This window comes from Mustela putorius, unplaced genomic scaffold, assembly GCF_011764305.1.
Source record: "Mustela putorius furo isolate JIRA1106 unplaced genomic scaffold, ASM1176430v1.1 tig00003944_pilon_pilon_pilon, whole genome shotgun sequence".
Taxonomy (NCBI): domain Eukaryota; kingdom Metazoa; phylum Chordata; class Mammalia; order Carnivora; family Mustelidae; genus Mustela; species Mustela putorius.
In genome coordinates this window covers 155,828-227,916 of record NW_025422088.1, presented here as the reverse complement: position 1 = coordinate 227,916, position 72,089 = coordinate 155,828, and the positions used below count along the sequence as shown (strand labels likewise).

The window sequence follows — 72,089 nt, the reverse complement described above, 5'->3', positions numbered from 1 at the left end:
AAGTCAGAATTTAAGATCTCATTAAAATATTAAAAATTTTTTCAACATGATCTAGTTTATATCTTTGGATAGGCTTAAATTACTCAAGATCATTACATAAAAAGGAAACAACTTAAAAATTTAAAAACAGAAAATAATTTATATGGAAAACTATAAATGAAAATAAATTATAAGTATAAATTATATATAATAAATATTTTTTTTAAATTATGGAGAACTGTTAGAAATTAAGAGGAAAACATTATAAAGAAATTTTGCAAAAGTTAAAGATCTTCATTTAAGCCACCAAACAACAGATAATAAAATGTCTTCATAACAATATCAGAGATTAATTATGTAAAGTGAAACATTGTTCAATTAATACTTCCTATAAATTTTGTCCCTCAAAACATCCAAACTGAAAATAAAATGCTGTCAACTTATCGCCTCAAAAAAGTGAGTCTTGTGTGTTTTAGATGTTTGTCAAAAAAACATACTTAAATGTATAAATTTTCTTTCTATCACCAAAGTTTTCAAGTAAAAAAATCTGAATCTAAGAGTATTTTAAAAGAAGAAATTAATGTTTCCTTTAATGAACTATATAACTGAATGATTCTTATTGAAAGTACTTGTGCTCTGTTTTCTGTAGTAGACTCTACAAGAAATACCATGGATACTGTTATTACTATCATTCAGTACATATGTGTATATACTACTGATCATTGCCAGCTTGTGGAACTGCTTAAAGAAATAGAAAACAATGAACTGAAAAATTTAAAGTCCTTTGCCATACTCACTGTTTATGTTCTAGAAAAGTATTGCAAAGATATACTGTACTTTTAACATTCATTCAAGTTTGTCTTGAAAGATAAGGAATGCATGCAGGGAAATATTCAATAAACAAAGGGGAAAATGGTGATATTATTTACCTTTATTCCATGATTTAATTCTGATTATAAATATGCTAAATATAAAATTGAAGAAAAAGAAAAAACCTTACATAATGCAAATAGATAGGCATGAAAATTTATGTTGAAATTAAAATATCTTAAGTGTGGCTTGGGTGGCTCAGTCAGTTAAACATCTGCCTTCAGATCAGGTTATGATCCCTGGGTCCTGGAGTCCCTCACTGGAGAATCTGCCTCTCCCTCTTCTTTTCCCCCTGCTCTTACTCTCTCTCTCTCTCAAATTAATTAATCAATTAATTAATTAAATTAAAAGATTTATAATATAAAAATATAGAAGTTATATCCAACTTGAATCCATATTCAGAAGATTTTAATTCTAATCAATAGTGTTATGTAAATTGGTTACAAAAATTACAAAAAAATGAAGACATACTGATATTCAAAATTTAAAGCTACTTTTCAATTTATTGAACATTCCTTTGAATTTGATGCTAATGAGTTTACAAAGGGGATACTAAATTTTATTATCTTGGACAAATATAATATTGAAATTTTAAAATTTAAATGCAGATGTAATAATTAAAATAAATTGATTTTTAGTGTTCAGTTCTATTATTAAATAACCAATAAGAATTGAAGGTACGTATTGAGCTATGTGATATAAGTAAAAAATACATATAAAATTTCAAAAATTTAGTGTCATAAATATGCAACCTATTGATTTTATGATAACTACATATAAAATGGTATTAATTTGGACATACAGATTAATCAAAGTATACTCCTAATATTAATTTCATCTGTTTATTTTCATTTATTTTCATTATAGCAGCTAGAGAATTTAATATTATGAATGTGCCCTGCAGTATATTCCTATTGCAGAGCACCAAATATAAAAGGTACTTTTATTCTTTTTGAAAAATTATCACTATGGTATTGATTTTCATTTTACTCAAGTATCATTCATGCCCTCAGTTATTCCTTAAAGATTTTTAGTGATACTTTAGTAAATTCCTTTGTGCATTGCTTACCACCTGGCTCTTGAGAACAAAAAATATTTAGAAAAGTTGAATTTTTCATATGATCCTCTCAAGAATTATCAACTTTTATCACCTCAAAAAAAAGTTAAGTCTGGTACTTTAAATATCTTGATTATTCTCTTTGACAAATAGTAAATCATCAAAATGGAAACTGGCAATTTGCAGTCATTTATTGTTATAAAATTCCATAAACTGTAAATTAACTTTTCTGGTTTTTTTTCCCTCTTTTTCTTCTTTCTCTGAACAGATCAAAAGCAGTTGTTGATAATGTTAAGATTCTTCACAGTCTTCTCCCTTTAGACTTCTTGATTCAACTTTTATGAGCCTGTGACTTTTATATTGGTCCTTAGATAATGATACCCCTTCTATTTTGAAATATGTAATAGTTTTGTTCGTGGGTTTTAATATCTAGTCTATAAAATGCTATATACTGTTTTAGAATACTCAAATAGTACTCAAAAATGAATACTGTGAGCTTAAAGGAAAACTCCTCAGTCAACTATGGATAGACCTTACTTTAAACTGCAAGAAATACTGTTAGCGGACAGCCTCTGATAGCTGTTAGTATCTTCAGGTCTATTATACAGTTTTATGATATATATTATATTCTTGAATCCCTTAGCTTAAAATCACATCCTTGAAATCCCTTATCTACCCTGCGATGGTTAGTTTTTGTGTCAATTTGTCTAGGCTGTAGTATCAAACCCTAATCTAGATGTTACTGTGAAGGAACAATGTACATCTATAGTAAGGTTACTTTAAGTAAAGCAGATGATCCTCCATAGTGAGTGTTGAAAGTCTTAAAGACTATAAAACGAAGTTTTCCTGAGAAGAAATTCTTCCTCAGGATTGCATCATCAGTTACTGGGTTTCCAGCCTGATGATCTGCCCTACAGATTTTCGATATGCCAGGCCCAATAAACATATATGAAAATTTCTTTAAACAAACAAGTATATAAATGATTATATTAATATAGTATGTGTTCATATATTTAAGATATTACATATTTTAAAATATATCTATATAAAATATATCTAGATAAAACATACCATCTATATCTATATGAATAGTTCTGTTTCTCTGGAGAACATTGAATAACCTATACCCCATTAGAAAAAAAAATGTTTAAGTTGTTCTTTCTATGGTAAGGAAAGGTAAGAACAGAAATACTGATTGCCATATAATATTCCATTTCTTTGTGGTTTTAAAAATGTGTTTTTCATTTCAAAAACAATTTTAAGTTGAGGTCTTGAAATCCTGTGTAGGGTTTATTAAGAGTAGTATTTAGAAAACATTGTATTAGAGCTCCAAAATAATTACTTTTCAAAAACTTCCCCCAAAACTCTTTTATATAGCAGTATTTATTTATGATGAGGCAAACCCAATGCCATAATTTGGTACTCTTTTGTTTTTTTTTTTCACCATTGAATTCATTGTTCATATTTTGGCATTCAGATATGTAATATAATTTCACACTTCATTGTCTTAGTTTTCAAATTGGAAATTACTATTGTCTCAATCAAGAATATGGTGATACACACCCATTATCTCAAGATTTGGAATGCTAAAATTTCAAAATGCTACTCAGATGCTTCATTCCACCACAGGTTTCTCTCTAAATTATTAACATGTTGCATAGAACACAGAGTAGTGAAATATTGCATCTGCATGTTTGTGTTTTTACTTATTTATTTGTTTGTTTGCATTTTAAAGGGGGCTGGCAACAGTATTCTAGGAGCAGAAAATAACATTGATTTTCAAAGAATCATGCCAAAACAAGAGAAAAGTATGGGGAAGGGACTCTTTGGGAGCTTGCCATGAATAGGCTGAAGCGTAGTGAAATCTAACTTGGGGTTGATCCTGATGAATACAACTTCATGGGGATAAGATGCTATTTCTGCTATAGGATTTAAAAAGGTGGGGGGGGGCAAGGCACCTCTGAGTTTAATATAGAGGTGAGTGAATCATCTCAAGGTTAATTCTCTGGGGAAATCACTTGAAGTTGTCTAGTAGTAAAAGTTAACTCATCAGTATTGGGGTACTCAAACCCTGCATGATTCAAAGAAATGACTAGTCTTAGACCAACTCCTGTAACATTAATTCCGAACACTTGATAAAGAATCTAGTCAGATAAGAGTGTCTTTATGCACTTGAGATCTAGGACCATAACATCAAGTAGTTTATGTTAAATAATGTTACTTAGAATCAATATCTGTTTTTGAAAACTTGTTTTTGTTTACCCACTCTTTATCAGTTTGACATCATTATGGTAGTGGACTGGAAAATAAGTAGCTAAAGTCAGTCATGGAATACTTCATGACTACATGACTGATCTCCAACAAAAATCATGGATAAAAAGGCTTGAAAGAGCTTCCCTGGTTGTAAACATTTTCTAAATGTTAGACTCACATGATTGCTGAGAGAAGGAAACACATTCCATTGGAGAAGACAAATTGAAGCTCACACCTGATTTTTTTTTCCCCTGGACTCTGTTCTATTTAGCCTTTTCCTTTGTTAATTTTATTTTGTACCCCTTTGCTGTAATAAACCTCAGCTATAAAAATAATGGCTTCCCCCATCCCCCAAGTTCTCTGAATTCTAACAAATCATCAACGCTGAAGATAATCAGGATGACCCCATGACACATTCTATCAGTGGCACTGAAATATCCTTAACCTGAAAAATAAGTAAGTAAGTAAATAAGAAAATAGATAAATAAATAATTGACAAAGAATGAAGGATCACACACCATGGTAGGGAAACTCAATCTCTAGACCTTTAGAACTGTTTGTTTTTCATGGATTATTGGGCCAGAAACTTTGCCAGTGGAACCCAGAAATATTACAGTCTTCTAAAGTAACAATACAAAGTGACATAGCCACCAAGAACTAGAGTTTACTATTTAACTATTTCTGAATAAATAAATAAATTTCAGGATCAGTAAGGCTCCTCCTTGCTTCTATTGGTATTCTTAATCATAACCACCATTTATCAAGTGTCTATTATGCACCAAAGATTGATTACATATATTGTGATTAATTTGGTCCATTGACTTTTGTCCCATTGAATTTTACCTCCCTTTAATATTCTCTGATTTTGATTACTCAGGTTGTCACCATCAAACCCCAATTCATATTGTAATCTATAAAAATTTTTGTCTCCATATTCTAAAAAAGGAAACTGAAGAACAAAGGAGGGACGACAACTTACCCTAAATGACTCATATACCTGGTATGTGACAGAGCAAGCATTTAAAATCATGCTGTGAGTGTGATTCTTATTTTTTTCCCCATGTTTTACAACATAACAATTAAAAAATCATTTTTCTTTTTTTGTTTTGTAAAATCTTTTCTTGTGTTTTGTAAAATCTTTGTTGAAATGGTAGAACCTCAGTTGTGATTACAGTATCTCACAATTTTGAGCTGTGATACAGCTTGCTAAAACTGTTTTAACATATACTATGCACTAGGTATGGTGGTTATGGAGATATCAGAATCTGAGAATCTCAAAGGGACAAAGCGCGATGGGACAGTTAATGCACCAAATTGTTTGCAAATGTCCATCTGTTGAAATTTGGTTTTACTAGATATGCTATACAAAAACACAACCCTCTGATTGCACACTGCCATAGTTTTCCATCCCCTTCTCTGGAAAACCAATAGGGTAGTGAAGGCTTAGAGCAGGGACAAAGTCTTTTATTTACAGCTCACATGCCAACCATCTGGGTATGGCAGAAAGGCCCAGGGTAAAAGTTCAAACACAGAGATTCAGTGGCTGTAGAATTGATTATTGAGAATATTTTAAGTGTATTCAGAGGAAAAAAGCTGTCATTCCATGTCCCTCAGTCTCCTTCCCATCTTGGGTGTCTTAGAACAAGCCACTCCTCTTTTCATTATTTATCTACAGAGCAGTAGTAAGTCACTAAAAGTCTCTGATCATATTCTGAATGTTTATCCATGACCAAAAGAAGCATAAATCCTATCTGACAAATCCTATGTGCATTTGTAAATGTGAGATTTTTATGCCTCCTTTCAGTAAAAGACTATTGACTGAAATATCAATTGAGTATCATAAGCAGAAAATCTTTCTTTGAGTTTTTCAAAGAAGGAAAAATGGAAAATATCCCCTGCATACCATAAAAGCAAATAAAAAATATAAAGATAGATTCCAATTAATTCAATGTAGAAAACTATGTTATTCATGAATAACAAATGTTGGAGCTTGCCTAGACAGAATATAAAGAATTGGATCCTATACTCTATTTTTTTTCCCTCGTGTCTTTTAACATGAACACAGAACGATGAAGTAAGGTGAATGACATATTAAAAGGCAAGATTCTTTGAAACATTGCCTGGTCTGCAAAACTCATGGATTTTTTTGATTACTTTCTAGGATAATGTGGATCAAAGCACTTAACACGATAAATCATTGAATGTACATAAACCTTGCTATGGTTACTGTAGACACTTGACCTTGTAACAAAATCCCTGGAGCTCTCAGGGTTTGTTGCAAGATTCTAGTTACAATGACCATTTTTCTCAACCTCCTTCCTGAATATCACTTTGCTTCTACATTTATCACATGTAAAACTTGTATTTTCTCAGCTTGGAAAGCTCCCTTCAAAGCAGGTAAGGGGCAACAGGATCTGAGTTCTCTCAACAACAGTTAATTAATCTTTTTACCTCTTTTTCTTTTATCCCTCCTCTTACTATATCTATGAACTTCTGGGGTGCCAAAATAGAGCCTAGTGTTGACATGGGAGTAGAAATTGACAGGGGGAGAGGGTATACAATAAATTTTGTCTTACAAAGACAAACTTTGAGTAATATTTGAACGGATAATTGTGAAGTAGGGATGTGGGGACTCTGACCCTGCCAGACCCTTCTGTCTCTTCTGCTTCTTGCTGCAGTTTGTATCTTCTGTCTTCTCAGCCAAGTGAATGGATTTTTCTTGTTTGCAACTTCCCATAACAATTAGAACAGTATTTCTTCCATTAAGGGTGTGAAAGCTAAGCCAGCCATAGAAACTCAAGATGTATTCTTCTGTTTCAAGAACCTGTGGAAGATGTTGTTTCTTTACCCATTTTGGCTTTCATAGCTCTTCTGAGTCTAGACTAGGTCTGACCACTTAACATCTGGACTGCACTATCTCTTGGACCCAAGAACCCCGAAATTCCCATTTTATTGCCATTACCACTGAATGCCTTTCTGCCACCACAGAGATTTTTTTTTAACTGCTGCATTCTGCACTTCTTATGATCTATTTATTTACCCTCCCTTATTATTTTTTCCTCTACCCCCAGCACAAACTCAATCACCAGAACCTCTTCCCCAACTAGAACTCACCTTTTCTCTGGACCTTATCTACTTACCCAGCTATTTACTCCCTCAGGATGTTAATCTCTCACCATACATGACTCACTTCCTTGATTGAAATGATTTGTTAGACTGTCACCTCACACAGTATCAGTGATCTCTACTGTGCCACCACTAGATCCTATTAACTCTGACTTAGTCTTACCTGATCTCAAAAATAATGAAACCTCACCCAGAGAACTCATTTGTAGATAGCCCCTCTTGGTTGAGCTTTTCTGTTCCAACATTTCAGATATTAACTATTGATGTCTACCCATGTCAGCCTTCTCTTGGTGGCAGAATCTTTTAAGGACTAGGTTTATGGCATCCTTTTGTTTATTTGTTTGGCTCTCTTGCAAGGGTTTCTTTCTCTCTGCCCATTGGGTGTCGTTTTCTGGACATGGCCTGAAACTAGGTTTTTGGACTACTTGTACCCTGGTGACTAGGAGCTTTTGGAGATAAAATTATGCTCGCTCTATTTCCTCCCAAGGGGATTATTTCAAGGGGATTATTTCTAATCCAGTTAAAGAAAGCTATTAGTTCTTAGGTTGATAATCTTCTGAAGCTGATGGTATCTGTTTCTCATAGCTAAGGATATTTAACCTTCCCAAATGTATGTTTCTTCTAGCAGAGTGTTATCTAATAAGTGTGTGCTATGTTTGGTATATAGGTTTAGACTATCCCAGGATTTCTGATTTAGTGAAACAAAGGGATTAACTTCACCTCATATTGAATGTCCACTTTGGCTTCTAAAAAGGACTAGGATTTGGTGTGAGGCTTACAGTGACAGTAAGTAACTAAATCAATTTGTGTCCCATCATTTGCACCTGTGAAAATGTCCTATTTTAAAATCCTTTATTTTTTCATGAATTTTGTATTCCAAATATACAATAACAAAACATCAGCTAAAAAACTACTGCAAAAATATCCAAGGACTTTTCAAAGTAAGGACATCCAATGTTTATTGGGTGTTCTTAAACAAAGAAATTATGAAATCAGGCTTTCTGTGTATTGTCTCACTGTCTTGAATTTTCTAAACTTGTAGAGTGAAAATTAGGTAACACAAACATAAAGAAAAAAAAATTAGGTAACTCAAATTCCCCCACTCAATGCATATAGGAAGGGTAAGAGACAAGTAGTATACATATCATAAAAGTAAGACCTAGGAATTTGGGGGGGGGCGGTGGCTAGGAATTTTATTTAAAAAGGAAGAAATTTATGGCCATCATTTTCTTGGTAAGGAACAGCGACACTTTACCCCTAAATCCCTTTTTCTTCCAAAGGAAGTCTGTTGGGAGCGACAATTTTACAATCTCTTAACCTAGCCCATCAAAATATAAAGTAGCCAGTCACTGTACCCTTAATTTTCTTATGTCATAGGGAAGTAGGAAACATATAACTTCCATGTGTGTGTGTGTGTGGAGAGAGAGATTTCTCAGGGAAGCTTCTGTGGTTCTAGGTAACAGGTCCTAGGTCTTTGCTTTAAATAAATGGTGCCTGGATCTCAATGACCCTGCATAGCCAGAGATCATCCAGAGGCTACCTCCAATACATTGCTATTGTGATAATAAAATAATGCAACTGCCTTGGAAACCAGTTTGTAAGTTCTCCAGAAATTTAAAAATAGTCTTACCTTATGACACAGAAATTCTGCAACTAAATATATACAAAAAAATAATGACAACATATGGTTGCACACAAATGTGTACAAGAATGCTCAACATTTTTCATAATAGCGAAAAACTGGAAACAATCCTTACGTCTATCATTTGGTGAATGAATAAACAAAAAGTGATGTATCCATAAAATGAAATCTCATTTAACCATAAAAAGTTGAAGTGCTAACATATGCAACATCATGAATGAACCTTGAAAAATTATGCCAAATGAGAGAAGACAATGCAAAAGGCCACATAGTTTATATTTATCAGAATCTGGGGGAGGAGAAGGATATAGGATATGAGTGCTAATGGTTATGGGGGTTTCTTATTGGCATGATAAAAATATCTTGCAATTAGGTAATGGTGATTATTGCACCACTTGATCTGGGTCACTACCTGGGATCCAACCCCATATGAAGCCTCACATGGAACCCTGCATTGGGCTCTTCTCTGCCACTGTCTTCCCATCATGCTTGTTTTCTCTTTCTTTCTCTCAAATAAATAAGTAAATAAATAAAATCTTTTTAAAAATTCCCCTTGTCTCTAAAAAACATTCTAGTATGACGTTTTGGATACAATTCTGCAATTGTAAGGTTGGAAAATATGTATAGTCTAGTGTACAGATATTCTATATGCTGCTTTATCCTCGAAAAATGTTTGCACCTGCCAAAATAATGCTTACAAAACATGTTCAAATGTAAGCCATTAAAAACCATTATATGAACAATAGGAGATGAAAAACATATTGGAATATATATATATAATGAAAATATTAAATAAGAATTTTATATTAAATAAGAATTTTATAATATATGCACATATATAGATCTTCAAAAGATAAGCTGAAGGAGAAAGGCCTAGGTATAAAAAATATAGAGAGAGTATTTTGAGCTTTTATGCAGATTCAAGAAACAATAGTCTATAGTATTTATGGATACAAACATTATAACACAGATAAAGAAATATATATACCAAAATCATAACAGGAATTTCATATGGGACAGAGGAAAACAACTGTGAAACAAAGTGACACTTTTGGAATCCCAAAATAATCCAGAGACAATAGGAGAAAGTATAATCTTTTGCTAGTTGTGTTTTTTTTTTAATTTATTTGTATTTTACGTTTGAATGTTTTACCTGAAAAAATCACTGAGAGTCAAATTTTATTCTCTCATATTTCCAATCCAGTCATGCTCTAACGGTATGAAACAAAATAGAAATTAAGTCCTCTGACATAATTCTACTTAAAGTTAAAGGAATTATCTCCTATATTTTGCTTTTATAGTGTGACAATGTGTTAATCATTAAATGAGGCGTCCAATAAATTCAAAGAGCAAACAGCAGGAAATCACTCATGTTAGAACATAATCCTTTGATTAGAAGCATTCGTTTCTAAAATTAATCCCATTTAACATCAACTGTTAGCCTCTTTATTTTCTTATTCTGTAGGATATACTTTACACTCAGAAACAGTGGGGCTTTTCTCCTGGAAATTGGAAAGTGAATCAATGTATCCTTATGATTTTCTTAAAATCTGTTTGATGGATGATGGATGTTAACTAGACTAATTTTGGTGAACATTTTATTATATATGTAACAAAATAACAAAATTCTGTTTTATATATATTACATCATATATATTTTGTTATACAATAACAAAATATACATTATACTAAATCATAATGTTGTATACCTAAAAGTAACATAACATTATATGTCAATTATACCTCAATAAGAACTTTAATTATTTGGACTTTCATATTTTGGGAACATAATCCAAAGAGTTGATAGCACAAGGGAGAGAAAACACAAATGAGTGACAGAACTATAGATTAAAGTTCAAGTGTTTTTTGGTCTTCAGAAAATTCCCCCCATGCTCTGAAAACTCTAAAGGGACATCGACAGTCACATCTGTTAAGTTTATTGGTCTATTTTGGCTGTCCTTCCCACTGTGGCAGCTTATATTCCATGTCTATTGTTAATAGAGTTTGTCCAACAGAATATTAGCCAATATAATGAAAACAGAAGCTTTAAATATGCTGAAACAATTTTTTGTGTCTAGCCTATGTTTGTCTAACCTGCCATGGGGAAAATATGCCCTATATAGATAAACTGTGCTTTCTGCACAATTATTGCTGTGGTAGTAGCTATACTTCAGTTACTGCATCTTTTAGCATATTCCATGACAACTAATGATCCACATCAGAGTCCCAGTGATTGTCTAAAACAAGATATACTTAAGGCTGGATTATTTCACTGTATTATGGCAAAACTTTTCAGCAGAACTCAACTCTAGATTTAACCATTCAATTTTTATATCTACAGATAGTTCTTGACTTACAATAGTTTAAATATTTTTGACTTTACTAAGATACAAAAGTGATATGAATTCAGCAAAAACCAATTTCAAATTTTGAATATTGAACTTTGCTTGGGCTAACAAGATGGGATACCATACTCTCTCATGATGTTGGACAACAAGCTATAGCTTCTAGGCAGTCACACAATCACAACTGAAACACTTTTTTACAACCATTCTGCATCCATTTAACATTCTGATTTTCACTTTTAATACATTTTTTCAATACATTATAAGAGATGTTTAATACTTTATTATAAAGTAAGCTTTGTGTTAGATGATTTTGCTCAAGAATAGGAATATAAGTTTCTGAACACATTGAAGATAGCCTAGGCTAAGATATCATGTTAGGTAAGTTAGCTGTATGAAATGTATTTTCAATTTATGTTGGGTTTATGAGGAAGTAACCCCGTTATAAGTCAATGAAGATCTGTATTTTGATGGGCACTGACCCAATCACTTGGCTTGGTCAATGTATCCCATATCTCTTGCATTTCCTCTAAGAATTTAAACATAAATATAATTTATATATAATATAAATAAATATAAATATAAATATAAATGTCACTGATAACTGACCCAAACATACATCTGTTTCTGGTTTATTTTAATTTCCTTATGCCAGGAAATTTATTTTCTTGATTCTCTTTCCCCCTTTTATATGAACATTAACCACACCTAGCTACTCTAAAATTCTACGTAATGTCAGTGGTGTCTTTTATAAATCTATGGGGTATATTTTATGAGTCCTGGGGGCAGAGCTGTCTGTTCATTATTTCCTATTCTATGAGAATGCTATTGAAAATAGAAAGGTCTACTTCAGTATTTATGACAAAAAGAAATCATACCCAAGACTATACAGATCTTTGCTTAAGTTTCCATTTCGTTAATATCATATTTATGGCTGAGATAGAGATAGCTGAGGTTAAGACCTTTTTAGAGTCTGTTTTAAGACTTCAAGTTTCATTTTACTTTGATAAAAGCCCAGGTGCAACACTGTTGGCTGCATATAGGATGCACTAGTATTCTTGGAAAGTTTTCAGTGGTCCTATTCACATTTGTTACTATGCCTAAAGATGTAAGACATTGTTAATAATTTAGTGGAAGACTGCCTGGAAGCTCCTGTTGATTTGAAGTCTGAGACGCTTTTATTGACATGTGGGAATAGCCATGTGTGATGTCTCACCTCTATCAATTGCTAGTCTTATTATTTAATTGGCCAAATCCATGATTATACTTACTTAAAAGAACACTTACTTAAAAGAACACTTAAAAATCCAGCCAATGCTTTGCTTCTAGGAACTGAGTTCTCTTGTTTGTTCCCTGCAAACTTAACTTCAAAGCATTCTTTTTCAGGAAAAGCTTATACAGCCATGCTAAATTGAGCCTGGATTTCAATAATTAAATAATATATACCCTCACTTTGAATTATCTTCTATAGTGTAGGCTGGCTGCCTTGAACTTACAAATTTCCAGAACTAAGAGATCTGAGAATTTTTCATCTTGGAAACTCCTATTCCTCAGAGTACTACTCATCTAGCTTCCTTAATCAGATTTTCTCCTACAAAGTCCAAGGCTTAACCAATTTCACAGCTTTTATTTTCTCTAAGTGAGACACCTCTTCCTCATATTAGGAAATCTGGCTTAAAAAGTTCATAGATTTACAGTTGGTGCACGCTTGCTTTCCAAATCAGGGTATGATTTCATCCTATCATGCCCACCTTCCTGAAGTCTCTAAACTTCTATCAACAGCATTAAATCAAACTTCATACCTTGATTGTAGTTATTTCACATTCACACTCTTTTGTGGTCTTTTGCACTTATCTGTATGTCATTCGGCATCATGTGCATACAGCTATCATTAATTTTTCTCTCTTTTTAAGACTACACATCTCTAGTTCTAGCATATTTCTTCCAATGTCATTTAGAGAGGTAATCTGTTAGGAGATATGAGGTACATCTATTCTGGATATGGTAACATATCAGTTATGCAAGTAAATCCTGCCTGCCTCCTCCACTTTCAGTGGAGTAATTCCACACAGGGAAATGTTTCTCAAATATTTTTGTGTGCCAAGTACCTAGTAGATAGTCTTGTGAAGCCAATTCTATGGCTTCCTTCTTATAATTTTGTTAAAATTACAAAATAAACCAATATAACCGACATAGGGTTATCAAAATATTTGAAACTCTTATGCAATATTATATGTTTTTGTATTGATATATATATATATATATATATATATATATATATATATCAATTGTAGCTCTGTGTCAAACAAACAAACAAACAAAACTGCTGTATTTTCCAAAAGTGATCAACACAAAAGATAGTTCGAAATGTTTACAACTGTAGGGGTGCCTGGTTGGCTCAGTAGGTTTAGCGTCTGTCTTTGGCTGAGGTCATGATCACAGGGTCCCTGGGATCAAGCCCTGAATCTGGCTCCCTGCTCAGCAGAGAACCTGCTTCTCCTTTTCCCTTTGCCTGCCACTCTCCCTGCTTGTTCTCTGTCTGTGTGTCAAATAAATAAATGAATCTTTTTAAAAAATATTTCTAACTCCAGTTTGATACAAAATATCTGTTAATTCCTTTAATAAAAATCATGATATTACTAATATGAATATAATATGTTAACTATATTCATGATAGCAAACAACAGTACATATCAATCAGAACTTAATGAAGATGAAAATGTGAAATTTTCCTACTCAAGTTTATGAATCCCTAAACTTTATTTTTCATTTTTTTGAAGATTTTATTTATTTATTTGACACAGAGAGAGAGCAAGAGAGCAAGCACAAGCAGGGAGAACAGCAGGTGGAGGAAGAAGCAGGCTCCCTGCTGAGCAAGGAACCCAATGTGGAACTCCATCCAGGGACCCTGGGATCATAACCCAAGCTGAAGCCAGACACTTAACTGACTGAGCACCCGGGCATCCCTAAACTTTATTTTTATATGCTTTGGTGTTCATATACTTCTGGTAAGAAGCTATGACTCAAGGGTTATTCTTCCTCAGTCCCAACTTCTAGCCCAAGCTGTGATTCTACCAATGATATCGCTTCTTATCTATTCATATGTTGTCTTAGAATTTATTCAGTTTCTGGATTTCAACTTTCAAAAACATAATTGAGTTACCTTTAAAGTTACTACAGTGTTACTGGAATAATTTACACTCCTCTTCCCAGTATTTTCTTATAATTCCAAATTATATATCATCATTTGATATAGGTGCCCCAAGTCCTCAAAATACATTTCCGCAAATAATTTTCCTATAAGCTTTCAATCAGTAACTTTGAGATAATGCTTCTTAATAGCTTCCTGGGTCTTAGCTTCAACTGGGGAATTATTCCAACTTCTTGGAATGAAACATTTGGATACTTAATTTTTATGACCTCTCTTTAGAAAACTGTATTTTTCCCCCTGACTTGATAATCACTAACACATCATCAATACACCTTTTTCTGCCATCTCTCCAAAAAATTAGATCTGGGTATATCTTACATAACTTTTTTACACCTTTTCCATAAGTCTTGGGTAAGCCACCTTAATCACAGCATTATTGACATTTTGGCCAGATAATTATCTATTATGATGGGCTATCTTAAGCATTGTAGGATGTTTAGCATCATCCCTGATCTTTACCCACCAGAGACCAGGAGACTCCCACATGTAACAGTTGAAAATACGTTTGGACATTATTAACTCTCCACAGGGGAACAAAATCATGTTCAGTGGAGAACCACAGGTCTAAGGTGACTTATGTAACCTTGAGTTTTGATTGAAAAACATCCCTCTATGATATTATTCATCGGTATATATTTAGCTTGTTCTCTGATATTTTCAGAGTTTTTTTTTTAATCATTCTTTTTTCACTTAGAGAAATTTGCCTTTCTGCTTATTGATGTCATTGCATGGTTTCTTGGCTAGCATCAGGATAAAAGCATCTGGTATTCAAGCTTTCTTTAGATTTTTGGCTCAGGATTTATGATTATTTAATTTAGCTTTTTCCTTATCTCTATTCCAATGATTTATATCACTGTGGTAGGGCCTTTATGATAATTTTATTTATTCAGGAATAGGGACACCTGGAGAAGATAGAGGAATAGGAAGACCCTAACTCACTTCATCCCTTGCATATAACTATAGATAGCACTCACATCAGTGTAATAATCTAGAAAATGACCGAAAGTCTTGCAGAGAAAACTCCACATATATTGTGGAAAAGAAGCCACATGATGAGAATAGAAAGAGAAAAGATACAGTGGGAAGCTAACCCCCAGGGTCTGCCAGAGGAAGGAGGCCACAGGCATGTAGAAGAAAGGAAAACAGACTCTTACACTTGGGAGCTCAACTGGAGAAGATGAATACCCATACATTTTGCTTTGAAAACCAGAAGAGCTGTATTTTGTGAGTTCTTTCAACACTGAGAATGAAAAACTGTTAGACTGGCTTTGGGAAAGCTGGGAAAGGAGGATTAGGAAACTGAGTCCTTGACCTTAAAGAGAGTGTGCACGTGTATGCATGCACACACACACACACACAAACAGGTTGTAGAAAAACAACTTAAAAGCAGCAGTTTGAAAAACATATGAGGCATACAGGATGGAAAGCTATTCAAAATTAGTAGAGTTCACTGAGGGACTTTTCCAGGAGCAAAGAAGTTGGAAGGTGCCATTTCCCCACCCTCTTTCCCAGGATAAACACATGGCTTCCTGCGAACCAGAAAAGTAGTGACATTAATTAATTACCTTACTTGTGTACATCTTTCCTCACCCTCTCTAGCTGGCTTGCCTCAGTCCCAGCACTGTAGGTCCCCTCCTTCAGAAAACCAGTGGAAACCTTGCCAATATCACATCTCCTGAGTTTACACTCTGCAGGGTCTCAGATGTGGTGGCAGCAGTCTCCAACCTCCTCATGCAAAGGAGGTATGCACCTTGTTAAAATTCTATCCCCACCAGCACAGCTTTGTGGAGTGGCCCAGTTGGCATGGTGGCCACACATCCCTTGTGGAGGAGGACTTTAACCATCTTGTTAAAAGTGTGTACCCCACCCACTACTTTTGAGAGCAAGAAATGTGGCTAACTTTCATGACAAACAGAAACAGGTATTGAGAGCTAGACAAAAAAAAGGAGACAAAGAAATACATCTCAAATGAAAGAAGAGGGCAAAATCACTAGAGACCAAAGTGAAATGGATGTAATATGCCTGATGGAGAATTTAAAGAAATGATCATAAAAATGCTAACTGGACTTCAGCAAAAAGTGGAGGAAATCAGTGTGACCCTTAGCAAGGAGATATAAAAGAACCAATCACACATAAAGAACACAATAATTGAAATTAAAAATACACATGATGGAATAAATAGCTGGCTACGAAAAGGAGAAGAATAAATTAGTGACCTGGAAGACAGAGTATTAGAAAATAGTCAAACTGAACAGGTGAGAAAAAAATGTGTATATATACATATACACATATATACCTATATATACATATACATATGTATACACACGTATGTATACGTATATATATACATACATATATATACATACATATATATATACGTATATATACGTGTGTATACGTATATATGTATATGTATATATACACACAAAAAATGAGAATTGACTTAGGAAACTCAGTGAGTCAATCACACATATAAACTTTTGTGTCAAAGGAATTCCAGAAGAAGAAACAGAAGAGGGGGGAGAAAATTTATTTGAAAAAATAATAGCTGGAATGTGCCTGAATTTTGTAGGGGAAACAGAAATTCTGATCCAGAAGTCACAGACATCCATCAACAAAATTAACCCAAAAATGTCTGCACCAAGACATATAGTAATTAAAATGGTCAAAATCTTTGATAAAGAAATAATTTTAAAAGCAGGAAGAGATAAGAAGACAGTTACATACAAGGAAAATCTCATAAGACTATCAGCAGATTTTAATCAGAAATTGTGCAGGCCAGAAAATAATGACATACTTGAAGAGCTGGGTAGGAGAAATCTGCAGTGAAGAATACTCTATCCACCATGACTATCATTCACAGCGTAAGGAGAAATAAAAAGCTTCCCAGACAAACAAAAGTTAAAGGAGTCTGTGGCCATGAAGCTAGTCTTTCAAGAAATGATAAAGGGGACTCTTGAGTGGAAAGGAAAGTCCATAAGTAAGAGGAAGAAAAAAAAAAAGAAGTACAAAAATAATAAAACTAAGTATATGTGTAAAAATAGGTCCAGGGACTCACAAAATAACAGTATGTAAAATATGACAAAATATACTTAAAACACACAGAATAGAAGAGTAAAGAATGGGTTCAAACCTAGACAATCATCTACTTAATACAGACTACTGTAGGCAGAAGATGTTGTAACTATCTAATGGTAACCACAAATAAAAAAAAAGTAGTAATAGATAAGAAAAATAAAGAGAAAAGAATCCAAGTATATCACTAAAGAAATCCAACTTATGTTGAGAGAACAGTGGAAGCGAAGAAAGGAACAGAGAAATTAAAAAAAAAGACTATAAATGCATAACTATCAATAATTACTTTGAAAGTAAATGGACAAAATGCTCCAATCAAAAGACAGAGGGTGATTTTGATGAAGTCCCAAAAGTCTATTTTCGCTTTTGTTTCCTTTGCCTTTGAAGACATATCTTGAAAGAAGTTGCTGTGGCTGATATCAGAGAGATTACTGCCTATGTTCTCCTCTAGGATTCTGATGGATTCCTGTCTCATGTAGAGGTCTTTTATCCATTTTGAGTTTATCTTTATGTACGGTGTAAGGGGATGGTCGAGTTTCATTCTTCTACATATAGCTGTCCAGTTTTCCCCAGCACCATTTATTGAAGAGACTGTCCTTTTTCCACTGTATATTTATTCCTGTTTTGTCGAAGATTAATTGACCATAGAGTTGAGGGTCCATATCTGGGCTCTCTACTCTGTTCCACTGGTCTATGTGTCTGTTTTTATACCAGTACCATGCTGTCTTGGTGATCACAGCTTTGTAGTAAAGCTTGAAATCAGGTAACATGATGCCCCCCATTTTATTTTTGTTTTTCAACAATATGATAATTTCAACAATATTCAACAATATTTTTTCAACAATATCTCCCAATGTGAGACAGGAATCCATCAGATTCCTAGAGGAGAACATAGGCAGTAACCTCTTCGATATCAGCCACAGCAACTTCTTTCAAGAGATGTCTCCAAAGGCAAAGGAAACAAAAGCAAATATGAACTTTTGGGACTTCATCAAGATCAAAGCTTCTGCAGAGCAAAGGAAGCAGTCAAAAAAACAAAGAGGCAACCCACAGAATGGGAGAAGATATTTGCAAATGACAGTCCAGACAAAACGTTGATATCCAGGATCCAGGATCTATAATGAAGGCCTCAAACTCAACACACACAAAACAGACAATCATATCAAAAAAATGGGCTGAAGATATGAACAGAGACTTCCCCAATGATGACATACAAATGGCTATGAGGCACATGAAAAAATGTTCATCATCACTAGCCCTCAGGGAGATTCAAATTAAAATCACATTGAGATATCACCTTACACCAGTTAGAATGGCCAAAATTAACAAGACAGGAAACGCCATGTGTAGGAGGGGATGTGGAGAAAGGGGAACCCTCTTACACTGTTGGTGGGAATGCAAGTTGGTGCAGCCTCTTTGGAGAACAGTGTGGAGATTCCTCAAGAAATTAAAAGTAGAACTTCCCTATGACCCTGGAATTGCACTCCTGGGTATTTACCCCAAAGATACAGATGTCGTGGAAAGAAGGGCCATCTGTACCCCAATATTTATAGCAGCAATGGCCACGGTCGCCAAACTGTGGAAAGAACCAAGATGCCCTTCAATGGATGAATGGATAAGGAAGATATGGTCCATATACACTATGGAGTATTATGCCTCCATCAGAAAGGATGAATACCCCACTTTAGTAGCAACGTGGACGGGACTGGAAGAGATTATGCTGAGTGAAATAAGTCAAGCAGAGAGAGTTAATTATCATATGGTTTCACTTATTTGTGGAGCATAACAAATAGCATGGAGGACATGGGAAGTTAGAGAGGAGAAGGGAGTTGAGGGAAATTGGAAGGGGAGGTGAACCATGAGAGACTATGGACTCTGAAAAACAATCTGAGGGGTTTGAAGTGGCAGGGGGGTGGGAGGTTGGGGTACCAGGTGGTGGGTATTATAGAGGGCACGGTTTTCATGGAGCACTGGGTGTTGTGAAAAAATAATGCATACTGCTATGCTGAAAATAAATAAAAAATAAATTAAAGAAAAAAGACAGAGGATGAGAGAATGGAAAGAAACAAAAACAAAAACAAAAACAACAAAAAACAAGATCTATCTATATGCTGCTTACAAGAGACTCATTTTAGATCTAAAGACATTTGCAGACTGAAACTGAGGGGATGAAGAAATATTTATCATGTGAATAATATGATAAATTTGTTCTTTTTTTTTAAAATTTTTTTCACCATATAGAATTCATTTTTTATGCACCATACCTGGTGGCTCCATGCAATATGTGCCCTCTGTAATGCCCACCACCTGGCTCCGCCAACCTCTCATCCCCACCCCTTAAAAATCCTCAGATTTTTTTCAGAGTCCATAGTCTCTCATGATTCACCTCCCCTTCCAATTTCCCTCAACTCCCTTCTCCTCTCCATCTCCCCATGTCCTCCATGTTATTTGTTATGCTCCACAAATAAGTGAAATCATATGATAATTGACTCTGCTTGACTTATTTCACTCAGCATAATCTCTTCCAGTCCCATCCATGTTCATACAAATGTGGGGTATTCATCCTTTCTGATGGAGGCATAATACTCCATAGTGTGTATGGACCACATTTTCCTTACCCATTCATCCTTTGAGGGGCATCTTGGTTCTTTCAACAGTTTGGCGACAGTGGCCATTGCTGCTATAAACATTGGGGTACAGATGGCCCTTCTTTTCACGACATCTGTATCTTTGGGGTAAATACCCAGGAGTGCAATTGCAAGGTCATAGGAAAGCTCTATTTTTAATTTCTTGAGGAATCTCCACACTGTTTTCCAAAGTGGCTGCACCAACTTGCATTCCCACCAACAGTGTAAGAAGGTTTCCCTTTCTCCACATCCTCTCCAACACATGTTGTTTCCTGTCTTGCTAATTTTGGCCATTTTAACTGGTGTAAGATGGTATCTCAATGTGGTTTTCATTTGAATTTCCCTGAATGGCTAGTTACTTTTAATGCCATTCAGATCAAAATTCCACTGGTATTTTTCGAAGAGCTGGAGCAAATAATCCTAAAATTTGTATGAAATCAGAAGAGACCCTGAATTGCTAAGGATATGTTCTTTTCTTTCAAAAGAAAGCCAGTGTAGCCATACTTACATCAGACCAAATCAAGTTTAAAATGCACACTATAACAAGAGACAGAGAGGGACACTGTATAATCATTAAGGGGATAACCCAACAAGAAGACATAAAAATTGTAAACATTTATGTACACAATATGGGAGAACCCAAATATGTCAAATAATTAATAACAAATATAAAGCAAATGGAAAGGAAATAATGAATAACAAGTATAAAGAAAATAACAAATACAAATGAAAAATAACAAATATAAAGGAAATAAAATTAATAACAAATATAAAGGAAATAACAAATACAATAGTAATGGGGGATATTAAAACCCCAATTACATCAATGGTTAGATCATCTAAAGAGAAAATCAACAAGGTATCAGTGGCTTTGAATGAGACACCGGATCAGATGCATTTAAAAGATATACTCAGAACATTACACCCTAGAACAGAAGAATACATATTCTTTTCAAATATACATGAGACATTTGCCAGAATACATCATGTATTCAGTCACAAATCAATTTCAAAATTTCAGAAAGACAAAATTTATAACATGCATCTTTTCTGACCACAACACAATGAAATGGAAATCAACTACATAAAAATCTAGAAAAAGCACAAATACATAGATTTTAATAATATGCTACTAAATACTGACTAGGTCAACCAAGAAATCAAAAAGGAAATTAAAAAAATACATGAAGACAAGTGAAAATGAAAATAGAATTGTCCAAAATATTTGCAATGCACCAAAAGTGGTTCAAAGAGGGAAGTTTATAGCAATACAGGTAGTTCCCAGAGAGTAGGTGGGTGTGTGTGAAAGTGGAAAAGGTGAAGGGGATTAATGGTGTATTTGATAAGAACTGAGAAATATATGGAAGGGTTGAATCATTATATTGTGCATCTTAAATGAATGTAGCCCTGTATGTTAACTACAATGTAATTTAAAAAAAGAAAGAAAGAAAGAAAGAAAGAAAGAAAGAAAGAAAGAAAGAAAAGAAGCGATATTTCTGAGGATAAAGTGAAAATCCCTATCTCTAATATTCACAAGAATGAATAGCACTTTGTGGAAAATAAAGGTATAGAAGGAATACAAAGAAAGCCTACTATTTAATTTCCAGAATTTTCCCTTAGTTTAGGTAAAGGTCAAAATTTACAACTCCATGTCAAAAATCCTCTAATGGGCAGTATATCTACCTGAGAAACATATGGAGATAGTAAAATTATTTTACCCACCAATGTTTATGAAGCTTGTAGGAAGAAGATGTTCTAAATTAGATATCAAAAGGATCTAAATAAAAGTGTCAATATCAAAGATGCACCAGTCCAACTTGATGAAGTCCAAAGCCCAAAGTCATTTGCCCAATGGGAAAAAAATTATATATATATATATATATATATATATATATATAATAAAAATAACAAATTTAAAAAACACATTATGTATTATTTTGTTTTCCCAAATTCCATTCACAAGGTCATTTTTTCCCCAAAGTTTAAAGCCATTATGCCAAATATTGTGATTTTTTAGAATTCCAATAATTAGTAGTTTGATAGTAGGCAACTGGTAAGACAGTCTCCAGTGATTCCCATATCCTGATATATATGCCTTTGTGTGATTCCTTCCTTTTCAGTGTGGGTTGAATTTAGTGCCGCTATTCTAATGAATAGAGTACTCCAAAAGTGATAGGATACATTTCTAAGAAAAGATTGCAAAGGGACTGCGGGTTACTCTCACTCTCTCATATGTTTTCTCCTTTAGAATTCTTGCTCTATAAGGGAAGGAAGCTACCATTTTGCAAAAAGTCCTATGAAAAAGTCCATATGCCAGGTAACTGCTATCTCTAGCCAGCTCAGAGTGAAGACTGAGACCTGCCAATATTCACAAATAGAAGCTTGCAAGCGGATCCTCCCCCAGTGGAGCCAAGAGGTGATGGCAGCCCTGATCAATGCCTTTTTTGAGACACCCTGAGCCAGAGGCACCCAGGTAAGCCACCCCCAGATTCCTGACCCACAAAAAATATTAGCCAATAATTTTTGGTTTGGGAGTTGTTTTTTTACATATGAATATATAAAACTGGTATGTTTGGGGGCTACTTCTTACATGGAAATATATAAATATATATTACATAGAATGTATACGTACCCGGCGCTGTGTATGGGAAATGATGAAGAATCCAAAATGGTTTCTCTTTTCAGCTCATGCTCTTCCTTAGAAGACATAATGGGTACACACATAGAAAAATTCAGCACTCATTATCTTTGCTAATTATGTGATGTTAGTAGGTGCTCAGGGGTATTGGTCAATACTGTTTGGTTTCTTTTCTTTTCCAGGATCATTGTCCTGGCTGTCTCAGTCATCTCTGCTATCCTAAGCACTTTGTTTTGCATCATTTTAATCAAGACACTTGTATCAGACTTTCCAGATAAAGCTAAAGCTTTATCTTATTTGAAATCTTGATCCAGTTTTTTACTCTTGCTGAACCACTTTCCTAAAATATCCCTTCCCTCTTTGCCTAAATAATATTATCTATCAATCAATCATCTGCCTATCCTTAATGTCTTCATATAATTTAAATACATAATTTTTCATTGATATTTTTGAAGAGGGCCTGCAAGGTTGTTACTCCCATTTTTCAGAATCCATTTGATTGAATGTGATCAATTTTACCAGGTTCACATATTTATAAACAGCAGAGTCAGGAGGGGAACATAGAATTTTGATTCCTATTCCTTAACTCTTTTTCATTAGTAACATAAATCTCTTCACTGAATTTTGTTAAAGAATTAAGAGTATGTGGTCTTCAACTCTTTCCTATCACAGATATCACATCACTAGTACCACATCAAGGGTATATACCACATAGACCTGCTTCATTGGAATTTTTATCTTTACATTTAAAATTTCAAACTCCTGCACCAATCAGATCAGTGTACTCTCCTGAATATGTCATATGTTCCCTTGTATGGTGACAAATGGAAGGAAATCCCTTTATCTCTTTTTAAATATTTTATTTACTTGAGAGAGAGAGAGAGAGAATGAGCAAGAAAGTGAGAGAGAGAGAGCATAAGCAGAAGGAAGAGCAGAGGGAGAGGGAGACAGAGACTCCCTGCAAAGCAGGGAGCCCCAAGTGGGGGCGGGGGAGAGGCTCAATCCCAGGACCCTGGGATGATGACTTGAGCTGAAAGCAGACACTTAACTGATTCATGGCATCCCATGAATTCCTTTATCTTATCGTCCTATCTGAACACTCCTTTCAAATTCCAGCTCATATTCCACCTTACTGATGAAGACTACCTCCCAGTGGTGTTAAAGCATGCCATATTGTTCACTACTTGTTTCATTTGTTTTTTATGTGTCAGTTCTCTTACCATCTATGGCTTACATAGGCTTTTGTGTCCTCAGTAGTCCATGAAAAAAGGGATGGTAGTTCGTTTACATATTCAGCAACATTTATTGAATGCCTACTACAGGCTAGGCTTAGGGTTTATAAATATGAAATAAAGTTTATTCACTCATTCATTCATTCACACAGATGTAATGTTCAATAATTTATCAGTTGCATATGACACCCAGTGCTCCTCACGTCATATGCCCTCCTTAATCCCCACCACCAAATTACCCCATCCTCCCACTGACCTCCCCTCCAGCAACCGTGTTTATTTTCTACAGTTAAGAGTCTTTCATGGTTTTTCTCCCTCTTTGATGACTTCTACTTCAGTTTTCCCTCCCTTACCTTATGATCCTTTGTTGTTTCTTATATTTCTCATATGAATGAAATAATATAATTGTCTTTCTCTGGCTTATTTTCTTAGCATAATATCCTCCAGTTCCATCCATATCAGTGTAAATGTTAAATATTCATCTTTTATGATGACTGAGTAATATTCTATTGTTTATATACCATATCTTCTTTATCCATTCATTTGCTGATGGACATCTCAGCTCTTTCCACAATTTGGCTATTGTGGAGATTGATGCTATAAACATTGGGGTACAGGTGACCCTTCAGATCACTGCATTTGTATCTTTGGAGTAAATACCTAGTAGTGCAATTTTTTGGTCATAAGGTAGCTCTATTTTTAACTTCTTTTTTTTTTAAGATTTTATTTATTTATTTGACAGACAGAGATCGTAAGTAGGCAGAGAGGCAGGCAGAGAGAGAGGAGGAAGCAGGCTCCCTGCTGAGCAGAGAGCCCTATGCGGGGCTCGATCCCAGGACCCTGGGATCATGACCCGAGCCGAAGGCAGCGGCTTAACCACTGAGCCACCCAGGCGCCCCTATTTTTAACTTCTTAAGGAACATACATACCGTTTTCCAGAGTAGCTGTATCAGTTTGAATTCCCACCAACAGTGTCAAAGGGTTCCCCTTTCTCCACATTCTCACAAATTGTTGTTTCCTGTCTTGCTAATTTTAACCACTCTGACTGATAGTATCTCACTGTATTTTGATTTGTATTTCCCTTATGCTAAGTGATGTGGAACTTTTTTTCATGTATCTGTTGGCTATTTGTATGTCTTCTTTGGAGAAATAAGTGGCTGTTTATGTATTCTGCCCATTTCTTAACTGGATTCTTTGTTTTTGGGTGTTGAGTTTCAGAAGTTCTTTATAAATCTTGAATACTAGCCCCTTAGCTGCTATGTCACTTGCATATATCTTCTCCTATTCTGTAGGCTGCCTTTTAGTTTTGTTGACTGTTCCCTTTGCTGTGCAGAAGTTTTTATCTTGATGAAGTCCCAATAATTCATTTTTTCTTTTGTTTCCTTTGGAAACGTGTCTAGCAAGAAGTTGCTGCAGCTGAGGTTGAAGAGGTTGCTGCCTCTGTTCTCCTCTAGGAGTTTTTAGGGATTCCTGTCTCACATTTAGGTAATTCATTCATTTTGAGTTTATCTTTGTGTATGATGTAAAAAATAAAAAGTCTAGTTTTATTCTTTTACAATGACTGTCCAATTTTCCATCAATATTTATTTATTTATTTTAAATATTTTATTTATTTATTTGACAGAGAGAGATCACAAGTAGACAGAGAGGCTGGCAGAAAGAGAAAGCAAAACAGATTCCCTGCTGATCAGAAAGCCCAATGTGGGTCTCAATCCCAGGACCCTGAGCCAAAAGCAGGGGCTTAACCCACTGAGCCATCCAACACCCCCTCCAAGCTACATTTATTGAAAAGACTCTTTTTCCAATGGATATTCTCTCCTGATTTGTTGAATATTTGTTGATCATTGAGTTGAGGGTCCATTTCTGAGTTCTCTATTCTGTTCCATTCATCTATGTTTCTGTTTTTGTGCCAGTACCATGCTGTCTTGATGAGTACAGTTTTGCAATATACCTTGAAGTTTGGCATTGTGAGGCCACCAACTTTGGTTTTTGTTTTCAACATTCCTCTGGCTATGCTATTTCTTTTGTGGTCCCATACAAATTTTAGGATTATTTTTTCCAGCTCTGTGAAAAATGCTGATGGTATTTTGATAGGGATTGTTTTGAATGAGTAGCTTGCTCTGGGTAGCATAGACACAGGCTAACAACATGTGTTCTTAGAAATGGAAAGATTTTTCCATTTCTTTGTATCTTTCTCAATTTCTTTCATAAATGTTCTGTATTTTTTAGAGTACAGATTATTTATCTCTTTGGTTAGGTTTATTCCTGGGTATCTTATGGGTTTTGGTGCAATTGTAAATGGGATTGATTCTTTAATTTCTGTTTTTCTGTCTCATTGTTAGTGTGTAGAAATGCAACTGATTTCTGTACATTGATTTTTATATCCAAGCTCATCAGGGATGTTGGCCTGTAATTCTTTTTGATGGAGTCTTTGCCTGGTTTTGGGATCTAGGTAATGCTGGCCTTGTAGAATGAGTTTGGAAGCTCTCTTTCCATTTCTTTTTTTTTTGAAACAGTTTCAGTGAAATAGATATTAATTCTTTTTTAAATGTTTAGTAGAATTCCCCTAGGAAGCCATCTTGTTTTGGGGGGAAGTTTTTGATTACTACTTCAATTTTATTGCTGGTTATGGGTATTTTCAGGCTTTCTATTCCTTCCTGTTTCAGTTTTATAAATTTCCAGGAATACATCCATTTATTCTGGATTGCCTGATTTTTTTTTAAATATAGTTGCCATAATTTGTACTTAAAATTATTTGTGCTGTGCTGGTTGTGATCTATCCTCTTTCACTGATGATTTTATTAATTTTAGTCCATTCCTCTTTTTTTTTTTTTTGACATGTATGGATAGAGGTTTATTGATCTTATTAATTCTTTCACAGAACCAGCCTCTAGTTTAATTGATCTGTTCTTCTATACTTTGGGTTTCTATTTCATTGATTTCTGCTCTAATCTTTATTATTTCTCTTCTTTTGCTTGGTTTAGGCATTATTTGCTATTCTTTCTCCAGCTCCTTTTAAGTATAGGTTGACTTGTTTATTTGAGATTTTTCTAATTTTTTGAAAGATATTTGTATTGCAATGTACTTCCTTCTTAAAATTGCCTTTGTTGTATCCCAAAAGTTTTCAACAGTTATGTTTTCATTTTCGTTAGTCTCCATAATTTAAAAAATTCTTCTTCTCTTTTTTTAAGATTTTATTTATTTATTTGACAGAGAGAGAGATCCTGAGAGAGGGAATACAAGGAGGGGATGTGGGAGAGAGGAAAAACAGGCTTCCCTTCAAGCAGGGAGCCTGATGTGGGGCTTGATCTCAGGACACTGGGATCATAACCTGAGCTGAATACAGATACTTAATTACTGAGCCTCAGTGATGCCCCTAAATTCTTATTTAGCTTCCTGGTTAACCCATTCACTCTTTACTAGGATACTCTCTAACCTCCAAGTGTTTCTTTTCCAATTTCCTTTTATGATCAAGTTCAAGTTTCAAAGCATTGTGGTCTGAAACTATTCAGGGAATAATTCAATCTTTTAGTATCAGTTGAAACCTGATTTGTGACCCAGTATGTCACCTATTATGGAGAAAGTTTCATGTGCACTTGAGAAGAATGTGTATTCTGTTGCTTTAGGATAGAGTGCTTTGCATATATCTGTGAAGTCCATCTGGTCCATTGTGTCATTCAAAACCTTTATTTCCTTCTTGATCTTCTGGTTAGATGATCTGTCCGTTACTGAGTGAGTTGTTGAAATCCCCTACCATTGCTATATTATTATCAATGTGTTTCTTTACTTTGTTTAGTAATTGATTTATATAATTGTCTACTCCAAAATAAACACTTATAATTATTAGATCTTCTTGTTGGGAAGACCCTTTAAGTGTGACATGGTGTCCTTTTACATCTTTTAGTACAGTCTTTGGTTTAAAATCTAATGTGTCTGATATGAGGATTGCTACCCCAATTTTGAGTTCCAACAACATAATAAATGGTCCTCCAAACCCTTACTTTCAGTATAGAGATGTCTTTAGATATAAAGTGAGCTTCTTATAGAGTGTATGGATTCTTCCTCCCTCCCAAACTTCACTATTAAGTGTCAGGATGTTGATCTATTTTTTATTGATTTTGGGAAGACTCCTCTCTACCTCTTGGATATGGATACCTGTTTCCTTCCCCAGATTAGAGACAGTCTCAGCTTTGATTTTTCAAATATACCTTCTGGTTCTCCCTCTTTTTGTTCTTCCTCAGGCACCCCAGTAATTCTGATTGGTTCATTTTATGGCATTGGTGATTTCTCAAAGCCTCTCCTTATGGCCCATAAGGTTTTTTTTTTTTTTTTCTCTCTTTTCCTCAATTTCCTTCCTCTCCATAAACTTGTCTTCTATGTCACTTACTCTCTCTTTTGCCTCATTTACCCTAGCTGTCAGAGCATCCAATTTAGACTGCATATTAGTTAGAGCATTTTTAATTATGGCCTGATTAGGTATCATTTTTGCACTAAGATACTTTCTAGAGTCCTTATGTTTTCTTCAGGCCTACCTAGTAACTTTATAAATGTTATCTTGAATTCCAGCTCTGACATTTTACTTATATCCATATTGATTAGATATGTGGCAGAGAGTATTACCTCTGGTCCTTTCTTGTGTTGTGAATTCCCCCTTCTAGTCATTTTGCCCAGGGAAGACTGGCTGAACAAGTGAAGAGAATCTAAACTATCAACCATGACCCAAGCAAATACACATTAGACAAATCTGAAGTGATCAGAAATCAAAAAAGAAAAGATAAAAACAAAGGAAAAAGAGGGAGTGGGGAGAGAGAATATAATCTCACTATGCGGACAAAATAGAGTGATTCACTTGGTCCTGAGTGCTTTTGGTCTTAGAAGACACTAAATCCCAAAACTATAAAGGCAGCAAAACTTATATCTATATACAAAAAGTAATATTGAATAGCATGAAAGGAAGCCAAAAATGAAGAATGTATCTATAAAATATAAATGTAAAAATGCAAGTAAAAAAAAAGACTTAAAAAGAAGAGTTGATAAAATAAGAAACTAGTTGAAAAGGGGAAAAAAAGAAAAAAAAAGAAGTGGAGAAGTTTAAACTGAAAGATAAATTATGAGAAAAAAACAAATTCTATATACTATTTTTCCCGTTCTGGTGGAGTTTTACAGTCCTGTGCAGTCTGTAACTTGCTATCCACCTGTTCTTCCAGTTGGTCTTCTCAGGGAGGGGCCTATGCACTGCTTTTCAGGTGTCTCTGCCTGAGCAGAGTTGTACCACCTCTTTCCCGGAGGCAGGGCTGAGTGTAAGCTGCTTTTGATTGTTCTGTGTGACTTTTGTTCCCTGAAGGCTTTCCACACCTCTCTAGAGACTCAAAATAAAAATGGCCACACCCCAATCTCCAGCCCCCCAGCCGAAATGTCACAGTGCCCTCTCTTCAGTAAACTCTCAATGATAAACAGTGTTTACTTTTGTGTGTGTCAAACTCTGTAGACTCATGCAATGAGCACCATTAATTACCCCTCATCCCCACCCCAGGGAAGGTGTAGAGTCCTGAGTGTCTTCATTTTGTTAGGCCCTGGCACATAAAGCAGGTGCCAGATGGAGCCTGCACCCCTTCCACCCCACCCAGGGGAAAACAGAGGGTCACTGTTTTCTTGTCTTTTGCAGCATCTCTGCATGGAAAGCAGTACTCTATCTGGGTGTGACTCACAGTTTATGGTGAACTGAAGTGCCACCGCTGCTCCAGTCTTGCTGACTGGAGCCAGTTTTCCTGCTCCAATGCTTGGGAACTCTACCAGCTCAGGATACTTCTTTCAGTGACTCCAGGAGTTCTGGGACCACACTATCCTGCCTAGAATTCTTCCCTGTTTCACCATCTAAGCACCTTTCAGTCAGGGACGTCTCTCACTGGAGCAGATTTCTAAGGGCTCTGATTTTGCCTTCCAGTGCTATATCACTTCTGGTTGCCAGTTTACTGAGGCTCCCTCCCCTTGTCATTTATTCTCTGATATATCTCCTCAAAATTACTTCTCCACACATCCTGCCTTGCAAAAAGTGATTGTTTTTCTACTCATAGAGTTCCAGATATTATTTTTTTACATCAAAATTTGAATTCAGGGGCGCCTGGGTGGCTCAGTGGGTTAAAGCCTCTGCCTTCAGCTCAGGTCATGATCCTGGGGTCCTGGGATGGAGCCCCGCATCAGGCTCTCTGCCCAGCCAGGGAGCCTGCTTCCTCCTCTCTCTCTGCCTGCCTCTCTGCCTACTTGTGATTTTTGTCTGTCAAATAAATAAAAATAAAATCTTTAAAAAAAATTGAATTCATGGGTCCAGAATGATTTGATAGTTATCGAACTAAATTCAAAGTACCAGATAAAATGAGGTCCCCTACTCTCCAACCATCTTATCATCCATTCCCCCAAAAGAAAATTTAAAAATACATTGGCCTTGTCCTCAATACCAGCAAGCACTCGGCATGCTAGAGGAACACAATGTATGTAATTATAAATAAGTGTTCTGTTTTACACAAAATAACCTTTCAAAGTCATCAAATAATTGACATCAAAACTCATTTTGCTGTCATGGGCATATTGAAGACTCTCAGGTATTTTAGGACATAAATAATGAATAGGGAGATTGAGCCTGTTTCTTCACAAACAGAGCCAGATCTTTTATTTTTATTACCTCCCCAGACATTTCTCATTTTACCTTTTCCACTTTCATTTTCACATAGATTTCTAATTTCCTCTCATTATCTTATCCTTTTGCACCTCTTTATCTTTTTTTCTGTTCTGTGCCTTAACAGATAACAGTAAGCACAGTAACTTAATTTCTGGATTTAGAAGGTTCTTAAGATGTGTGTTACTTTGATCATAATTCAATCTTACTGGAATTTACCCATTGAAAAACTTTTAACAGCTTTATTTATTTGAAAGAAGAATGGAATATTTTCTATTTTGGGGGGGGATATTTTCTATCTTTAGGTAGAAAATAATATCATAAGTAGTTTATATGGTAGCCTTTCTTTGGCACATGTTAACATATAATTAATTAATTTCATTCTAACATGACTTTTGTCATTAAACTACCATGCTTATGGATTGACATAATGTATGTAATTTTCTTACATTGTGAATAAATGGATGCAGCCTTTAGGGATGTGGTGGCTGTAAGGAGCACAAAACCGATGATTATAATTCCCCCCTACCACCACTAAACAAGATGCCTTGTGAGTGGTTAATGGAATTATTTCCGGAGCTAAAGGAAGTCAAGCCATAGTTTCTGAAATTTTGTTGACCTTTCTCCCTTTTACTGGTGGGATGCTGTAGCTCTATTATTTCTAAACTCTAGTGGGAAAAAGGAGCAGCTAAAGTAGAAATGTTTTAATGTTAATTTCTTTTAAAATAGGAAAAATATTAATATAATAGCACAAATATATAATAATGAATGAAGCATGTTCTTTTTTTAATACCAATACAGTTGTAAATTCATATATTTTTATTTAGTGATTTAGTTTTTTTTTTTTTCTGGAAAAATATGTTCCCAAAGGTAAATAGTACCTAGAGCCATGAAAGCCATGATGTAGCTTTACAGGTTTGCTTAGGATTGAAGGGTTTCCTGGATATGATATTTTCAGTGCTGAACTGGAATAATCTCTCACAAACTAGTACGGTTGTTCACTCTAACGACCTCTGGCGATTACAAGGAGTCCCATGGAAGTCATGTTTTAGCTGTTGGCTTCTAAAATTAGGAAAACAAGGTAGAAGAGGGTAGAAATGAATGCTAAGCAAGAAAACTGTAGTTGAGTTATTTCATGCCTGAACACTCACACACCCATCTTTTCATAACACATTTTAATATGGATTACACTTATACCCTACCTACAAAAGAAACAACTGTTAAATCTTGTTAATTACTGCTATTGGTCTATATTATTTTCTAGTTTCTGTTGTAACAAATTACTATAAACTTAGCTACTTAAAAATATTTATTCTCTGCATTCTGGCAATCAAAGTTCAAATTGGGTTTGCAGGGTTACTTTTCTTCCTCCGACTCTAGGGAGAATCTGTTTTCATGCCTTTTCCAGCTTCTAGATATTATCTACATTCGTTGATTTATGGACCCTTCCTTCATCTTCAAGCCAGAGTGTAGCATTTCTCTCTTCTCTGACCTCCCCTACATTGAATCCAGCTGAAAACTCCTGGTTAATCGTTCATCATAAGATCACTAACTTATTCATATCTCCAAAGTTTCTTCAAAATGTAAGATGACATATTCTCAGGTCCCTGAGATTAGGATAGGGACATCTTTGGGGAGATATTATTCAACCTATCACAAGTACCAAGTCAAGTATTCCTAGGTTAAGTACAGATTAATTTTGCCTAACAAGCCCAAGACAAAAAACAAAAAACAAACAAACAAAACAACAACAACAACAAAACTAAGGAACAAAAGCCAGGTGTATTCAGATGGATTAATCAAGATATTTATCCCAATGTCAGGGCAGGAGAGCACTAGCATTCTTGGCCAGTGGAATTGCATATTGATATTTGACTGCCACATGTGTCTCTGATGTTCTTTTCTCCAGTTTATTCCAACTTCTCTCATTCAAAATTTGAAAATATTCATTTGGATATTTTTCTGACATATCCTAAAGTTTATAAATTCTATTTTAATCAATGTCTAATCTGCAGAAGACATTTTATTCTGAATCTTGTTTATAGCTTCCTATAATCTGGTAAAAGCTTTCTATATTGTCGAGGGCAGATGCGCCAGGGGCCTGGAGATCCGTCAACCGCAGAGCTTTGCAAAATGGCGCCTGGCGATTTGCCAGAAGGTGTGTCTAGAGTGACTGATCGTAAACAGGAAGTACTACCTATTGGCTGTTGAACTATTGCTATGCTGTGGGTACTTGGTAACAAGCTTAAGATTGGTGGATGCATATCGCTGTCTATGCTGATTGGCTTAGCTCCCCTATATAAGCAATGGCCATATGAAATAAAGGGCTTTTTTGAAACCCAAAGGGACGGAGGGTCGTTATTATCGCTGTTGGACGGTGATAAATGGTGGCCCTTACGGGGAGCTCCCTTTCTCTGTTTCTAACAGTGCACTGAGGTAAGTGACGAATTTATTTAGAAGAAAATTCTGGCCAGAGAAGTTTTATGAAAGTTCACTGATTATAGTGATGATTGCAACGTAAGCTCACTGGTGTTAGTGACGATCTTGAGAAAGCTCACTGTTTTAGTGACGATAGCAGACTAGTCTTTTCTTTGCTTCTTGACTATTTATTTGTGATATACTATGGGTTCAGAGGTCTCAAGAATACATATGGAAGGGGCTCTGCGGGAGTTGCTAAAAGCAAATGGAACTCCTTTGAAAATGAAAACTGCTCGGGCGTTCTTGCGCACTGTAGAAGGAGTCAGCCCTTGGTTCCTAGATGAAGGATTATTAAACATTCCATAATGGGAACATTTAGGGGAGGATCTTATGAAGGTTGATAAAGAGAAACCCCTTCCATCTGGCACACTCGCTATAAGGGCTCTCATACAATCCTGTTTGCTTAGCCCCAAACCCCCTGAGATTATAAAAGAAAGCCTACAAGCAGGAGAACAGGTCTTGGAGGAAGTAAAAGAGGAACAATTGAAGGCCTCAACTATAGGGGCCTCTTCAGAAGAGGAAGAAGAGCTTTCAGGGGATGAATTAGCAAAAAAAATTAAGCAACTTATCTTGTGAGCTGTTGCAGCCTTCAGCTCCCCCACCTTATAATCCTGAAATAAATTGTAGCTGCCCAGGAGCCTGCTCGCATGATAGACATGACGTCACTGATTGGAATTCAATAGGACAACAGTTAGGCTTAGCTCTACCAGTCTTTCAAGATCAGCAAGGGAATCTCATGCATCAGCCATTAGATATTAAACAAGTAAAACAGCTAAAAGAGGCAGTCATGTCTTATGGCCCTCAGGCTGCTTATACTATTACCTTACTCGAGACTCTCACAGAACAAAACCTAACACCTTTAGACTGGAGTAATCTAGCGCGAGCTTGCTTGTCTGGAGGGAAATATTTTATGTGGAAAATAGCAAATCAGGATAACTGTACGGAAACTGCTTGCCATAATGCGGGAGCTGGGAATGGAGCTTGGAATTTAGAAATGCTGACTGGTACAGGACAGTTTTCAGGAAATCAAAATCAGATCAATTTTCCACCTGCAGTGTATTTGCAAATTGCTACTGCTGCTGCTAGGGCGTGGAAAACCATACAAGGCACAGGTGATTTACAAGGTCAATTGTCAAAAGTTATCCAGGGAAATAATGAACCATATGCAGATTTTGTAGATAGACTTATCTAAATGGCATCTAGAATTTTTGGGGATGTTGATCAGGCTATGCCTCTGGTCAAGCAATTAGCCTATGAGCAAGCCAATAAATGGTGCAAAGAAGCAATACAACCCTGGAAAAACAAAGACCTAGCCTCCTATTTAAAGGCCTGTAGAGACATAAACGAATCAGTTATCCAAGCTAATGTCATGGCAGAGGCTTACGCTAATTTTACTGGTACAAAGGTTACCAAATCCCCTGGTCTCTGTTTCCAATGTAATAAACCAGGTCATTAAAAAATGGGACTGTCCTCAGGTCAATAAAAAACCTGGCCTATGTCCTCGATGCAAAAAGGGAAATCACTGGGCTAGCGACTGCAGATCCACCCAAGATATCCAAGGGAATCCCCTGCCAAAAAACGGAAAACAGGGCCCACAGTCCCGGGGCCCACAAATATACGGGGCCATATAGACAATCCCTCAGAGCTACTATCCCCTTCCCAGCTCCGTAGAGCAACAAAAGGAAGCGCAGGACTGGATCTCTGTGCCTCCGCCAGAGCAATATTAACTCCCGATATGGGAGTTCAGCCAATCCCTACTACTGTCTGTGGACCACTACCCGAGGGAACTGTAGGATTACTACTGGGTAGAAGTTCTAGCGCACTGAAAGGATTACAAATTACACCCGGAGTCATTGATCCTGACTTTACAGGTGAGATTAAAATTCTTGCCATATCCCCATGGGGTATTGTTTCTATTTCCCCTAGAGACCGCATAGCGCAATTGCTAATTCTGCCCAGCCATCATTCACATTTCCCGGCCAGCAATAAAGAGAGAGGTAATCAAGGCCTAGGATCTACTGGGACTCCATGTGCCTTCCTTATGCTAAATCTAAGAGAAAGACCAATGACCGTTTTACATATTAATGGTAAAGCATTCACAGGGCTCTTAGACACAGGTGCAGATAAGAGTATTATCAAAAGGGAAGATTGGCCAAAAGCATGGCCAATACAAAAGGCTGGCCAAGCTTTGTGTGGCTTAGGTATTGCCTCTAATCCTGATAGGAGTGCTACTTTACTAAATTGGAGAGATGATGAAGGACACCAAGGTTTAGTTCAACCATATATATTAGATCACTTGCCTGTAAACTTATGGGGTAGAGATGTCATGGAAGGCATGGATCTAAAATTAACATCGGACATACCATTTAGCAGCCTGCAAGCTAATACAATTATGCTTGCTCAGGGACACATCTGGGGAAAAGGTTTAGGGAATAATTAACCAGGAATCACCAACCGGATTGAACTCCAGAAAAAGGAGAACCGGACGGGTCTGGGTTTTCATTAGGGGCCACTGACTATATAAAATTAACTTGAATATCCAATAAACCTGTCTGGGTCCCTCAGTGGCCTCTCTCTTGAGAAAAATTACAAGCGGCCCAGCAACTAGTCTTGGAACAATTAGCTGCAGGACATATAAGACCATCCACGTCTCCTTTTAATACACCCATATTTATCATCAAAAAGAAATCTGGAAAATGGAGACTACTACATGACCTTAGAGCGATAAATGCTACCATAAAACCCATGGGACCTATACAGTTAGGCTTACCATTACTGACCACCCTACCAAAAAATTGGCCAACCATCATTATAGACACAAAGGACTGCTTCTTCTCTATTCTCCTACATCCTGAAGATACCTTTAGATTTGCCTTCACAGTCCCATCTATCAATCATGCCCACCCAGATCAAAGATGTGAATGGACTGTGTTACCACAGGGCATGACCAATAGTCCTACTATCTGCCAAATCTTTGTATGGATGAACATCAAACCACTTCAGGAACAAAACCCCGATCTAATAATATATCATTATATGGATGATGTTTTACTTGCCCATCCTGATGGTGATCGACTCAAGGCTCTTTATGAAGAATTAACTATTCTCTTGGAATATAGAGGGTTACATATCGCCACGGAAAAGGTTCAATTAGGCAAGAAGGACCATTGCTATGGGTCCATTGTGCTCACTCCCCAGCTAAGGTTTTGAGTAGCTACCCAGAGGCCATAGCTGAACTAATTCTGAAAGTCATCAAAATAGCCACCATTTCCTTTGGGACGTCACCTGCGTTGATCATCACACCCTACACCCTTGCCCAATTTCAATTCTTGAGTAACTCCTCCTCTAATTGGGCCATTTTCATGACTAGTACTACTGCTAAATTTGACAATCATTATCCCTCCCACCCTTTATTACAATTCTGGAAAGAACATCCCATAATTTTCCCAAGGATAACCAGCCAAAAACCTATTGATAACACCCCTGTGGTGTTTTCTGATGGTTCCAATAATGGAACTGGCGCCTTTATGGCAGATGGGAAAATTAATACATTTTTGTTTCCCACTACCTCTGCTCAACATCTGGAATTATTAACAGTCACTGAGGTCTTTCTTCAAGGCATTCTCCTTTTGCCCATTCAATTTATTTTCTGATAGTAAATATGTAGTATATGCACTATCTCTGTTAGAAACAGCAGGAACTATATCTACTAGCTGGTCTGTACATACCTACTTAAGAGCATTACAAGTTCTTATTTGGAACAGAAAGCATCCTTTTTTTATAGGGCATTTAAGAGCACATTCTAACTTACCTGGGTCCCTCTCATTGGGAAATTCCCTGGTCGATTCTGCTACTAAAGATCCACATATATTTAACTTTATAGAAGCAGCAAAAACCTTTCATGAGAAATGTCATGTGAACGCTTCTACCTTAAAATTAAAATTCAAACGTACTAAAGCTGTAGTTTGCGATATAGTTAAATCCTGTGAACGCTGTGTCTCCTTACTCTCTCAGCCTTCTTTGGGAGTCAATCCAAAGGGATTACTCCCTAAACACATATGGCAAATGGACGTAACACATATGCCCGAATTCAGACTCTTAAAATATGTTCATGTTTCCATTGACACTTTCTCTGGATTTATTATGGCCTCCTTGCATTCTGGAGAAAAAGCTAAAGATGTTATCGCACATTGTTTGCATTCGTTCTCTGTTCTAGGGATACCAAAACAATTAAAAACAGACAATGGCCCTGGATATACCTCTACTACATTTAAACAATTTTGTGCTACATTTGGAATCACTCATGTCACTGGTATGCCCTACAATCCCCAGGGTCAAAGCATAGTGGAACGTGCCCACCTATTAAAAATACCTTATTTAAACAAAAAGGGGGAATAGGAGATACATTCCAATCCCCAAGAGACAAACTATCCACTATCCTCTACATTTTAAATTTCTTGAATGTGGATAAAAACCAGCGTACTGCCGCCGAAAGACATTGGTGCACACTAGGCAATTCTCAACCTAAGGTTCTTTGGAGGGACCTTCTGTCGGGTCATTGGAAGGGCCCAGACCAAGTGCTAGTCTGGAGCCAAGGCTCTGTTTGTGTCTTTCCAGAGAACGCTCCATCCCCTATTTGGGTCCCTGAATGGCTAGTCAAGCTAGTCTTACACTCGGCACCAAAAGAGGCAGAAACCCAAAAGGACGACAGCCATGGTGACGATAATCCGATTGATGATGATCCATGCACTCCTGACCATGACATCAGGACAGACCCTTTGGGCCATTGTTAAAGCCTGGCCCTATCCACTCCCTTTAACATCTTCCTCTGCTACTTACCTCGCACTCTTAACTACTAATTTATTATGTAACTCCTCTTAAAAGCACTTTTCCCAAACGTTTGAAATGAGTGTTGAAGTGCAAACTTGTTCTAAAAATATCACGTTTTTGCCTACTCCTGTTTGTATTCGCCCCCCTTTTATGTTTCTTGTCAGTAACAGTACAACCATTTCTAATAAGTTGAACTGTACGTTGAACACTTGCTTCCTTACACAATGTTGGAATGCTACAGGCTTTTCATTTACTATGATAATGCGTATTCCAGTGTTTTTGCCTATGCCCGTCTCTGTCCCAGAGGGAGACCTTCCAGTTTTGCTGAGACATAAAAGAGACTTTAGTATCACCGCTACCGTGGTGACAGCTGTTGCCGCCTCCGCTGCAGCCGCCGCTGCCACTGCTACTGCGCTTGCCATTGCTATTCCTACAGCAAAGGAGATTAATCAACCGTCTATGAATACCACAGAAGCTCTACAAATCCAGAGTGAAATTAATGATCATCTCGCTGTGGGTATTCTTTTTGCTAATCAGCAGATTGACTTGCTACAAGAACAAATGGACATTGTAATACAACTACTGACTGTAGGATGCCTTCATTCAGATACTGGACTCTGCATTACTCCAGTTGCATATGATAACCTCACTAGAGCAGCTAATTATTCCAGGGAACTATCCAAGATGCTTACAGGCAACTGGAGTGCCAGATTCAAGAATCTGACAATACGGCTTCGTGCTAATATTGTTAACGTTAATGCCAGTAAGGTAGAAGTAGCTTCAGTATCTCAATTTGTTGCCTTTATGAAAAATGTTGTAGGATGGGGGAAGCAATGGTTTGGGTTCATATCCATGGGTGGATTGCTGATATTCGCTGTGGTGTGTTGCTTATGGTGCATTTGCCCCATGATGAGGATTCATAAAAGAGACACCATTGCCATCAAACAAGCTCTGTTATCCATCAAGTCCGGACAGTCGCCCCAGGTATGGCTCAGTATGCTAGATCGGTAGTCAAAAACGGGTAAGATCACAGGCAGAATATACCAACCTAAGACAGGACATGATCCTATAAGCATCATGATCCAATGACGGGTAAGGATATTCTTGGCCTTGTGACAACCTAAGACAGCCACAACCCCTGCTGAGTCTTTCCTTCTACCATAAAACAAAAAGGGGGAACTGTCAAGGGCAGATGCTCCAGGGGCCTGGAGATCCGTCAACCGCAGAGCTTTGCAAAATGGCACCTGGCGATTTGCCAGAAGGTGTGTCTAGAGTGACTGATCGTAAACAGGAAGTACTACCTATTGGCTGTTGAACTATTGCTATGCTGTGGGTACTTGGTAACAAGCTTAAGATTGGTGGATGCATTTTGCTGTCTATGCTGATTGACTTAGCTCCCCTATATAAGCGAGGGCCATATGAAATAAAGGGCTTTTTTGAAACCCAACCAGACAGGGGTCCTTATTATTGCTGCTGGATGGCGATACTATATTACATTCCTTAGCATAGTAATTATACTTATTTACATACCTTTATTTCACATTATCATTTTCTAGCTATCTGGTAGTTTTGTTTCTGTTTTACTAGCTTGGTCAACTTTATTATTTTTTTTCCCTAATGCTCTGTTATTTTTTATTGAGTATCATACATTGTATACGATGTATTATAAAGACTAATTGAGGATATGATAATACTTTTCTCTAGATCTATTCACTCCCTTGCTGATGTAGGAAGGTGACCGGTTTAATATCCTTGCCAACCTGAATTGGGTAAATAAACTAATTATATTCCTTGGAAGTCATAAAAACCTATGTCTCCACCAATATATTATTCTGTCCAGAACTCTCCAATCTCCAATGTGAATTTCAATAATTTATATTTGTCAGGGTTCTCAATTTACATTTATGTGTATGTAAATATGTATATGGGTGTGTAATTATATTAAAAACCAATGCTTAGCTAACCAAGGTAGAGTATTTGTCTATTTTTAACACTCAGCACTATTGTGCAAATGAAAAAAATGTTAGTTTTTTCTATGATTTTTTGCTTATATTAAATACCAGCTGTCCAGTTGAATATATTGTTTCAGATATGTTGGGTACAGAAAAATGCTACAGGAAATGAGATACCATTAAAAAATTAGTTGGGCTCTTACAAAAGGCAAGAGCATTACATATAAATCTTCAAAGGGTATATCAAGTCATAACTTCTTAGTAAGTCCTTTGGTGTTACCAAAGCATTTCTTACTGACTTCTTTTTTATACACTTGGCAGGAAACCCATTATCATAGCTTAGGGCAGTCAAAACCATCCTCATGTTTTATGCAATTCCTCAATTTTGTTTCTGTGTATCTAAATCTTCAGAACTTTTAATACAGTGACCTACACTTGTTTCTAGAAAAAATACTTCAGTCAAATATCTCATAATTTGCACAATGTAACATGTAATTTGGAATGACCTCTCTGAAAATTTACCAAACTATTTTTTTCACTGTTCACCTTTCATTAATGAATGAAATTAATGGCTAAATAATTTTATCTAATTAACTAGAGGTATTTATATGACACTCATCTTTCCCCTTTCACATATAACCTTGCTATCTTCATATTATTAAATTGATTATAGATTATTCAACAAATTTATAAATATGTCCTTTCTGAATAATTAATGTGTTTGCATTCCTACTGCAGCCAATGTGTTATGAACCTCTGAAGGAAAAAAAAGGGGAGAAAGAAAAAAAAACTATAACCAGTAACAGCTAATCTGACTTTCCCAATGGCTTGAAGTTCCTAAACTTGATTGAGGCAAAATAAACATCATAAAATATGTGAATTAACATGTATGAGCAAGGCACTCAAGACCTCATAATGAATTATAATAAGAGAAAACTGAATAACTGGACTGCAGTATATTTGTCTCATCTATCTGGGTCCTATACCACTGGCTGTTATAAACAGCAAATGTTTCAAAAACATACATGAAAGTAAGCCTAGCAGCTGGATCATTTAGTGTAGGAAATAATCATGTGTTTTCTCTCAGTAGTTTTTAAAGAATATTTGAAGTCTACATCCTTCTTTTTTTGCCTGTAATGTCTGCCCCCCCCCTTTTTTTCCAATATGTATAAACTTGAATTATCTTCCCAAACTCAATATAGATATTACATCATGACACAGGCTTCCCTTGACCTAATAAACCCAACCTAATGCAACTTACTTTTCTTTTTATTACTTCTATTGTATTCTTAGATAATGTAGGCCATATTTTTAACTACTAAATTATGTGTCTTTTTTCTCTCAAAACTGAAACTCTGTTTTGTTTTAAATATCTTATGTTTAGGAAGTTAATATGAAAATTCATACAGAATTTAGAAAGATGATAGTAAATTTTTCAAATATTTGTAATTAACAGTTTTCCATTGAAAATGCACACTTCTGATTTTTAAGAAAAAAGAGCAGATATGTATTTAACTGCTAACTCTTACATCATAAAGATGTTCAGGTAAAGGAACATGAATTTGCTGCTCATCAGCAAGATTTAGTATATAGCAATTACCACATATATCTTCTGAATTATCATATGTCTCAGCTAACAGAAGTAGGGGAAACAGTTTTCTAACAGAATCAATAGATAGAATATTGGTAAACAGAATTTTAGAATTTCTCTGAAATTATTTTGTAGATCTCTTATCCTACCCCCCCACCACCATAAAGATTATAGAAATAACACAAAGAAATTATGTTTCTTGGATTAGTTGTTTACTTGTTATTCTTTTCATTAATTCACTGTTCACTAGCTACTGAGAAAGAACATCATTGCATAAATACAATTACATTTATTAAACAAAAATAAGCCTTAATGTGAACAATAATAAACTAGTGTTTCTTGAATGACATTTCAGAATGTCATTACCATACCTGCAAAAATTGTTAAAAATACACATGCTCGGACCCCATCTTAGATCAAGATTCATGATTTCCACAAAGGGGATTCATTCTGTATTTTAGTCAGATTTCCTAAATGGTTTTGGAAGTAAAAGCTGGTTTGTGTAACACTGGAAATTTGTGAAGGACACAGTTCATGGTTCTGAAGACGGGAAAATCTAGTTTCTGTATCAAATCTCCTGAACCAAGATAAATGTTCCCTATATTACTTGTAGTTAATTCGCTACTAATAATTTCTATTTCATACAATAATTCCCATGGAAAATTCAAAGGAAAATGTGATAACTGGATAAAGCCTAAGGGAAATATTATATAAAACATTAATGAAAAAAATAGTTTTCCCTGGGTTTGTGGGTGTAAGAAGACTATAAAGAATCTCAATAGTGAGAAAGCAGCTGTGTTGAAGTCCTTGATAATTAAGATTTCTTAGTCTACTGAACTTTTCTGCCATTCATCATAAATATGCCAGTGCTGATTCTCCTTGTTTCCTTATATTTCAAAATATTTGAAAAACAGCTAACATATGCTGAGACATTACCTATGTTTGCAATGAAGCTTGCATTATTTTCATGCATTTCCTAGAAAATAGAATTTATTTTAGAGACAAAAATGAGAAAAAATATTTATATAGAAAATTATATAATCCACATGTTTGTATTGTGTCCTTTAGGTCTATTTTATTACTAATTATTAAACTTAATTAGGTTTTAAAAAATAAATTATATTTAAACAAACATTCTATTTAAAACTTGGAACATGGGGAAAGATTTTGGTTACATTAAAAAGGCACATAAAAAATAAACGAACATTTTTTGTCAAAATATTTTATCTCTTTTTTGTATTTAAAATATCCATGTTATAATCTAAATGAAAATAAAAATGGAGTAATTAAATTTAATTAAAATACTGTCCATAAAGACTTTTCAAAATAAGTAGTTGGCAATTTAAAAAATAATGTAAATAGTTATATTTAGTATTAGACAAACATAAGTCTTGAATTACCTAGATTCAAACATTTATTTTCTCTCTTTCTAGCTCAACAACCTGTGAATCACTTTCATCATCTATAAAATAATGGAATTTAAAAGGTTAAATGATAACAGTTTAGCAATAGTGTTTTGTACTTATTGAAAAGTAAATATGATTTTCATATTTTCATATGATTTTCATAAAGAAAATAGTATTATTTGAAATAGTTTGTTACTAACTCAAGGTAAAATATGTAATTTCTTTTAATCAGAAAGACTTCTACCTTTAAAGAAATAGACTCACCTATGATTTCTTTTATATATTCTATTTTAATGAATATATAACCATTGTCCGAGTAACCATTGACATGTTTTGCATAAGTTCAGAAAAAGAAGGCTGAAGAAAACTGCTCTAAGAATGCTTTGTTCCATCAAACTGTCTTCATGTTTTGAATGTATATTGGAAGTTCACTGTATATTCAAAACATGCATAAGAATTTCATTTAATCATGAAAGAACTTTGTATTGTTAGAATAATATTTAGTATCAGTTTTTGACTATATTGTTTCTTGGTTATTGATGAGCTATATTTGCTTTTTAACTTTATGACAGAATTAAAAGCACGTTTTCAGTAAAAAAAAAATGCAGTTCTAGTGTTTTGTTATTCTGAATTATAATACTAAATGGAAATTTATGACAATCACATCCTCACTACCAGTCTCACTACAATCTTTCCTCCCAGTTTCCTTCTCAGTTGTAGGATTTTGAAGGACTTCAGTGGCAGAGTAGATTTTTGTATGCTCACATGCTTGGAGTGACTGTGGGAAGAGGATTGTTGGAGAATGAGTAAAAGTAAATTTCTTTTCAGAGGCCAGGGTGAGGAAAAAAAAATTCTGATAATAATTCTTCTCTAATCTCTGTAATATAAACACTGGGTTGCAAGTTTATATCTGCCTTTAATCAATGAAAACCTTGAAAGAAGGAATGAGGTTTTATAATCATTTATATTATAAATAAAAATGTCACTGTATATTTTTAAATGTTAATATAAGTGGTATAAGGTTTTGAAAATTGCTGTTTTCACTTATTATTGTGCTGGAAAGATCAATCCATGTTCTATATAATGATCAAATTTATGTGTTTGAGGGAGGAGGAGTCAAGATGGCGGAGAAGTAGCAGGCTGAGACTGCTTCAGCTAGCCAGAGATCAGCTAGATAGCTTATCTAAAGATTGCAAACACCTGAAAATCCATCGGCAGATCGAAGAGAAGAAGAACAGCAATTCTGGAAACAGAAAAACAACCACTTTCTGAGAGGTGTTTTCTTTTTTTAAAAATTCTTTTCTTTTCTTTTCTTATTTTTTTCTTTTCTTTTTGTTTTTTTTTTTCTTTCTTCCTTTTTGAACCTCTTTTTATCCCCTTTCTCCCCACTCACGATTTTGGATCTCTTCTAATTTGGTTAAAGCATATTTTCATGGGGTTGTTGCCACCCTTTTAGTATTTTACTTGACCCTTCATTGACTCTTATCTGGACAAAAGGACAAGACATAAAATTGCAACACAAAAAAAAGAACAAGAGGCAGTACCGAAGGCTAGGGACCTAATCAATACAGACATCGGTAATATGTCAGATCTAGAGTTCAGAATGACTATTCTCAAGGTTCTAGCCGGGCTTGAAAAAGGCATGGAAGATATTAGAGAAACCCTCTCAAGAGATATAAAAGCCCTTTCTGGAGAAATAAAAGAACTAAAATCTAACCAAGGTGAAATCAAAAAAGCTATTAATGAGGTGCAATCAAAAATGGAGGCTCTAACTGCTAGGATAAATGAGGCAGAAGAAAGAATTAGTGATATAGAAGACCAAATGACAGAGAATAAAGAAGCTGAGCAAAAGAGGGACAAACAGCTACTGGACCACGAGGGGAGAATTCGAGAGATAAGTGACACCATAAGACGAAACAACATTAGAATAATTGGGATTCCAGAAGAAGAAGAAAGTGAGAGGGGAGCAGAAGGTATACTGGAGAGAATTATTGGGGAGAATTTCCCCAATATGGCAAAGGGAATGAGCATCAAAATTCAGGAGGTTCAGAGAACGCCCCTCAAAATCAATAAGAATAGGCCCACACCCGGTCACCTAATAGTAAAATTTACAAGTCTCAATGACAAAGAGAAAATCCTGAAAGCAGCCCGGGAAAAGAAGTCTGTAACATACAATGGTAAAAATATTAGATTGGCAGCTGACTTATCCACAGAGACCTGGCAGGCCAGAAAGAGCTGGCATGATATTTTCAGAGCACTAAACGAGAAAAACATGCAGCCAAGAATACTATATCCAGCTAGGCTATCATTGAAAATAGAAGGAGAGATTAAAAGCTTCCAATACAAACAACAACTGAAAGAATTTGCAAATACCAAACCAGCTCTACAGGAAATATTGAAAGGGGTCCTCTAAGCAAAGAGAGAGCCTACAAGTGGTAGATCAGAAAGGAACAGAGACCATATACAGTAACAGTCACCTTACAGGCAATACAATGGCACTAAATTCATATCTCTCAATAGTTACCCTGAATGTGAATGGGCTAAATGCCCCTGTCAAAACACACAGGGTATCAGAATGGATAAAAAAACAAAACCCATCTATATGTTGCCTCCAAGAAACACATTTTAAGCCCGAAGACACCTCCAGATTTAAAGTGAGGGGGTGGAAAAGAATTTACCATGCTAATGGACATCAGAAGAAAGCAGGAGTGGCAATCCTTATATCAGATCAATTAGATTTTAAGCCAAAGACTATAATAAGAGATGAGGAAGGACACTATATCATACTCAAAGGGTCTGTCCAACAAGAAGATTTAACAATTTTAAATATCTATGCCCCTAACGTGGGAGCAGCCAACTATATAAACCAATTAATAACAAAATCAAAGAAACACATCAACAATAATACAATAATAGTAGGGGACTTTAACATTCCCCTCACTGAAATGGACAGGTCATCCAAGCAAAAGATCAGCAAGGAAATAAAGGCCTTAAACGACACACTGGACCAGATGGACATCACAGATATATTCAGAATATTTCATCCCAAAGCAACAGAATACACATTCTTCTCTAGTGCACATGGAACATTCTCCAGAATAGATCACATCCTCGGTCCTAAATCAGGACTCAACCGGTATCAAAAGATTGGGATCATTCCCTGCATATTTTCAGACCACAATGCTCTACAGCTAGAACTCAACCACAAAAGGAAGTTTGCAAAGAACCCAAATACATGGAGACTAAACAGTATCCTTCTAAAGAATGAATGGGTCAACCGGGAAATTAAAGAAGAATTGAAAAAAATCATGGAAACAAATGATAATGAAAATACAACGGTTCAAAATCTGTGGGACACAACAAAGGCAGTCCTGAGAGGAAAATACATAGCGGTACAAGCCTTTCTCAAGAAACAAGAAAGGTCTCAGGTACACAACCTAACCCTACACCTAAAGGAGCTGGAGAAAGAACAAGAAAGAAACCCTAAGCCCAGCAGGAGAAGAGAAATCATAAAGATCAGAGCAGAAATCAATGAAATAGAAACCAAAAAAACAATAGAACAAATCAACAAAACTAGGAGCTGGTTCTTTGAAAGAATAAATAAAATTGATAAACCCCTGGCCCGACTTATCAAAAAGAAAAGAGAAAGGACCCAAATAAATAAAATCATGAATGAAAGAGGAGAGATCACAACTAACACCAAAGAAATACAAACTATTATAAGAACATACTATGAGCAACTCTACTGCAATAAATTTGACAATCTGGAAGAAATGGATGCATTCCTAGAAACATATAAACTACCACAAATGAACCAGGAAGAAATAGAAAGCCTGAACAGACCCATAACCAGTAAGGAGATTGAAACAGTCATTAAAAATCTCCAAACAAACAAAAGCCCAGGGCCAGACGGCTTCCCGGGGGAATTCTACCAAACATTTAAAGAAGAACTAATTCCTATTCTCCTGAAACTGTTCCAAAAAATAGAAATGGAAGGAAAACTTCCAAACTCATTTTATGAGGCCAGCATCACATTGATCCCAAAACCAGACAAGGATCCCACCAAAAAAGAGAGCTATAGACCAATATCCTTGATGAACACAGATGCGAAAATACTCAACAAAATACTAGCCAATAGTATTCAACAGTACATTAAAAGGATTATTCACCACGACCAAGTGGGATTTATTCCCGGGCTGCAAGGTTGGTTCAACATCCACAAATCAGTCAATGTGATACAACACATCAATAAAAGAAAGAACAAGAACCATATGATACTCTCAATAGATGCTGAAAAAGTATTTGACAAAGTACAACATCCCTTCCTGATCAAAACTCTTCAAAGTGTAGGGATAGAGGGCACATACCTCAATATCATCAAAGCCATCTATGAAAAACCCACCGCAAATATCATTCTCAATGGAGAAAAACTGAAAGCTTTTCCGCTAAGGTCAGGAACACGGCAGGGATGTCCATTATCACCACTGCTATTCAACATCGTACTAGAGGTCCTAGCCTCAGCAATCAGACAACAAAAGGAAATTAAAGGCATCCAAATCGGCAAAGAAGAAGTCAAATTATCACTCTTCACAGATGATATGATACTCTATGTGGAAAACCCAAAAGACTCCACTCCAAAACTGCTAGAACTTATACAGGAATTCAGTAAAGTGTCAGGATATAAAATCAATGCACAGAAATCAGTTGCATTTCTCTACACCAACAGCAAGACAGAAGAAAGAGATATTAAGGAGTCAATCCCATTTACAATTGCATCCAAAACCATAAGATACCTAGGAATAAACCTAACCAAAGAGACACAGAATCTATACTCAGAAAACTATAAAGTACTCATGAAAGAAATTGAGGAAGACACAAAGAAATGGAAAAATGTTCCATGCTCCTGGATTGGAAGAATAAATATTGTGAAAATGTCTATGCTACCTAAAGCAATCTACACATTTAATGCAATTCCTATCAAAGTACCATCCATCTTTTTCAAAGAAATGGAACATATAATGCTAAAATTTATATGGAACCAGAAAAGACCTCGAATATCCAAAGGGATATTGAAAAAGAAAGCCAACGTTGGTGGCATCACAATTCCGGACTTCAGGCTCTATTACAAAGCTGTCATCATCAAGACAGCATGGTACTGGCACAAAAACAGACACATAGATCAATGGAACAGAATAGAGAGCCCAGAAATAGACCCTCAAATCTATGGTCAACTAATCTTCGACAAAGCAGGAAAGAATGTCCAATGGAAAAAAGACAGCCTTTTCAATAAATGGTGCTGGGAAAATTGGACAGCCACATGCAGAAAAATGAAATTGGACCATTTCCTTACACCACACACAAAAATAGGCTCAAAATGGATGAAGGACCTCAATGTACAAAAGGAATCCATCAAAATCCTTGAGGAGAACACGGGCAGCAACCTCTTCGACCTCTGCCGCAGCAACATCTTCCTAGGAACAACTCAAAAGGCAAGGGAAGCAAGGGAAAAAATGAACTACTGGGATTTCATCAAGATCAAAAGCTTTTGCACAGCAAAGGAAGCAGTTCACAAAATCAAAAGACAACTGACAGAATGGGAGAAGATATTTGCAAACAACATATCAGATAAAGGACTAGTGTCCAGAATCTATAAAGAACTTATCAAACTCAACACTCCAAGAACAAATAATCCAATCAAGAAATGGGCAGAGGACATGAACAGACATTTCTGCAAAGAAGACATCCAGATGGCCAACAGACACATGAAAAAGTGCTCCATATCACTCGGCATCAGGGAAATACAAATCAAAACCACAATGAGATATCACCTCACACCAGTCAGAATGGCTAAAATCAACAAGTCAGGAAATGACAGATGCTGGCGAGGATGCGGAGAAAGGGGAACCCTCCTACACTGTTGGTGGGAATGCAAGCTGGTGCAGCCACTCTGGAAAAAAGCATGGAGGTTCCTCAAAATGTTGAAAATAGAACTGCCCTATGACCCAGCAATTGCACTATTGGGTATTTACCCTAAAGATACAAACGTAGTGATCCAAAGGGGCATGTGCACCCGAATGTTTATAGCAGCAATGTCCACAATAGCCAAACTATGGAAAGAACCTAAATGTCCATCAACAGATGAATGGATCAAGAAGAAGTGGTATATATACACAATGGAATACTATGCAGCCATCAAAAGAAATGAAATCTTGCCATTTGCAACAACATGGATGGAACTAGAGCGTATCATGCTTAGGGAAATAAGTCAAGCAGAGAAAGACAACTATCATACGATCTCCCTGATATGAGGAAGTGGTGATGCAACATGGAGGCTTAAGTGGGTAGAAGAAGAATAAATGAAACAAGATGGGATTGGGAAGGAGACAAACCATAAGTGACTCTTAATCTCACAAAACAAACTGAGGGTTGCCAGGGGGAGGGGGTTTGGGAGAAGGGGGTGGGATTATGGACATTGGGGAGGGTATGTGATTTGGTGAGTGCTGTGAAGTGTGTAAACCTGGTGATTCACAGACCTGTACCCCTGGGGATAAAAATATATGTTTATAAAAAATAAAAAATTTAAAAAAAAAATTTTTCAAAAAAAAAAAATTTATGTGTTTGAATTATACTATGCAGTATAACAGAAGAATATACCATGTGTCATATAACAATTTTCCTTGAGAGTATAACATTAGATAGGCTTTGGTTTACTTTTTTAAAAAACTTACAAATGATGAAATGCTCAGTCTTTTATGTCTCCCTAAACAAATGAGCTTGAGGACACTGCAAGTGGAATTCCTAGTCTTCCAGTAGGTGTGTTTTTAACTTTTAACAAAGTTTACTAGATTGATCCCTAAGGTGACTGTATTAATATTCATTACTATTAGCTTTCTCAGTGGCAGATGAAAATTTATTTTTTTAATTTTCTTGTCAATTTAAATTGTATAAAATGGTATATTTTTGCTTTATTATGATTTGCCTTTGTTTATAAGCTCTCTATATTTCTTGTCTTTTAAATTTATTTATAGTGTTAGTAATTATATAATTATTCTAATGATAGTCACATTTATCTATATTTTCATTTGAGTTATTTATTCTCTAGGAGTTTTTTTTTTTTTCTTTTTACTTATGTGATGAGAAAGACTGCATGAAGTGAGATAATGGCAATTTTTCCCATTTAAGGTCAATGCTTTCTTCCCTAATATTTAGCGTTACATGTATCATATTAATATAATCTATTCAAGGATATCTATTCTGTTTAACTCACCCAATATTCTCTGTGTTCATAGATGTCAAAATAATTTAATTCTTACAATTTCTAAAAAATATTTTATTTATTTATTTGACACAGAGAGACACAGCGAGAGAGGGAACACAAGCAGAGGGAGTAGGAGGGGGGGAAACAAGCCTCCCTCCAAGGAGGGAGCCTCCATTCCAGGACCCTGGGATCGTGGCCTGAACCGAAGGCAGATGCTTAATGACTGAGCCATCCAGGCGCCTCTTAATTTTTATTACTTTTTAAAAATGATTTTATTTATTTATTTGAGAGAGAAAGAGAGAGAGAGTGAGCACGAGTTGGGGGAGGAGTAGAGGGAAAGGGAGTGGAACAAGCAGACTCACAGCCAAACAGGGATCCCTACTTGGAGCTCCATCCCAGCACCCTGAAATCATGACCTGAGCTAACTTCAGATGGTTACCTGACTGACGGAGCCACCCAGGTACCCCTAATTCTTAGAAGTTTTTAGTAAGATTTATTTTTTAATAGGAACAAAACTCTCCCTCCCTAATCCTTATTTTACTTTTATGTCTGCTTGTCTTACACTTTAATTTTATTCTACTATATGAATTTTCAGTTCTCTTTAATACCATAAATATCCTTAGTAATTTTAATTGGAAAGCTTAATTTTAAAAGAAGTAATATCTTCCTATTTGCAAATGTTGTATAAATTTGTATTATATATTTTGCTTTATATCCTGATAATATATATTTTTAAAATAATTTTGACAGAGAGAGATACAATGAAAGAGAGAACACAAGCAGGGGGAGTGGGAGAGGAAAAAGCAGGCTCTCCACTGAGCAGGGAGCCTGATGCGGAGCTAGATCCCAGGACCCTGGGATGATGACCTGACCCTAAGGCAGAAGTATAATGACTGAGCCACCCAGGTGCCCCATTATGTTCTGCTAATTTTTTTTTAAGTTTATTCTTAAAATTCTTTTTTTTAAAATATTTTATTTATTTATTTGACCACTGAGATCACAAGCAGGCAGAGAGGCAGGCAGAGAGGGAGAGGAGGAAGCAAGTTCCCCACAGAGCAGAGAGCCTGATGCAGGGCTTGATCCCAGGGCCCTGGGATCATGACCTGAGCTGAAGGCAGAGACTTTAACCTACTGGGCCACCCAGGTGCCCCTATTCTTAAAATTCTTTCATAATTTTATATACATTATTTCTAGGAGTATTTTATTTTTATTCAATAATTGTATTTTTTACTAAAGTTAAATTTTTTAATTAAAAGTGTAGTTGCAACACAAATGTTACATTAGTTTCCAGGTGTACAACAGTGATTTGAAAATTCTATATGTTATGCTATGCTCACCAACATTTACTGATTAGTAGTACTATTTATTGTTGTTTATTATTTATTAATACCATTTACTTTTGTAAGATGATCATGTATCTAGTAGCAGATCTTTTTTAACTGACATAAAATTATGAGATTATTTTTGGAACTCTTCTATTGATATACCCTTATCATCCATAATTTTAAAAAGTCTCTGTCTTTCAAATAGTTACACCTATCATTTTATTATTGTCTTACCAGTTTGACTGGAACTTCTAACATTACATTTAAAGATATGTATGCTTTTTGGAAACTGTATGTTTTCCACAAACTTAATATAAATATTTCCAAAATTTTTCCTTTTTATGTTAGTCTTCTGTAGGTTTTTGATAAATTTGTTTGTCATATTTAAAAAGCTTCCTATATTCCAAGTTTGATTATTTAAAAATATTATGAATGACATTTAAAATCAAAATAACAAAATTGTTAATTGTGCAAATTATGGGACCATATTGCCGGGTTTCATATCCTGCCCTTTGTGACTATTATACTACATGTCACTAGCCACTCAGTATTCAAGTTTTCTCAACTGTATAGTAGAGATAAGTATAATACATTTCTCATAGATTAATGCATTTGTTAGTTTTTTAAAATATTTAAAACTCTACTTGGCCCTGTGTGCTAAATAAGTGTTAGTCACATACAAAATGATACATTTTTGCTGTATTTACTGTGGTTGTATTTGCTTTCTTATCTATTAAAATGAAAAATGACAGATTTTCCAATGAGGAAACTTTCATGTGTATTTTGTTTTATAAACTATGCACTTACTCTTTTACTTGACTAATGCATCATCGGTACATGATTGAAATTACTATTTCTATAGTCCATGTTCATTTGGATTTTTCATAATGGTTAAAACACTTTTTTATTAAACTATTGTCCCCTTCATGCCAGTTTTTTTCTTCTGTATTAACTTCTTCTTGAGAAAGTACATAGTATCTTCAAAGATGGTAATCATAAACTCTCTCAGTATGTCTTTCAGAATAATGTAACTGGATAGAATTTTATACTATTATTTATCTATTATATTGTTTGTCTCCAACATCCCTTTTTATTGATAACAACACTACTGATACTTGTATGGTCCTTCTTTGTTATCTTTTAATATCTTTCTCTTTCATTTGTATTTGAATTTTAATGTGTCTCAGTGAAGATTAGTGTTGGTTTTTCCTTCATGAGAATAATTATCTCGTATTCTGAGATTTCATGTTCTTTGGTTTTAGAACTTCTTGATATTATTTCTCTACCATTTAATATTTTTTTTCTTTTTTTGGAATTATTGGTGGATATACTTTGGAATTTCTTATACCTCCATCTATTTGGTATTTACCATGCCTTTTTATTTCTGAGTTGTGTTGCATGTGATCTTCTCAGCCCTATATTTAAATTTGTCATTATCTCTAAACTCATATTTTTCCCAGTATTTAAAGGAAATATGAGTATATGGCTTTTAATTTCATTAAATATATTTTAATAGATAAATCAGCTGATTTATTATTTTTAAGAATATTCAAGGTGTTTTACTTTTCTAGTTTTCTTATGTCTTATTATGTTGGATGTTTTAAACATGACGTTTGAAAATATTATATGTATTCTTTTGATGTTGGTATGTCCAATTCTTCATTTGTATGTGTATGTGTGTATGTGTGTGTTTGTGTGAGTGTATGCATACTCACTCATCTTCATAATGTCTTATTTCCTCAAATACTTTCTTATTTAAAAGTTATGCCCTCCTCAGTGAGATTGTTTCCTATGGTGATATCATGTGTTGTGGGATTATCCTTTTAAAATATGTTGATGTTTGTCACTGCCTAATCTATGAATTTTCATTTATTCTGAACTCATTTTGAGGTTAATCTCTCAATTTTTGTCCCTACATAATATATTCGTGGCATTAATCATGGCCTTATAACTAAGAATACTATAGTCCATACTGTTTCCAAATTCTTATGGAAAACTTTTGTTCTATTCAAGGCCCTAAGCGGGCCACAGGCTTCCTTTGCCCTTCCGACTTGTCACTTAGCAAATATTTTCACTTCTGGATGAGTCATTTGTGACTTTCAGCTATCTACAGTTATCTCAGTTGATGCTTTTTTTTTTTTTTTTTACAAGTATTAGACTCCAGACTTACTTCCCCCCTGGCTTCTGAAACATAAATTCCCTAAATGTGGACTGGGATGCCTGGGATTCCTGACACCCTTTCAAAATATCTATGAGATCAAAACAATATGTATTTTTTCTCTTATAAATGTCAATAAATTTCTCTATCCCATATGATATCTACACAGATTGAATTAAAAAATCATATATGGGAATACGGCTAAATTAATTTAGATGTGAAATATATTTGCAAATACTGTAAAGCAATGCAACTCTTTTTATATTTTTATTGTTTTGAAAATGTTATTAATTAAAATTTTATCTATGTTAACTTATGAATCAATTACTATTTAAACGAATTTATATATAAACATTTTTTCAGTTTTATTTCTAATAGAATAAATATCAAACTACCAGTCTAATATTGTAAGTGAATAAACAATAACTCTTTGGGATCATCATTATTTTTTTAGCATTTTAGTGGTTTTCAAGACTGAAGAGCAGGAGAACAACTGCTCTGGGGCACATCCTAAGCATTAAGGATCATGTCTGGTTCTAATTTGTTGGGCACAGCAAAGATGGCGCTGGCCTGCCTTCTCTTCCGGCTAGAAAAGGCGCCACCGTGGCAGTATTGGCGCCAACGTGGCGGTTTCGGTTCCGCATATCTCTGATATTTCCTCCTCTCGCCCAACACACCCTGCCCAGTTACTGACTACGTAACCAAACCCCATAGGCTCTCTCCCCACTGACCTCATTTCCCATCCCCTACCCAATATAAGCTGCAACCCCGCTCAATAAAGTGAGATCCTGCTTCGACAGATCCCCGAGTCTGGTGTGGTTCGTTAATGCGCCTGGACTCGCGACACTCGCCATCCCGCTCAGCCCCAAGGGGAGCTACCGGCTGGCCCGGACACTCTCCTCATGCCTGTCGGCCCGCAAAACCTACCAGAGTCCGACAACTGGTGCCCTGTGTGAGGACCCTCTCCTCGTTCTTCTCGCTGACGGGCCAATCAGTCTTCGGGTGAGTGTACCCCCATAAATTATGGGGCAGTCATCTTCCAAAAGTGACCCTGCCCTCGAATCCCTGCGTTTCCTTTTGAGAAGCCGCGGTCTTTCCCTCACCGATTCCCAAGCCCTTAAGACATGGGAGGCCTTTGTTAAGGTGGCTCCTTGGCTTCCGGAAGGTAACCTTTTTGATTGGGACACGTGGGATCGTATTGAACAGCTAATCCATAAAGCCCACGTAAACAGGGGGGAAATACCCCCTTTGGGTACATATCCTACTCTGGCGGCACTAAAGAGTTGCTTTCCACCCAGACCCCCAAAGAGGCTTAAGGGAGTCACCTTGCCCCCAGAAATCTTGCACCCCTCCCCCTTCCCAATCAGAGGCAACCAAACTCCCTTCTGGGACGCCCACTCTGACTATATCAGACAAGCCACAAGAGAAGTCTCCCACTCCCGCCTCAAACATTCCTGACGGCCCCTCCGCTAGACCCAAAAAACTCTATCCCCCTCTAAACCCTTTTGATGAAGCCCCTTGGCCCCCAGATCTCCAACCCAAACCTCGAAGTAAGACCCCTCCTGTGCGACCCCCCTCCACTAATGTTAACCCAGGGGGTAACCGTCCAGCTCCATGGTACCCATGGGAGCCTGGGGACCTTAAGGAGCTTAAAAAGGCAGTGTTTTTGGACAGGCTTTAATGGTCTATTCCCCTTCGTCCTCCCCTTCCTGGGACCCATCTTAACCCTACTCCTCCTAGTTTCCTTTGGCCCCTGCATTATAAACAAGTTGGCCCAATTCGTGCAAAAGAGGATGGAAGCCATTCAATTAATGAATGTCCAAGTACATTATCAGAGATTGGCCGCCCATGATGAAGACACCTACTAATAGCGCCAACGACCTTTATTGGCCAATGACGGGTAAGACCCCATGAAGACCGGGGCAACCTAAGACAGGCCTTAGAGGAAAGTTCCCCTTGTAGCTGCATGATATTCAATGATGGGTAAGACCAATGGGAGGGACAGAACAACCTAAGACAGAGGACATACCTTTGCTGTATGACCCTCAATGACGGGTAAGTCTGTTACCTCACCACTGGCAACCTAAGACAGAAGTCATGCCTACAAAAACAAAAGGGGGAAATGTTGGGCACAGCAAAGATGGCGCTGGCCTGCCTTCTCTTCCGGCTAGAAAAGGCGCCACCGTGGCAGTATTGGCGCCAACGTGGCGGTTTCGGTTCCGCATATCTCTGATATTTCCTCCTCTCGCCCAACACACCCTGCCCAGTTACTGACTACGTAACCAAACCCCATAGGCTCTCTCCCCGCTAACCTCATTTCCCATCCCCTACCCAATATAAGCTGCAACCCCGCTCAATAAAGTGAGATCCTGCTTCGACAGATCCCCGAGTCTGGTGTGGTTCGTTAATGCGCCTGGACTCGCGACACTTGCCTTCCCGCTCAGCCCCAAGGGGAGCTACCAGCTGGCCCGGACACTCTCCTGGTGCCTGTCGGCCTGCAAAACCTACCGGAGTCTGACACTAATTAAGTTTAAGTATCTTGATTTTAGTTTCTTCAGGGTTCTAACTTTGAGTTTCTTTTCTTATGTCTTCATTAAAGATTCATCTTTTCTGATTTTGAGCTCCAGAATGTAATAATTGTTTTTCTCCCAAGCATTGTTATATATGAGAAATAGGAGAAGGAAATTAATTTATCAGTTTAGTCTGGGAAATTAACTAAAAGTAGCCACAGTCATTTATCTTACTGTCGCCTACACAATCCAGTTCTATCTTCATTTTCCCCAGATCTGGTAGTGTTCTGCATACATGCCATCTGATTGACTATAAATAAATCTTAATGTAAACAAAGCTACAGTTGTAAAAGTGCTTTCACTGAATGAAGTTTTTTTTTTTCTTTCAGAGTATCAAGAAGGATTGATAACTTCATTCCATCATATGAATATATTGACTTAATCATGTTTTACAAGTGGGTCAAGAAGACAAAAATTAGATTTAGGAATGGAAGAAATAAAACACCTAGATAATACCAGCATTCTTTTTTTCAGTCTTTTTGAAAAACAATAGATATTTTCACCATGCTTGATAATACATAAAGATGAAATGACAAGAATGTGTGCTTCACTTACATGGCTCTCTAACAGAGTAGAGAATAAAAGCTTATCAACCCTTTGTTTGGCACTTATGAACTTCTGGTTTTCTCTACTATTTTGAATATCAAGGTGAGATACAGGTGATAAATATGAAACACAGAGACTTTTCTCCATGTCCCTCTTCTGTTTCCAATGGACCATAGGTGAAGGTGATGGTTAGTACATCCACAAAGTGAAGAATCAGGACTAAGATGACAAACCATTCTAGTTTGCCCATGTTGTTCACACTTAAATTTAAAATACAATTTTAAATCCTTCAGAACTCCATAGCTCAGCCATACAAGTATGACTAGTTACCCTAATCAAGCCATAATCATCATGGGCTACCATGTAAGAACATCATCATGGTGTTCAACAAGCAATGATGTTCAGTCTGAAGTCATGAGTCTGACCCTGAAATTAACCTGAGTCCTGGGTGACAGGCTGTCTTCTAAGATATTCTAAGATGTTCTCTAAGGTTTCTGCCCTCCAGAATATACACTATACGTAATCTTCCCTGAGTGTAAGTAGAGCCTGTGCATGTGATAGGATATCACTCCCATGATTATGTTGGCACATATAGCAAAAGGAATCTTTTTCATAGATAACTAAGGTCTCTGATCAGCTAACTTTGAGTCTGAGATCCAGTGAACCATTAAAAGATTCAGGATGCAACAGCAGACATTCTCCTGCAAGCCCTGAAAAAAAGTAAACAGCCATGTTGTGAACTTCTATGTTCCTATCCCCATGTTATAATGCACCACATGTGGTCTCTAGGAGCTGAGTGTTCCTTGGGTGATAGTCAAACAATTCTGGACCTCAGTCATATGACAAGGAAATAAATCCTGCCAACAACATGGGAGTTTAGAAGAGGACCCCAAGAATGAGATGAGAATTGCACCCCTAGCTAAGTTTGCTTTCAGCCTGATGAATCCCTGGGTAGAAAATCAGTTAACAGCACCGACACTCTTGGCCCATGAAAACTGAGATACTAAATTTGTTTTTTTTTTAGGTTGCCAAATGAATGATAATTTGTTATGCAGCAAGAAAAAAAATGCACAGTGTGTGTTTTTACTTTTCTTAAGCCTCTGTACTGATGATCACGTAGTTTGCCCTGATTCCATTTCCAGTCCTAAGAGTTGTTAGTTTTTATTTTCTTAAGAGGTTGGTATGGAGAGTTAGACATGGTTTACCAAGAACTACATGCCATTTTTTTTAAGTTGTAGTAAATTACAGAGGTTATAATTTATGTAGAATATCTTAAGTAGAAAGAGGAAATTTAACTAAAATTGGCTATTATATGTGTCGGTTAACAGTTACTATCAAAAGTTGTAGGAGCTGTAGAGTTGAAAATGACAGCTGTAACCAAGGATTACTCATCAAGAAGGAAATAATGCTAGTTCCTAGAACAAAGGCACAGGATAATTTAAAAAGAAATGAGCTCAGAAGATAAATAATTGTAGGAATAAAACTAATAAAATGAAGATTTGTCTATAGACTATATTATGGTAGAGGAAAATGACATGTGTAATTTATAAAATAAGTAGTTGGCTCCTAAACAAACTGGAAACAACTGTAGTACTTTTATCAAGATTTTATCATAGTAAAATTAATGCCAAAGTATGTTATATTAGCCAGATAGTCTTTTTTATATAATCATTATATTGTCCAAACTTCAGATAAATAGAAAAATAGAGGAAAATAAAGGAAACTGTCTTTAGATATTGGGTGCACCTTTAATATGTCTATTTTTATTTGGTGTTTTCTTTCCACACATATAGTTGGTTAAATCCTGGATCAATTTGGAAATGGGAAACAGTTCTATTTTTCTGAACACTTCAACTAAAATTGCAAATTATGTATCATCAAGGGTAAATTACTAATGAGTAGTCTGAAATCAGTCAGCATTCATCACTAGAAATATAAGCTTCTTTAAAAGAGAATAAGGTCAACCTTTGTGGAAATCTATAATTGCTTTGAAGCAATGCTCTTATGAAAATGTATAGTTGGGTAACTGTTAGTATAAGGACTCCCCCGGAATCACCTGAGTTTTCAAAAAACTTAAAGTTGTTCTTTTTAAAGTAAAAAAGGGATGATAAAAATTATAGGTTACATCTAATGAAAATCAAAGTTTTATGTGTTAAGTTTTAAAGGACATTAGAGGACACTAATTTGGGGCAAGAGAGCTTTGGATTCTATGAATTACCATGTGATCCCAGTAAAACACTATTTCACATTTGTAAAAATTTGTATTACTACTTGGATTTTTATATAAGAATTAAATGAAAATTATATGTATATTTCTTGTTCTAGTATGGATTCATTTTTATTATCAAAAGTAATTGTAAATATTTTATCAATATTGGATTATGGCATTAAGTGCCATGAAAATTCAAGTAGGCCTATCCACTATTGAATCTTTAAAATAAAATTTTTGAATATTGATTCAGTAACTATGCTGAATGAGAAAGACATACCAGAAAATACTATTTTAAATAAGTTTAAAGTTGTTGAAATAGAGGAGAAAATGATAGCTCTTTATTCCACAAAAGCTAAAAATAATTTGAAAAGCTTGTGCCGGAAATCTGAAGAAGAAATTTAAAGATTTTATTTTATTTATTTATTTGTCAGAGAGAGAGGTAGAGTGAGCGCAAGCACAAGCAGACAGAGTGGCAGGCACAGTCAGAGGGAGAGGCAGGCTCCCTGCAGAGCAAGGAGCCCGATGTGGGAAGAAGAAATTTAGAACTGGCATTATCTCTGGAACTATTTTGGTGGTATCAAGAAGTATGCTTGAGATCTATGATCATACTCTGCAGTATGAATAGAAATCAATACTTGAGGAGCATAGATAGAAGAGTCTCACTCAATGAGACAAAAGACCCAAAGAGGTTAGACTACAACAAAAAACACAAAACATAATCTTCACAATCATGGTCTAAAACATTCTTCTTAAGCTATGGAAGTTATGAGAATCACAGAGGAGAATATTGACTCCCATTCTCATAAAAGAATATTAAATAATATTAATATTAATTAATAATCAATTATTAATTAATATAAATTAATATTAAATAAATAAATGAAAGACTAACCTTCTTCTGGACTCTGGAAGTACCCTTCCCCTTGCCTCCCAAATATGCAAAGCACAGAGACTCATTGATGAAATACTGCATTCAACAACTGGGGAAAAATAAACTATAAGATGGGAAGGTAGGAGTTCTAGATACAGGATTCAAAAAGCTGATTAGAATCAGAGAACTGGAGAAGTAAACATGTGATAATTTGCAGTAAAGACTGTTAGATGTACCCTTTAAAGTATACTTCTCTTGATAAAATTTTAATATTTCATCATAAGTCCATAAGCTGTGGACTTATGATGATCTTTTGATAGAGGTACTATTTTTTGACCCTTTATAAATGATGAAATGGAAGCAGAGAAATATTTGTTAGTTTGATCTAAGTCACACATTTTGCAAGTAATTGAATGGGATTCAAATCAAATTTGTGTCTTAATATATGAAAAAAAAAAAAAAAAGAATGACAGGAGTATGAACATCCTCCTAAGATTAGTCCTGGGAGTGGGAGGAAAGAGAGAGAGAGAATGAAAAAAAAGAAATGGTAATTAAATAAATAAGAATAGGAAATTTCCCAGAACTAGGAGGAAACCTAAGATCTCTGATCAAAAGGGTTTATTGAGTTGTAAGCACACAGACATAGTGTAGTAAAATTTAAGCACATCTAAAAGAAGAGAAATTTTCAAAGCTCCCTAAATGAGAAATATGGGTCATAAATACATAAATGAGAATCAGACTTCCAGTTGCAATAAAAATATAAAGCAATGATTTAAAAGATTTGAAGTAACAGCTTTTATTTTTTATTTTTTTAAGATTTTATTTATTTATTTATTTGACAGAGACAGAGATCACAAGTAGGCAGAGAGGCAGGCAGAGAAAGCGAGGGAAGCAGGCTCCCTGTCTAGCAGAGAGCTCTAACCCAGGACCCTGAGATCATGACCTGAGCCGAAGGCAGAGGCCTAACTTACTGAGCCATGCAGGTGCCCAGTTAGCAGCTTTTAATTTAGAATTTTATGTATTGCTGAACTATACTATCTTTCAAGATTGTAGCTACTACCAGACTACATGGTTCTTTGACTTGGAGGAAGTTAGAGCCATCACCAGTCCACCCTGCTGTGACCCAAAAAACACAAATTATTTTACTTAGGTATAATTCTTTTTATTAAGATTTTATTTATTTATTTGACAGAGAGAAATCACAAGTAGAGGGAGAGGCAGGCAGAGAGAGAGAGAGAGGGAAGCAGGCTCCCTGCTGAGCAGAGAGCCGGATGCAGGACTCAATCCCAGGACCCTGAGATCATGACCTGAGCCAAAGGCAGTGGCTTAACCCACTGAGCCACCCAGGCATCCCATCACTTAGGTATAATTCTTGCATGCTTATTTAGAAAATGACAAAATTTCATATCAAAACAGTCGTATCAATATATCTGTTTAAATTTCCAAACGGGACTTTATTGTATTTTATTTTGAACATAAAAAATTAAGTACTACTTTAATTTTTAAAATAATTATGTAGCTAGAATTGATTGGAAGAATTCATATAAATTATTCGTCAGTAGTGCCATTTCAATTAGAATTTTGAATCTCTTTCTCATATTATGAATTACTGAAGAATTTATTTCCTCTTTTAAATTGATTAAAAGTGACTACAGTTGCCATACGATGAATGGAGGATTTAATTAAGCTCAAAATAATGTGTATTTTGTAATAGAATTACTTGTATTGTGCTTAATTTCTCACTACCTTCTGTAAGAGTTAAACAGAAATAGCATCGAGTACAACTGTTCAAATCTTTTAACAAGTCTTATCTGACACTTGAAAAAAAAAACTCTCAAAGCATATGATTAACTATAGTACTTTATTTTCCATACAGAATTCTGAGGATTAAAAAATACTTAGGTTCTTGAGATTATTATTTATTTTTGAGAATTCCAATGTATCAAGTATTTTGAAAAATATTTTAATTTAGATTATATCCTTTGAGATATTATTAAAAGATATAATTCACTTCAAAACCAGGCAGTTTCAAGTAGCACTGCTTAAATACATAAGTATAATATTATCTAGATAATATAATTATGTTGCCTGGTAATGTAAGTTATATGTTTGATATTTTGAAATGAAACTACATAATTCCATCTTTTTTTTTGCATTACTTGCAATATAAGTCCTTTGACAAAAAGGGAAAGAATAATTAAAGGGGATGTAGAAAAAATATTGTTTTTCCAACAGATAAATTGGTTTAAATCATTTATTAAACAAAACCTAATGAAATTTTGGCCCTTTTCTCTCTCTTTTCTAATTATTACATATAGTTGTGGCAAATGACTTAAAACCAGACCACATACTGAGATTCTAATTTTCATATATGAAGTAAGTAAAAAAATGATAAATCATTAGATGTAATTTCCAACTTCCAACAAAATTACCACAATCTATTAACAATACTCCTTAGTCTGTAAATTCTTCCTACAGACTTCAAAGAAGAAAAACAAAATGTCTTGCTATTTATTCTATTCTAAACACTTTGTGTAATATATTGAAGCATTCACTAAATATTTAATAAACAGAATTCTCTCACTTCTTTTGTCCTCTCCAATTGCAAAAAGGGTATAGAAATGCTGTTCCAAATTAGCCAGATTATCATTAATACTTAGGTAAAAGGGAAAAAAAAAAGATAGCTGAGGAATGAGAATTGAACCAAAATAGAATATATATTTGCAGGCTTAGTAGAGATAAATAACAGCTTTATAATGATTAGGATGAAATTTTCACAAGCTACACAGTATGTATTAGGAAGAAGATTCACCCCATTGCAATGTTGAGTTAATTTTGTTGGTAAAATCTATCTAAAGTTTTGTGAGATTAACAGTCACTTATGGTTTGTCTCCCTCCCAATTCCATCTTGTTTCATTGATTCTTCTTCTACCCACTTAAGCCCCCATGTTGCATCACCACTTCCTCATATCAGGGAGATCATATGATAGTTGTCTTTCTCTGCTTGACTTATTTCGCTAAGCATGATATGCTCTAGTTCCATCCATGTTGTTGCAAATGGCAAGATGTCATTTCTTTTGATGGCTGCATAGTATTCCATTGTGTATATATACCACTTCTTCTTGATCCATTCATCTGTTGATGGACATCTAGGTTCTTTCCATAGTTTGGCTATTGTGGACATTGCTGCTATAAACATTCGGGTGCACATGCCCCTTTGGATCACTACGTTTGTATCTTTAGGGTAAATACCCAGTAGTGCAATTGCTGGGTCATACGGCAGTTCCATTTTCAACATTTTGAGGAACATCCATGCTTTTTTCCAGAGTGGCTGCACCAGCTTGCATTCCCACCAACAGTGTAGGAGGGTTCCCCTTTCTCCGCATCCTCGCCAGCATCTGTCATTTCCTGACTTGGTTATTTTAGCCATTCTGACGGGTGTGAGGTGATATCTCATTGTGGTTTTGATTTGTATTTCTCTGATGCCAAGTGACATGGAGCACTTTTTCATGTGTCTGTTCGCCATCTGGATGTCTTCTTTGCAGAAATGTCTGTTCATGTCCTCTGCCCATTTCTTGATTGGATTATTTGTTCTTGGAGTGTTGAGTTTGATAAGTTCTTTATAGATTCTGGACACTAGTCCTTTATCTGATATGTTGTTTGCAAATATCTTCTCCCATTCTGTCAGTTGTCTTTTGATTTTGTGAACTGTTTCCTTTGCTGTGCAAAAGCTTTTGATCTTGATGAAATCCCAGTAGTTCATTTTTTCCCTTGCTTCCCTTGCCTTTTGAGTTGTTCCTAGGAAGATGTTGCTGCGGCAGAGGTCAAAGAGGTTGCTGCCCGTGTTCTCCTCAAGGATTTTGATGGATTCCTTTCGTACATTGAGGTCCTTCATCCATTTTGAGTCTATTTTTGTGTGTGGTGTAAGGAAATGGTCCAATTTCATTTTTCTGCATGTGGCTGTCCAATTTTCCCAGCACCATTTATTGAAAAGGCTGTCTTTTTTCCATTGGACATTCTTTCCTGCTTTGTCGAAGATTAGTTGACCATAGATTTGAGGGTCTATTTCTGGGCTCTCTATTCTGTTCCATTGATCTATGTGTCTGTTTTTGTGCCAGTACCATGCTGTCTTGATGATGACAGCTTTGTAATAGAGCCTGAAGTCCGGAATTGTGATGCCACCAACGTTGGCTTTCTTTTTCAATATCCCTTTGGATATTCGAGGTCTTTTCTGGTTCCATATAAATTTTAGCATTATATGTTCCATTTCTTTGAAAAAGATGGATGGTACTTTGATAGGAATTGCATTAAATGTGTAGATTGCTTTAGGTAGCATAGACATTTTCACAATATTTATTCTTCCAATCCAGGAGCATGGAACATTTTTCCATTTCTTTGTATCTTCCTCAATTTCTTTCATGAGTACTTTATAGTTTTCTGAGTATAGATTCTTTGCCTCTTTGGTTAGGTTTATTCCTAGGTATCTTATAGTTTTGGGTGCAACTGTAAATGGGATTGACTCCTTAATTTCTCTTTCTTTTGTCTTGTTGTTGGTGTAGAGAAATGCAACTGATTTCTGTGCATTGATTTTATATCCTGACACTTTACTGAATTCCTGTACAAGTTCTAGCAGTTTATGAGTGGAGTCTTTTGGGTTTTCCACATATAGTATCATATCATCTATGAAGAGTGATAGTTTAACTTCTTCTTTGCCAATTTCGATGACTTTAATTTTCTTTTTTTGTCTGTTCGCTGAGGCTAGAACTTCTAGTACGATGTTGAATAGCAATGTTGATAATGGACATTCCTGCCATGTTCCTGACCCTAGCAGAAAAGCTTTCAGTTTTTCTCTATTGAGGATGATATTTGCAGTGGGTATTTCATAGATAGCTTTGATAATATTGAGGTTTGTGCCCTCTATCCCTACACTTTGAAGAATTTTGACGAGGAAGGGATGCTATACTTTGTCAAATGCTTTTTCAGCATCTATTGAAAGTATCATATGGTTCTTGTTCTTTCTTTTATTAATGTTTTGTGTCACAGTGATTGATTTGCAGATGTTGAACCAACCTTGCAGCCCTGGAATAAATCCCATTTGGTTGTGGTGAATAATCCTTTTAATATACCATTGGATCCTATTGGCTAGTATTTTGGTGAGAATTTTTGCATCTGTGTTCATCAAGGATATTGGTCTGTAGTTCTCTGTTTTGATGGGATCCTTGTCTGGTTTTGGGATCAATGTGATGCTGGCCTCATAAAATGAGTTTGGAAGTTTTCCTTCCATTTCTATTTTTTGGAACAGTTTCAGGAGGATAGGAATTAGTTCTTCTTTAAATGTTTGGTAGAATTCCCCCGGAAGCCGTCTGGCCCTGAGCTTTTGTTTGTTTGGAGATTCTTGATGACAGTTTCAATCTCCTTACTGGTTATGGGTCTGTTCATGTTTTCTATTTCTTCCTGGTTCAGTTGTGGTAGTTTATTTGTGTCTAGGAATGCATCCATTTCTTCCAGATTGTCAAATTTGTTGGTGTAGAGTTGCTCATAGTATGTTCTTATAATTGTCTGTGTTTCTTTGGTGTTAATTGTGATCTCTCCTCTTTCATTCATGATTTTATTTATTTGGGTCCTTTCTCTTTTGTTTTTGATAAGTCTGGCTAGGGGTTTATCAATCTTATTAATTCTTTCAAAGAACCAGATCTTTGGTTTGTTGATTTGTTCAATTATTTTTTTTGGTTTCTATTTCATTGATTTCTGCTCTGACCTTTATGATTTATCTTCTCTTTCTGGGTTTAAGGTTTCTTTGTTGTTCCTTCTCCATCTCCTTTAGGTGTATAGTTAGGTTGTCTACTTGAGACCTTTCTTATTTCTTGAGAAAGGCTTGTACTGCTATATATTTTCCTCTCAATAGTGCCTTTGTTCTGTCCCACAGATTTTGAGCCATTGTGTTTTCATTATCATTTGTTTCCATGAATTTTTTCAGTTCTCCTTTAATTTCCTGGTTGACCCATTCATTCTTTAAAAGGATGTTGTTTAGTTTCCATGTATCTGGGTTCTTTCCAAATTTCCTCTTGTGATTGAGTTCTAGCTTCAGAGCATTGTGGTCTGAAAATATGCAGGGAAGGATCCCAATCTTTTGATACTGGTTGAGACCTGATTAAGACCCAGGATGTGATCTATTCTGGAGAATGCTCCATGTGCACTGGAGAAGAATGTGTATTCTGTTGCTTTGGGATGGCATGTTCTGAATATATCTGTGATGTCCATCTGGTCCTGTTTCATTTAAGAACTTTATTTCCTTGTTGATCTTTTGCTTGGATGATCTGTCCATTTCAGTGAGGGGAGTGTTAAAGTCCCTTACTATTATTGTATTATTGTTGATGTGTTTCTTTGATTTTGTTATTAATTGGTTTATATAGTTGGCTGCTCCCATGCTAGGGGCATAGATATTTAAAATTGTTTATCTTCTTGTTGAACAGACACTTTGAGCATGATATAGTGTCCTTCCTCATCTCTTATTATAGTCTTTGGCTTAAAATCTAATTGATCTGATATAAGAATTGACACCCCTGCTTTCTTCTGATGTCCATTAGCATGGTACATTTTTTTCCACCCCCTCACTTTAAATCTGGAGATGTCCTTGGGTCTTAAATTAGTTTCTTGTAGGCAACATATAGATGGGTTTTGTTTTTTTATCCATTCTGATACCTTGTGTCTTTTGACAGGGGCATTTAGCCCATTAACATTCAGGGTAACTATTGAGAGATATGAATTTAGTGCCATTGTATTGCCTGTAAGGTGACTGTTACTGTATATTGTCTCTGTTCCCTTCTTATCTACTAGTTTTAGGGTCTCTCTTTGCTTAGAGGACCCCTTTCAAAATTTTCTGTAGAGCTGGTTTGGTCTTTGCAAATTCTTTCAGTTTTTATTTGTCCTGGAAGCTTTTAAACTCTACTATTTTCAATGATAACCTAGCTGGTATAGTATTCTTGGCTGCATCTTTTTCTTGTTTAGTGCTCTGAGTATATCATGCCAACTCTTTCTCGCCTGCCAGGTCTCTGTGGATAAGTCTGCTGCCAATCTAATATTTTTACCATTGTATGTTATAGACTTCTTTCCTGGGCTGCTTTCAGGATTTTCTCTTTGTCACTAAGACTTGTAAATTTTACTATTAGGTGACGGGGTGTGTATCTATTCATGTTGATTTTGAGGGGTGTTCTCTGCACCTCCTGGATTTTGATGCTTGTTCCCTTTGCCATATTAGGGAAATTCTCTCCAATAATTCTCTCCAATGTTCCTTCTGCTCCCCTCTCTCTTTTTTTTTTTCTTCTGGAATCCCAATTATTCTAATGTTTCATCTTATGGTGTCGCTTAACTCTTTAATTCTCCCTTCGTGTTCCAGTAGCGGTTTGTCCCTCTTTTGCTCAGCATTTATTCTCTGTCATTTGGTCTTCTATATCACTAAATCTTCTTTCTGCCTCATTTATCCTAGCAGTGAGAGCCTCCATTTTTTATTGCACCTCATTAATAGCTTTTTTAAATTTCAACTTGTTTAGAGTTTAGCTCTTTTATTTCTCCAAAGAGAGCTTTTATAACTCCCAAGAGGTTTTCTCTACTATCTTCCATCCCATTTTCAAGCCAGCTAGAATCTTGAGAATCGTCATTCTGAACTCTAGATCTGACATATTACCAATGTCTATATTGATCAGGTCCCTAGCCTTTGGTACTACCTCTTGTTCTTTTTATTTATTTATTTTTTTGTGGTGAATTTTTCTGCCTTATCATTTTGTACAGATAAGAGTATATGAAGGAGCACGTAAAATACTAAAAGGGTGGCAAAGACCCCAGGAAAATATGCTTTAACCAAATCAGAGGAGACCCCAAATTGTGGGGGGGAGAAAGGGGATAAAAAGAGGTTCAGAGGAAAGAAAAAAAAAAGAAACAATAAAAAAAAGAAAAAAAAATATATATTAGATAAACTAGTTTACAAAAAACTTTAAAAAATAAAAGGGTAAAAGTTAAAATAAAAATTTAGCAGAAGAAGAAAAGAAATTAAAAAAAATTAAATTAACTGTAAGACTAAAGAATCATAGGGAGAAAGCCATGAGTTCCTTGCTTTGCTTTCCCCTCCTCTGGAATTCTTCTGCTCTCCTTGGTATTGAACCTACACTCCTTGGTAGGTGAACTTGGTACTGGCTGGATTTCTTGTTGATCTTCTGGGGAAGGATCTTCCTGTTGTAGTGATTTTCAATTGTCTTTGCCCCAGGCGGAATTGCACTGGCCTTACCAGGGACTGGGCTGAGTAATCCTTGCAGATTCACTTTGGGGAGCTTTTGTTCCCTGAATGCTTTCCGTGTAGTTCTGGAGGATGGGAATTAAAATGGCATCCTTTCATTCTCTGGCCTGGAGAAGCCAAGGGCTCAGGGCCCCACTCCTCAGTGAACTCTCAGAGAATAGTGCCCAATCATTCCCTTCTCCCTGGCCTATGGCCAGGCTCCGAGCTCACTGAGCCTGTGACCAGTTTAAGGTAACCCTGAGCTGAGAGCTCACTCCTTGGCTCTGTCTCTGTAGCCAGCTTCCCTGTTCTAATACCTGCAAGCTCTGTGACACTCAGACACCCCCGATCCTTTTGTGACCCTGTGGGTCCTGGGGCCACGCTGACCCCGTGTGGGCTTCACCCCGGTTTAGCCTCTGGAGCGATGTCCCTCTGGAGCTGAACAGACTTTTAAAAGTTCTGATTTTGTGCTCCGTTGCTCCGCCGCTTGCCTGGAGCTGGTCCCTCCACCCACAATCTATCTTCCCGTTGCTTTGGATTCACTTCTCCGCCAGTCCTACCTTTCAGAAAGTGGTTGATTTTCTGTTTCTAGAATTGCTATTCCTCTTCTCTTCGATCTCCCATTGGATTTGTAGTTGTTGGCAATGTTTAAATAATCTATCTAGCTGATCTCCTGCTACCTGATGTAGTCTCAGTCTGCTACTTCTTTGCCATCTTTCAGGAATTCTCTGTCCTATGTATTGATAGTTTCTTCTTAATACTGAGTAATATCCTATAGCATGGAGACACCACATTTATCAATTACCTTATTGAGAGGTATTTGAATTATTCATAGTTTTTGGATGTTAGAATAAATAATAATATATAATAATTATAATTATAAATAATAAATGCTATGGGCATTCTTGTTAATTCTTTCTGTGGCCTTCTGTTTTCATATTTCTTGGTAAAGCTCAAGTTCTTTTGAATGGTGCATATTGAACTTTATAAGGAACATACCAGTGTTATCCAAAGTGCTCAAAAATTTTAAATCTGCTCTAGCAGTGTATGAGAGTTCCAATTGCTTCATATCTAATATCATTTTTTGAGTTTATGTAAGTGTCAACAACTTTGTTGATATTTAAATTTTTGTCTCATATATTGTACATGAGTTCTTTATGAGGTATATGTACTAAAATAATTTCTGCCATTTAGTGTTACATTTTTCATTTGATATCTGTGTTTCAAAGAGAAAATGAATTATCACTTATTTTTTTATTTTTTGAAGAATTATTTTTAATTATATGTCTATCTGTATAGTGTTTGAGAAATGAATGCCCATAAGCAAGACAGAAATAGTTTGTGCTATTTCCTCCTAGAATTATTTCAGTTGGTGTAACTTTTTAAATAAGATCTATGAAAAAAATATATATAAGGTCCATGATTCCATGTTAAGTCAGTGGTATGTATAATGTGATGTATATGTCCCCAGTGTGTTAATTTGGAACCTTTATTGAAGATTGATATATCATTTATGGGTTGGTCTTTAATTATCTTCATTGATATATATTTCTTTCCTTTAACAAATAGTACTACTACTAGTAGTAGTAGTAACTCAACTTTATGTATTCTAAGTCATTATTTTTCACTTAAAAATTGTTTTGACTATTCTAGGAAAATCACACTTGCTTTAAATTTCAGAATAAACTTGTCCAATTCTCAAAAATAGATGCCTGGAATTTTTTATATTGGATATTTTATTGGAATAACTAAATTTATGTAGCAGGTTGCTGTTTTGAAAATAAAATCTGCATCTGGCTCATTGCTGATGGACAGTATCTTGTTTAGGTAGCCAAATTATTTTGTATGCATATATGTGGTCATAAGTGAAAAGAAGCTTGACTGAAACCAAAAGTATATAGTCCTCAGGTGAAGAAAATATAATTGATGAATGTGTACAGAAAGAGACATTTAAAAGAAGGCACCATATATAATAAAGATTTTTTTCTAAAAATATTAAAAAGTACCTATGGTCTATAAAACTAAATTTTAAAAGAAAACTCTCCTGGTACTCATATCTAGTAGTTAGCCTGCTGGGTTTTTAAATTATTATTTATGGAATGTTTTATGTGACAATGGTTGGATTTACTTTTAGTCCTCAATTTTAAAAATGAGTAAAATCTCTTTCATAAATATAAACAACACTGTGAGAGTAACTTACATCCAATTAACCATTTTTCAATTCTAATTACTAATTGAAGTTGTTTTCATAATACTAAGGTGAAAATCACAGGAAATGAAGATCGTTGATATAATTTGTAGAAAATCATAAAGTGGATGTTAATGATGGGATAAGTTCACCCTGTGATTATTTGTGAATATATTTTATCAAGTGAATAATTCCAGGACTGAGAACTAATTTTGTTTATGGTGAGGACAACTAAATAAACTATTTCAGAACACTATATTATATTTATACTATGCTGCTTATATACCTTTAATTTTGAAATTTCTTTTTGTGTAACTCCATGGCTTTTCATTTACACTTAATCTGTGATTACTTGGAAAGGAAGTCATAAGAGAGGGCCAAGCAAATAAACATTAATATACACAAAGAAGGCCGCAGCACTACTATTTCTTCCCCAGGGATTTATCTTAAATCCTAATTTAAAATTGAGTTGCTAATAGTGTGATTAATATTTATGAGCAGTTTGTAAGTCTACCTTAAGTAATATCATATTATAATCATTTTAAAACTGAATTTTATAGTCTTTGAGATAAATGAGTCTCTACATAAATTATTTAAAAAATGATAAGGATTCCTATTACATACACGTATCTGTCTCTGGCTGCCTGCATTTGACCTACTTTTCATTGCCATCTCAGAAATATAACTTTTTCTTCTTTTTAATCCCCAGTAGTCATGGCATTTTAACCATTTATAACATCACCAAATTGATGTAATGTTTTATGTTTAAATCAGCTATGACTTTTACATCAATTATTTTTGAAAACCATGGAATCTATTTTTAATATAGTTAATTAAACTATATTTAGGTTTACATACTTTAGTATTTTAAGACTTTTGCCCAAATTAGTGTGTATATGCATATGCATGTATGTATAATAGGCATTCATATTAGGAACATTACTACTTAAACACAGAATTTTATATTTTTTATATTTTTATACTTTTTCTAAGAAAAGCTTTTATGTTTTATTGTTGTCTTATGTTTTAGTCCAATTTTTTTCTTAGCAATTACTATAGTCAGAATTTGAGATATGATTTGGAAAGCTAGAAGGATGTCTTATTAGTCAATATGCACATGTTTTATTTAATTCAGTTCATTTCCATTCAGAACCTCCTATCTGCTCTCCATTCTACTTTGTCTATAAGTTCAACTCCTCTACTGAAGAGCAATAACCTGATTACCAGGGCTGGAGAGTGATTCCCAGGTGTAACTTATACAGTGTTTAAAACAGTCTTTCTGTTTTCAATTTCACATTATACTGATTCCTTTACAGACATATGGAACCTGGATTTATTGAATTTCTGGAATGGAGTTCCTCTAACAAAGTTATGGCTCTTCACTTTTTATTACATAAAATTCAGCTTTCTCTACTATGGTAAATTAAAAAAAATGTTCAATACTCTTTCATCTGCAGGATTTTGTTGGCACTTTTTCTGTTCTCTTTTTCAGTATACATGTACATATTTATCTTACCTCAATTTATTGGAGTTTAGAGAAAGCAGAGTCACATATGATTTTCCAAAATGGTGGTTTCTTATTAATTGTGGTAAGAACATTTGAATGAGATCCTCTCTTTTAACAAATTTTTATGAGCCCAATACAGTATTGTTAACTGCAATAACAATGTTGCACAGATCTCTACAACTTGTTTATTTTATATAACT

General features: G+C 35.5%; 1 protein-coding gene across 1 annotated transcript; it reads left to right on the top strand.

Annotated features, from left to right (window-relative positions):
• Positions 1 to 33,057: 33,057 nt before the first annotated feature.
• Positions 33,058 to 42,619, top strand: LOC106004587 (endogenous retrovirus group K member 13-1 Env polyprotein-like). The gene is made up of 2 exons (XM_013050599.2): positions 33,058 to 33,164; positions 37,824 to 42,619. The coding sequence occupies exon 2, from the start codon at positions 38,112 to 38,114 to the stop codon at positions 39,045 to 39,047; it is 936 nt and encodes a 311-aa protein (XP_012906053.2). The 5' UTR covers positions 33,058 to 33,164; positions 37,824 to 38,111; the 3' UTR covers positions 39,048 to 42,619.
• The last annotated feature ends 29,470 nt before the right edge of the window (positions 42,620 to 72,089 follow it).

Coding starts and splice junctions, on each gene's coding strand:
- LOC106004587 (XM_013050599.2), top strand. CDS start 38,112: ATGAGTGTTGAAGTGCAAACTTGTTCTAAAAATATCACGTTTTTGCCT.